Source organism: Crotalus tigris, unplaced genomic scaffold (assembly GCF_016545835.1).
Source record: "Crotalus tigris isolate CLP2741 ecotype Arizona unplaced genomic scaffold, ASM1654583v1 scf7180000017601.7605149639:7615979, whole genome shotgun sequence".
Lineage (NCBI taxonomy): Eukaryota > Metazoa > Chordata > Lepidosauria > Squamata > Viperidae > Crotalus > Crotalus tigris.
Window position 1 is genome coordinate 6166851 of NW_024096505.1, and position 71595 is coordinate 6238445.

The window sequence follows — 71595 nt, forward strand, 5'->3', positions numbered from 1 at the left end:
TATAAAATTGTATTTATCCACAATAGCGCCATACTCTAAATAAGTAAATATCCACAGTAGCCTTAATTGCTAAACAAGCTTATTATCCATGGCTGTTCCCTCAAGACATATAACATCCTGGATTTGTAACCTTTATTTAATCAACAAATGGCCTTTAATTCATGAGCAGTATGTCTCTATAAAATGGAACATTCCCAAGGACATTGATAAGGGGTGTGTTAACAACTCTCCCCATTCAAAATGAGAGGCAAGGTCATACTGTCAAAATAACAACCAGCTTAATTGGCATTCACATTTTTCAAAGGCTAAGTATACTACAGAAATGATTATTTTCCCAGATTCCCGTGTACTTGTATCAATAGTATTTATTATTTGTAAAATGATCATTTGCCTACGATCCAATGCATTGCTCATCTTCAGTCCCCTGTTGATAAATCTCAGTTCTGTTTTGCTGTGAACAATTGATTCACTGTAACTTGCTGACTTTAATAAAATGATTATGGATTCTCTCCAATTCATATATATTGAGTTATCAAATGTAATTTCAGCAGACTGCTGAGCCTGCAGGGCAAACATCTGGGAATGCTGGCCTCCTCTTTAAAAAGCCATCTGGGTCTTACATCTGACTTCTCCAACTTTGGGTGAGCATCTTGGTAATTCCTACTGAACTAACTACATTTCAGGGGTTGCCTCACCTGTTGTATGAGAGAGGGGGAGGTATGTTGCCTTACTAGTGATTAAAAGATTGAAAAATATTGAAATAATCTGCAGCAGTACAACACTCCCGAACTATATAGGATAGAGGCATTTGGCTGGAAAATTCAATCCTAACCCCCCCCCCCACACACACACACACTTCTTCCTAGTAGACCACAAGAAGTAAAATCAAACTGTATTTAAAAAAAGACAAAACAAAAATACTTTCAGTTTTAAATATTAAAATATAGACATTGAGTTGTGGAGAAGAAAAAATATAGAGCTGCCCATATAGGCAGTAACTTAAAAGAAAATAACCTACTCTGAGCAAAATACAAAATGGTGCTCATTTGCTAGAAATGAGTGAAATAAGATTTCAGACATAAATTTGGAAGAAATGCTGCAGAAATTTAAATTTATTATTACAAATCACAAGAATGTTCTAGAGAAAAGTGAGAGTATTTTGCGACATGCCTACAATATAAATAAGCTTAGGGCCGGCTATACAAGTACCTTAATTTGTATTCAGCAATAAAGAACATTAGAGATGGCACTTTCAAAATTCTGTTATACCCTTCAAGATTTCTGTGCTACTTGAATTGCCTGTTCCCAGAGTCACTGAGAGTCAGACAGCACACACAATTTATTGTAGCAGATAACCAGGCTGAGCCTGAGAAAGTTAAATGTGTCATAAATCTCAAGTCTCTTGCTCCCACAAGAAATCTAAGTCCAGCCCACCTTCAGTTATGTTGACTCTCATCTACTGCCAATTTGCTTTGGCCATTAATCATTCAGATTAATGTCAAACACAGGAATTCAGGAGTCCAGGCAGTTGAAATGAATACAGGTTTATTGTATGCTAATGGTTGTAGAGAGTATTAGCTTACAACAGTGATGGCGAACCTTTTAGAGACCGAGTGCCTAAACTGCAATCCAAAACCCACTTATGCATCATCGGGTGCCGGGTGGGTGTGGCCCATTGGGTGGGTGTGGCCCATTGGGTGGGGCATGGCTACAATAGTAACTGGGTGGGACTAAAAAGTTCAATCAATCAATTCCAACTTTGCAAGATCTTTTTTTCCCGCGAGAAGTTGAAATTGACTGATTGAACCTTTTTTTTTTTTTTTGCACATGGCGGCGGAGACCTAAAGCAAAAAGGTTTTATAAAACCCAGCTGAAGGCCTAGGACTGGGGCGACAGCACGCGTGCCCACAGAGAGGGCTCTGAGTGCCGCCTCTGGCACCCGTGCCATAGGTTCGCCACCACTGGCTTACAATAAACCTATATTTACTTGAACTACCTGGATTACTGATTGCCTGTGCTTGACACATATTATTATTATTAATCTGGCCTGTCTCAAAGGACTGACAAAGAGTACCTGCACATAAATTGTCCAAATAGGTGTAGATGAGAACATGAGTTACTGTAAGATGAGTTATTGTAAGATGATTTACTATAGTGAGGTTTTCTTGGTCCAGTAACACCATAACTGGTACATCTGCTAAAGCTGGGCAAAGGTCTTCCTGGCCATGGCGCCCACCTGCTTATCTGGCAGTAGTCATGAACTAAAGAGAATCCCCAAGTCATAGACCAGCTGTCTTAAGTAAAACACCCTCCCCCCTGCCCCCGCCCCCGCGAGACAATAGCATAGCCAGAAGAGAACCATAACAGACAAACAGGAACGCTGCCTAGCTTGGGTTTAACTCCAGTCTCCTTCCCATTCAGAGTTGCTGATGTGGGGATGGGTTGCATGGAAATGATTCTTCAGGATGGTATTACATTCCCAGGCAATATACACAAACAACCATAATTCCTTAGCATATCAATACTTGTCAGTTATTATGTATAGTGCTTTTCTTCTATGTGTCTCTAACAAGCAGTAAGAGATTTAATGATGTGATTTCTATCTGTTGAGGTGGTTAAATTAATTGGCTTAATTTAATTGGCTCTTTCCAACTTTTTCCTGTAATCAGAAGCTGTGTTTACTTTCACTTCCTTTATCTCTCAGCTAGAGATAAAGCTATGAGAAAGACTTTATACTGTGGCTTGACTTTTTCAAGACTTCTCACTTTTATTTCCTTTTTGTATTGCATGCTGAGTGATAAATTGGTTTCCATTTGCTCGTTTTACTCCTTCCTTGAACAAATCCTTCTTCCTTGTATTGATCTTCTCTGTTCTTCTGTTCTCCCATTACTTGGGAAGTTTTCAACTTTTTCTTCAGTGACATGTTTGAAACAATGATACTCTTCAGCCACTGTTTCTCGAGTTTCTTCCGCTTTTGACATAATTTGGAGGCTTTCAGCTTGTTCTCAAGGATCTCAGCATGCTCCAGTAGTGTCTCGGTCTATTTTTCTTAAGCAGAAACTGTTGCAGGAGACCTAGTTTTAAAGGCAGTTCTCAAAAATAACCATAAAGCACAGACACTCAGTTGTGACAGCAGCCAAAACCAAGTGGGGAATAGTCTCTTACTCTGCTTTAAAAACTTGCTCCACCCATTGGTTTCCCAACTACGTCAGAAAAGTTTGAGGTTATTAGTAATTATCTGTATAGATCTGGCTAAAGACAAGATGATCAATTAGCTGGCATACTCTTTTAAAATAGTAAAAAATATTAAAAATAAAAATGAAATGAAGTAAATAAATAAAATAAAATAAAAAGTATCTGGAGACGAATAAGGCAATTAAGCTTGCTGCAAACAATTTATTTCATGAATTTTAATAATTTAATACACACCATTGAATTCCATCATTAATGTTGTAGCGTAATTATTATGGATTCATTACAGAATAACTATAGACAAACAAGAGTTTTAGTTTCCCTTTAATGCCGATCCAGGAAGAGGCTTTATCTTCCTATGCTATCATGATTGGCTCTTCGGGACTCACACGCCGTCCTTAGGAAAACTACGCCTCCCATAACCCCTTTCGACATAATAGATCATTCAGAGGACGTTGGTCTTGGGTACTGAGGGTTACGTCGAAGTTGTGGCTTAGTCCTGCGGTGTTATCGATGGTAGCTCGTTATTGAATTTTAAATTATAGATATTTAAGTCTGAAAACGTAGCCGACGTGCTAAAGATGACTGGCTGGAGGAGTGAAAAAAAGTGGTGAGATTGTTAGATGCAGCGAGGGAACGAGAGGAAGGTTTTGCCTTATTTTTTTCTTTTCGCAGGTTAGCAGGAATTTAAATTTCACAGATTCCAAATACTGCGCAATGTTCTGCGGTTCTGGCAGAGTACCAAACTTTTCGCTCCCCCCCTCACCCGCCTCTCAATTTCTTATCAAATATAAATGTCGGTTTGATTCAAGCCTGAGAAGTGCGAATAAATGAACAAGATAGCAAAACTGAGCTTGCACCAAATGCCAGTCCTATATTGCTCCTTTGCACTTGTTTTAGGTTGGAGAGGGAAAGGGATTTAATTGGTATCATGAACAGGTGAATTGTAAGAAACAACTTCTTTATGGAATGAGTCACAATAAAGGATAACTAGAGATAGAAAAAAATAATCCAAATACATTTTCTAGTTCTATTATTTTAATTAAGATGGAACAAAAGCTATATGTGAATAGGAAAGAGTATTGATATAATGCATACAAAATAATGACACGTCAGCTTAGTAATGTAAATAATAGAATGGTTTCACTGATGGACCAACAGTTCACCTTTGCTGTTGTTTATATTTTTAGTGGGAATTTTAATTTTTTTACAGTTTAAAAAAAACCAGTAGAATCCAATATTTTCAAGATGTGCAAAATAACCATGCTTTTATAGAAGAATGAAAGGTAAGCATTCATGATTTGAATCCTACAGCGCTAAGAAATTCCATTATGTTTTACATATCATCGTTTGTAGCATAACAGCATAATGCTGGCATTCTGCAACATTCTGGGTCAAAATTTGCACAGTTAGGTTAGACAGCTGGGAACGTTGTCATTTGTTTTTAGTTGACCTAACTGATTACCTAGTTTGGGCTACTAAATTGACTTTTTGATCAATTACATTTTAAGTATCTCACTGTTTGATGAAAATGGATTGTATTTCTTTCAGTCAGTATCTGTTGAGTATGTGCAATCTATACTGAACTCTAACTCATAATTGTTTAGTACTCGAGACAACAGTTTCAGCTGTTTTAATACAGCAAGGCAGAATCAACGTATTTTCTAAACTAATTAAATTCCATTGAAATAATGGGATATCCAGCAGTACATATAAAAGTGCAGTATACAAACTTTTGATCTCTAAATTTTTACTGCATGTGTAACCATTCAATTTGGTTTTCTAAAACTGTCTAACCAAAAAAAATCTTGTATCAACAATAGATAATTTAAGAAGTATAAATTCATAATAATTCATTTAATTCTATTTAAATTTATTCAGATTTCCAGTTAGGTGCTGGTTAAAATATAGCTACACTGAAGAATTATGAAGTGGGTCTGTGTGGTGCTGATGAGAAAAATACACCATCATGTCTGGATGTGTTCAGCGTTGGTTCCAAAGAAAGCAAAATCAGTTCAACATTGTTTTATCTATAACTGTAGACTGATGTCAGATCACAAGCCTCGGAACATTATAGACTCTTACAAGCTGCTTAAACTTCAGGAAGGGTGTTCATTGGATGATGTTAAAAATTCGTTTTTAGAGCTTGCTAAACAATACCATCCAGATAGTGGATCAGTTAAAGCAGATTCTACAATTTTTGTTCAAATTGAAGAAGCATACAGAGTTGTTGTTAATGATATGGCCAAGAAAATAAAATCAAGAGATAAGGAAGAGGATGATGATGATGATGAAGACAAATTGAAATCTAAAGCTCTACAACATAGACAGTATTTAAATTTTGAAGGTATTGGTTTTGGTACTCCAAGTCAAAGAGAAAGGCAGTATATGCAGTTCAGAGTTGATAGAGCTTCTGAACGACTAATGGAATATCGACAGCGACAAATGGAGAGACAGCTAGCTATGGGAGATATTATGCTAGCTAAAGATGTAAAGCAAAGTAAAAAAGCAAAAATAACCCAAGCAATTGAACGCTTGGTTGAAGACCTCATTCAAGAATCTATGGCAAAAGGAGACTTTGATAATCTAAGTGGTAAAGGAAAGCCATTAAAAAAATTTTCAGACTGTCCACACATTGATCCTATGACACACAATCTGAATAGGATCCTGATAGATAATGGATACCAACCAGAATGGATACTTATGCAGAAAGAAATACGGGAAACAATTGAAAAGTTAAGGAAGACTATAATAGCTTCTAGGAATAAGTTAGGTGATCCAATTACCATCCAAAAAGAGAAGCAATGGAAGGAAGTTTGTGAAGAATTTAGGGAAAACATTAAGATATTAAACAAAAGAATTAATGATTTCAATTTAGTTGTTCCTATTCTTAGCAGACAGATGGTGCATTTTAATGCAGACAAAGAGATTGCACGTGTAGAAGACATCTTTGAAGCCCAGATGAAAAAGTCCGAGACAGAAGCAAAGAAAACAGAAGCTGAAATGGAACATGGTAGACATGACATAAAAACCAATTTTTTTAAATGGATAGCTCTTATTTTGAAGTAAGATCAAGAATTTAGTCATTTAATTTCATAGTCAATGAACTTTAAATAAGATTGTCCTATTAACTATTGGAACAATCCCTTATTCAAACTGAAGAAGTGAACTGAATTGCAAAACTACAAATAAATGTTTATTAACAATCTTATTTTTGTTGATAGTCTTTTGTCAACAATTTAGATCAGGTACCTCAAATGAACTAACTTACATAATGCGTTCAAAATCTGGAACTTATGACTCCTATGGAATTGAAATATGGCAAATTTTATAAAGGATTTTATGACAAAATACAAAAAGTCAAGAAACTTTTCCTGTGGTCACCTTCTGATGTTTGACTATGTTATACAGTTCAAAATGGGATATTTTCAAGGCAGATGCATCTCTCAATACCTCCTTGTTGTTTAAGAACTTTTCCATTGTTGCCATTGTTGAAGGCATTGAAGAATCTGCTAAGGAAATATCTTGGAAATGATGGTTGAAGGGTTACTGGTTGTCTAGTATACTACCGTGTTTCCCTGAAAATAAGACCCAGTCTTATTTATTTATTTATTTGCCTCCAAAAGAGGCACCAGGTCTTATTTTCGGGTGGAGGGAAGTCTTTTCCACTCATTGCGGTGGCACTGACAGCCCTGCCCAGCCAGCCCACTTCTGTGGCCGAAGGAGCAGCTTAATTTGCAGCTGAGAATGGAGCTCAGGCCTGCATTTCGCCATCAGAGGCCTTTCCGGAAGGCCTGTACAACCGAGAACCGAGCTACGGATTGAATCCATAACTCGGTTCTCGGTTGCAGAGGCCTTCCGGAAAGGCCTCTGACGGTGAAATGCAGGCCCGAGCTCCATTCTCAGCTGTAGAATGAAGCTGGCTGCAGAAGAAGTGGGCTGGCGAGGCAAGTATCGATCCATGGGAGACCTGGCTGCAGTAGTAAGTTCCACTCCCGCCCTACCTTGATTTTTAAGTGTGACCTTGCCCCAAAATTAGGGCTCATTTTTGGGATAGGACTTTTATTAGCCCCCCCCCCCAAATCAAGCTAGGGCTTATTGCCAGGGTAGGTCTTACTTTCAGGGAAACACAGTACTAAAATTGTCCTGTTTGTCTATATGAAACCTTTAGCTGGGCAAAATAATGCATTGTAAGGCAACAATTTTTAAACCAAGGTATCTCAAATGGGCTAACATAGAGAATGTGTAACATTATAACATAAAAAATGTCCTAAAACATTTCCTGTGCCATACAATATGGACTACTTTCAAGACAGAGCTATCTGAATATCATCATAATAGTTAAGAACTTTTCCACTACATCATAAGCTCTACCATTGCTGAAGGTATTGGGGAATCTAGTAAGGAAATATATCTGAAATGATTACACAATTGGTCATGGGCTGTCTAGTAATGGTACTGAATTTAGCAGATATAAAAATGGGAATCTGCCAGCAGATCCAGAAAACAAAGATCATAAGTACTTAGCCACTGCTTCGCTTAATGACTGAGTTGCTGCTCACAGTTATTGTTATTAAATAAAGACTACCTGTAGGCAGTTTTCACAATGAGCAATGAGCTGTCAAAGTTTGCCAATTATGTTAGATTAAGGATAGTAAAACACCAAAGAGATTGTGAAGAGCTCTGGTAAGCTTTCTCTGAACTGTGGGAATCCTCAACCAAATATGCAAATGGAATACAGTTCACATAAGTGTAATAAATTGTACATAAGAACCAGTTTGATGTAGTGGTTAAGTACAGGGTTAGAAACTATGAGATTGTGAATTCGAATGCTGCATGAATTCTTAGACATAAAACCAATTGGGTAACTTTGGGCCTGTCTCTCTTTGCCCTAGGAAAAAGACAACAGCAAACTTCTGCAAAACTACAAACCCAATTTTCTCTACCAGTTAAGGGATCAGGCTAGAACAGCGGTTCTCAAGCTGTGGGTCGCAACCCCATTTGAGGTCGAACGACCATTTCACGGGGGTCGCCAAACAATGCAGTCCGCCATTTTTTTCCCCTTTCCTTAGCTGTGCTGCTCCCTTTTATTCTATTGGCTTTTGAAAGCCAATAGAATAGACTCTCTTGAATAGAGTCTAATTCTATTGGCTTTCAAAAGCCAATAGGAATTGTCCAGGCTGTCTCTGCCCTGCTGAGCCCACCAAAAGTCCTATTCTGCAAATGGTGCTGCAAGTTGTCTGCAGCGAAGGCGAGCTGTCTGGAAGTTTCTACCCCTCCCTGCTGAGCAACTACTAAAAATGTAAGTAAAAGAGGGCCAGGGGTGGGAGGTGGGAGGCCGGCAGGCGCAGGGAGGGTTGCTGGCATGCGTGGGACCCGGTGGGTGCCTTACCTCCCTTGGGCTGGGCCAGCTGGTGGCCCAGCCAGTGGTCAGCCTGCTCTGTCTCTGCCGCTTGCCAGCTACGCCTCGGCCGGCACAGGGGGCGGCACCACGCATGCGCGGCGCTCCTGAGCAGGGAAAGTCCTCGACTTACGACCGGTTGGGGGTGGCGGCATTAAAAAGGTTGAGAACCACTGGGCTAGAAACTAGGAGATGGTGAGTTCTAGTCCCGCTGTAAACATGAAAGCCAGTTGGGTGACTTGGGCCAGTCACTCAGTCTCAGCCCAATCCACCTCATAGTGTGGTTGTGGTGGGGAAAATAGGAGAAGGAAAATGTATTAGCTATATTTGCCACCTTCAGTTATTTATAACGGTACATATAAACTTTACCAGGACCTTATATTCTATCATCACACTTTAAAAAGGATATAGTTAACAGCTGGAAAGAAGAACAGAAGAGGGCAGATAAAATGATCACGGCTGAAAACTTATGAGAAAAAGGTATTTGAAAGCTCTATCTTGGAAATTATATAAAATTGTGCATGGAGCAAATGAAGATGCTATCTTCCCTCTCCCAAACACTAAAACTGAGAACCAGTGAAGCTGATTGGAAACAGATTTAAAACAAAATTTTAAAAATCATACAAGTTCTGAGTCTGTTTTAGTTATCAGCACTTGTGGTGATGCCCATTATTTATTTATAACATTTATATGTCATCCCTTATATTATCCAGAGTGACTTTGGACCACTTACAAGTGCATTAAAAACAATGTTTTATGTTATAAAAACATAAAATAAAAATATCTTGGACATTGGATAAATTAATGGAGGACAGGGCTAACAAAGTTATTGCTCCTGAAGAGTCAATGTTGCCTCCCAAGTGGGGCAACTTATCTTCCCGGTAGAAAGGGAATAGTGATGGGGGAGGGGCAGAATATAATTCTTCCTTCTGCTTTCAAGTATCTCAAAACCCATCTAGATTTACACTGAGAAACTGAATTAATGCTGGCTTTGTACGAATATCGTAGAAGTAGCGAGCAAGATGGAAATGGGCAATAAACTTAGAAGGGTGTTTGCTAGCTAACTTCGTGTTTTTGCAGCTGCGGGCTTGCACACTTTTAATTGGAAAGAATCCCTTTTAAGTTCATTGGGACTCATCTCCAAATAAAAATGGGGAAGATCGAAACGAGCTCTACGACTTGCAAGAAGTTTTCATTCTTGGACCCTTCCCCCACTTTGCCTATGTCCTCTGCGCCCTGGCCGCGCGGGCGCCGAATCGGTAACTCTCACTACTCTTCATCTGTGTTACCAATTGGCGAGGTCAGCCAGTCTCTGCTCCATGATCACTTTTATTCCCTGGGGGCGGGAGTGGGTTGGAATCAAGCGTCTGCCGCTGTCCAATCCTCGCGCTTCTTAGCAAGTAATCCGTCCTCCATTTGTGACGAGATACGCTGGCTGTCGATTGGTTAAGGGCCCTGTCCTTCTCCCATGCCTCTTGCTGGTCGAGCCGGGCCAGTGGGGTCGCGGATGGAGAGAAGCTTCCTGCCAGGTGAGGACCGAAGGTTGTGGAGAGTCGCCGTCTTCTTCCACCCGTTCGCTTTGATCAACGGCTCTGAGGCCTCGGGCGGGGAGGGGTAGAGGCATTCTTTCTGCTGTTTCGTCCTGCCGCTTAGTTCTGAGGGGAACTGAGGTAGGCTTTCTTTTTCTGGCGGTCATAAGGTTAACAGGCGGGCAGAATGAGGAACCTCGCTTGCTTCCCTGGACTCGCGAGAAGCTTTTAAAAAGAAAAGAAAAAAATATCGCCTTAGCCGGGCGATGGTGGGGAGACCGACGGAGCCTAGTATTCACTTGGGCGACGACGGTGTCAAAAAAAAAAAAAAATCTGCCGAGTAAAGCGAAACCTTTAATGCTGCTCCTTCCCCGAAGAGAAGCGGCGGCAGGTTCTCCCTCACACCACTCATTTAGCCTCCGAGCGCCCTTTTTACTTTCCTTCCTCAAGCGAGGTTATTCGTGTCTGTGTGAATGCACCACGGTTGACCTTGGTCGTTTTCACATCTCTTTCTGTGCTTTCTTTTTCTTCGTCCTTTTTTTTTTAGATTAAAACCCTATACAGGAATAGCTGGCTAAGCAGTTTCCACCTACGGTACTTCTGTGTAATGTTCTGTTTAATTATACTCGGTGGAAATAGTCGCAAACTTGTATAGTATCTTTTAATTTGGAGCTGGTTCCACTTGCCTGACTACACTCTTGCTAGGTGAATAAAATGTTGTTTAACACCTTCTGGAGAACAATCATGAGAATGATTCTCCTTATTATCTTGTGCCAGCCTATATTAGAACTATAGCTTAAAAAAAATGGATATATTCTCTTGGCAATTACAATAATAAATTGTGGATGACAGAAGTATAATGAATTGGCTTGAAATGTTTCTTTGAGTTCAGAGGGTTTTAATTCTGAGGTAAATTTTCATAAAATTATAACTTCTTGATTTGATTATATTAGTATCTAATCTTCAGAGCTTTGCATTCATAATTAATTCTGAATAATGGATGTGAATGTGTGAGCTTCTTGTAAATGAAACTATGACAAATGCTTAATGCATTAGAAGGGAGAGGAACAAGTGCTGTGCTATAAGTTTGTTCCTTAACTTGTCCAAGAAACATGTAGTCTATAAAATTAGTTCAATCTTGAATTGGACATAATAGTTGGAAATTATAGATAATCCAGCAATTTCAAAAGTGTTAGAACACAAAGGCCATAACTCTGATCATTGACTGCACTGTCTTAGGTTTATTGGAGTTATTATTCAAAATAGCTAAAAAGGAATTGATGCATTGCTTCCCCCCAGTTGTGCTAAGAATTGTTCAGGAATTGCATACATTGCTCTTTCATATTCATTTAGAATGATTAGTATATTTATTGTTTCAGTCTGTGTAGACTAAGGAGCCAAGTACAGCACAAAACTGATTATAAAAGCTAGATGTACCTAATAGGTGCCTCAAAGGATGCAGCCATACATTTTTATCTATCTCCATTTTTATTTTAAAATAAAATGTTTTTTTTATTTTTATTTTATTTCATTTTAAGGAAGAAAGTGCCTTTTTCTAGTCTCAAAGCTGTTTCTCCAAAACAGGATAGTCTTTATTTAAAAGTTTATTAAAAATTTCTTGAAATATATGGAAATGTAGGAATGAAAGAAAGGAACTGCCTGAAAATTTCTAAAATAAATCTCAAATGTGTATGTGTATATATAAAAGGTATATTATATGCATTGACAAGCGGGAGAGGTTCATTTTCTCTATTCCTTTTTGTGTTTTGTGGGGATAAAAAAAATCCCTTTCTCTGAATAGGGAACCTGGCTTGCTAATAATTTATCACTTCCTGGTTCTGTGTATTGTCCTAAAAGAGATATAGTATACTATAGATAACTTTGTGCTAATTATGACTACTGTATTCATAGATAAATTGTTTCTGAGTAAAAAAAAATCCTAGAAAGAACTATTGAATATGCTTTCCTATCAAGGTTAATTCATGACTGTATTGAAATAACATGTATTTTTGTCTGTGTATCTTTTGTAAAAATACACATTACTATTATCTTTCTATTTTAATGCTGAAGGATTGAGAAAAATGATTATGTATGCACAAGTATAAGAACATAGAAATGGAATACAAGTGTCAAATCCAGAGTATCAAACTTAGTTATAATTAAAATCAATGCAGCTTTCATTCAGCTGTAATAGTCAAACATGCATAGGTTTATTAATATTTAATATTTCTGTGTTTGTTCATACAGAGAATGTGGCTTTTTAACTTACTATTGTCCATGCTGATAATTCTAGAAGTGTTCTTTCTGATTTAATGGAATAATGTTTGGTGCGATTCATCACTTTTCTTTTCTTCATAGTCTTAAAGGGCTTTGGTCAGCCTCCAAGGCAGTGGTTCTCAACCTGTGGGTCGGGACCCCATTTGGGATCAAACGACCATTTCATGGGGGTCGCCAAACCATGCTGTCTGCCATTTTTTTCTCTTTTCCCTAGCTGTCCTACTCCCTCTTATTGGTGGCCACACCCACTTGGGGGTCACCACAACATGGGGAACTTTATTATGGGGTCACGGCATTAGAAAGGTTGAGAACCACTGCTCCAAGGTACTTTATTGTATAAAGGTCTAAATGTTGATTTTGATGTTTTAATTCCCTGTATAATAGGTAGGCTGCCCCCCTCAAAAGGCTGTAATTGAGCATTTGGTTTGGTTTCTGCTCATTTAACTAAATTATGAGCCAGAAAGTTCTTATTTAAATATCTCTCCTAAGTTTGTTCAAAGGCTTTGAGCAAGCCACTATTAATGTTCCCCTTCAAAAGTCAATATTGCAAAATACTGAGAAATACGCAATAAACATTCTTAAGGATATTAGGATCTAGTGCCACAGAACTAAAGTATAATTGAGTTCCTTGAAACAACTTTTTTATATGATCCAGGCTATTTACATAAAAGTAACTGCATTTATTTTCAGTTTGGTGTTCTTTCTAATCTTTTGTTTAGGGGTGGGAACTTACAAAAATTAAGTGTAAAGAAGTCCAACTGAACTTGCAAAATGGCAGGCTTCCTAGACAATTTCCGTTGGCCTGAATGTGAATGTATAGATTGGGGTGAAAGAAGAAATACAGTTGCTTCTGTGGTGGCTGGGGTCTTGGTAAGTCATATGACACTATTTATGGCTGATTTTAAGTCCTAGTAATATGACCTATATCTAAATTCTGTAAGGACTTGTCACATCCAACTAATTTGAAATAATTTTAATCAGTTATGTAGCATGACATGACAATGATACTGTATAATACATAAATATAAGATTAGTTTTGATTACTAAGTGTTACATATATTTGTGGGGTTTTCTTATTTTCCTTTTTGTATATAAAAGAAAAAAGAAAAAACTTAAATTCATTTTGTTTTTGGATTACTAGAGACCCCGTAATCTTATATCTGTAACATTTTACAAAAATTATGGATGATACTCAGTTCTAATAATGAAGCAAGTTGACCCCTTGCTAATGATGATGCCTTAGGACGGTCCTCACCAATATGAGAACTGATGAATTATTGTGTCAATGGTACAGTATCCATTGGCAAGGAATTGGAAAGAGAAGTGGTAACTAGCTACTGGTTCTTTGTGAACTTTGTAGACTTGCAAATGGGTAAACATGTTGATGCTTATAATATTTTGATATCCAAAATTTATTTGTAAGTCATATTAAGTAGTCCAGGTCAGTCTCAACTATCTGTAAGTCAGAGGTTAGAAACTGGAAAGACCAGTCATCTATAAATGACTTGCATTATATCTCTTGTATTTTAAGAATTATTTCTTGTTATCTAGGTTAACATAAATAAAAACTAGAAAAAATGTTATTTTACAAAGCTTCCTACTTCTCAGTAAAATCTCACTTTATATATGTATGTATGTATTTCTCTTATACACTGCAGTTTTCCACATATTTCTACAAATATTGTGCGTATTAGGGATAGATAGGGATAGATAACAGTGTTCTGAAGTATGTTCTTATAAAGTTTCTGGAATAAAAATACTTACAATGGATCATAAGCACTTTTTAAGTATCCTGAGCTTTGAACAAACCCCAACTAACACAGTCATATCTATTTGAAAAGTAGTCACAGTAATATTTATTTATTGGCCAGGAAAATATGCTTTGCATACCTTGAAAGTGGTATAGATTGCAAAATTTGGAAATGTTTATGTTCTTGTGCAAACTAGAAACACCTCTTTCTCACAATCCAACAGAGTACTGAAAGATCACATGCTATATGGATATATTTTTATTGATGGCTATTTGATATTGTTCCAGACAGACTTTATAAATATTCCAGTATTAATAACTATTTTTCTAGTGATTGCCCCCCCCATTCAGTCAGTCATTGAACTGGAGAACGTACTGTATCACAGTAAATGAGTTAAGAATGTAAAGTTTCAAATCACAAAAGACTAATCTGATGTGCCTTTTTATGAGTGTGATTTTATGCTACTATTAGCAATTAGTAGAATAGTAGAATTTAATTTAAGTACAGATATTCTCCTTTATTATGATATGCTATTTTTATGTTTCTATTCTGCATTGCTTTGTGTATTTTACAGAAATGCAATCTAAAGTTAAGCTGCTTAGAAAGAATGACCATTCATGTGGAAGGTTAAGCAATCCTTCTTTCCTAGTCATGGAGTCTGTTTGGCTCAGTTTTACAGTGGTGTGTTTCAAAAACACTGAAAAAGTGACTTATGATCAAAATTTGGATGCTTGGCAACTGACTCATATTTATGACTGTTGTAGTGTGCCCAGGGTCATGTGATCACCTTTTGCAACCTTTTTATAAGCAGTCAATGGGGAAGCTAGTTTCACTTAAAAACGGTGTTACTAACTTAATAACTGCAGTGATTCACTTAACTGTGGCAAGAAAAGTTGTAAAATGGGGCAGAATTCACTTAACAAATTCACTTAGCCACAGAAATGTTGGGCTCAATTGTTGTAAATAGAAGACTACATATATTTCCAACATATCATTGTCTGAATGTCACTGAAAATGAATAACTTGTGACTATTTTGCTTAGAAGCTTAGTTTCAGTTATAGAATTGAATGACTGGTGCTTATATACCGGTAATTATGGTGCTTAACAAAGGAGTGATGATATTAGGAATAAAGATATATGTATCACCATTTTAAAATTGTTTTTGAATTAATTGATTGATCATATTTTTACAGTTTTTTACAGGCTGGTGGATAATGATAGATGCTGCAGTAGCTTATCCTAAGCCAGAACAAATGAACCACGCATTTCACACTTGTGGAGTATTTTCCACCCTAGCTTTTTTCATGTAAGTCAATATAAAATTATAGCAGGGGACAGCACCTTGATTACATCGGCTGATGTTGAAAAAGCTTACCTGGATTTGATTAGTTAGAGTTAGGTTGGATGCGACACCACTAGGAAATCCCAAGGTTATTGACCAGACTAAAAATACTAAAAAATTGCCATAGCAATTCCATTTCCAAATCTTGTCCAGAATAAAATGTACTCCTATTTGCATCAAGTGAGATTTATATGTGTCTGTGTATGTATGTGTGTGGATATATCTGTTCTCTATGCTTCATTTATTTTTTGAATTATTGTTGGCTGTTAGAAAAAGCAAAATACATTTTTAGGGGAATGTTTTAAATTTCCAATTTGTTTAATATTCTTCATGTTACGATGGACCCCCAAAAGGTACTTACAACTTGGTTCTGAAGTTCCAACGGCTGCTGTCCTGGTCATGGGACCAGATTTTGGTTGCATAGCACTGCCGGTATCTCAAACCATTTGCAGCATCCTACAGTCATACAACTGATTTACGTTTTTGCTGAAAAGCAGCATTTACTTCTGGTTTTTGGCAAAAATGCTCCATAGCAAACAATGAATTTGCCTAATGACCACAGATTCACTTAACTGACCATGGTGATTCACTTATGAACTGTCACAAAAAAGGTTTAAAATCTGGTTGGATATGTGATGACTGCTTTAAAACTGTCACGACTTACCACCATAATGGCTGGGTTCCATTACATTTATAAGTCGAGGTCTACCTGTATGCAAGTATGTTTTAAAACAAATTCAGTTTAAAAATAAAGGTTTTTGTTTGTATTAAAGATTTTCATACAATCTTCAAACCACCATTCCTACTCCATGGGCTTTTGTTTGTTTGTTTATATTCCACCTTTATATTTTTACAAATAACTCAAGGTGGCTACATATCCAACATACTTCCTTCCTCCTATTTTCCCCACAACAACAACTGCCATTCCTTCTTCTAAACCAGCAGTCCGCAACTTTTGTGGCTTGGTGGCCTGGCTGGGGGGCAGAGGAATTGGGCCACGTTAGTGGCAGGTCAATGTGCCTAAGTACAAACTTGACTCGCGCAAGTGATGGGCCAGCACGTACACATGCACTCTCTCACCAGCCCACCGCTGACGCAGCCCCATTGCAAATATGCCACGGCCCGGTAGTGGGCCATGGCTCAGAAGTTGGGGACCCCTGTCCTAAACCACATCAAATAATGGTGCGTAGACTTCGTCAAGTATCAGACACATACCAATAATTACAGAAAAATGAACAAGAAAATGCATTAAATTTATTATTCATGTTTTAAACATTGGTTATTGAGCTGTAATATTTTGGATTTCATATCTTTTCTGCATTAACTCCTTTAGATTCAAAGGAAAGAAAACTAAAATGAATTACAGAGTGGAAATGTAATCAAATGGATTTTATTTCTGCTTTTTTTCTATTTTTAATATTTGTTTGTGAATATGTTGCAGGATAAACGCTGTATCAAATGCTCAAGTAAGAGGTGACAATTATGGTGATGGATGCTTAGGAAGAACAGGTGAGTGCACTCTTGTTTACAAGAATCCTTATCTAAAATCTTGGTGTTCAGGAGAAGATGCAGCACACCAAAACTTTCTATCCTAATTTTATACTACAAGGCAAAAGAAAGAGATAGTTACAAATGAGTTACTTCCTGCTTTTGAGGTAAAACACTGGTAATGTTGCTTTGTAAAAGTGGTATTACTGCTTTAAAAAGTGTTAAATTTTCAGGCTGAACAAAGGAAGGGGTAAAAACTTCTTTGATATTTCGGGAAAGATTCTTCCTTTATCACAGTTTTATTAATGAACATTGGGCAGTGTATGTTTAAAGTTTAATTCCATTGTATCTTTGCAGGAATTACTTGAACAACGCTCCCAAAATTATCTTATGAATTTCATTGTGAAGGTTAGGGGAGGGGGGGCGTTACCAAAATAGATCTCTTTAAATTAATCTGTATTGCTCAGTTGCTCAATGTTACTTAATTATTTATATCAAATGTTTTAAGATAACATTTATCTGGTTAACTTGTACTTTAATTTCTTTGAATTTATCAGAGCTATTGATCTGGCATTTGAAAATAGTATAATTTTTGATAATGTGCCCTTTTTAATCACTGAAATCTTTAACACATAAAAGTAAAGTGATCCAAGGAATGTAAATCTTGTTTTAGGTGCTCGTGTCTGGCTCTTCATTGGCTTCATGTTGATGTTTGCCTCACTTATTGCTTCTATATGGATCCTTTTTGGAGCATATGTTACCCAAAGTAAGAGTCCTTTCTTCCTATTTTTTAATAAGGGGAGGAAAAATACACTGAATATGTTTTTAAATCATTAAATAACTAGTGTTTTAAATCAATCAAATGCATATTAATTATATATTTTGAAAGTATTTAACATGAGTAGAAAATATTCAGGCTGCTTTATTGTTAAAAATATCCAATATAGAATATAGTACAGGATAGGACAGAACATGAAAGTACAATATAAAAATAAAAGGAAATGGATGATTAGAATATAGCTTAAAAATAATTTCAGAATATTTGAATAAATTCCCCAGTTCATATAGTACATATTATTGTTCCATGTTTGAAAAATAAAAAAAAAATGATTTGAATTAGGAAAGTAGTTTTGGTTGGTATATGTTTTCTTGAAGATGTATAGTTCAGACTTTAAAAATGCAGGAAATATTCCCTTAATCGTTCTGAATAGGGCTGTGTAAGAATAAAAGTACTTCAGTTTATGTATTCATCACATTTATATAGCTGCTTATCTCATGATTCTGGGCAACAGTTTGATAGCAATGCCTCGGCAAACAAAATTCTGTACAGGTAGTCCTCACCTTATGACCACAATTAAGCCCAACATTTCTGTTGCTAAGTGAGACAGTTAAATGAATTTTGCTCCATTTTATAACCTTCCTTGCCACAATTGTTAAGTGAATCACTGTGGTTGTTAAGTTAGTAGCACGGTTGTTAAGTAACTCTGGCTTTCCCACTGACTTTGCTTGTCAGAAGGTGGCAAAAGGTGAGCTACATGATCCCAGCACACTGCAACCATCATAAATGTGTGTCAGTTGCCAAGCATCTAAATTTTGATCATGTGACTACAGGGATTCTGCAGCAGTGATAAATAAGTATGAAAAGTGGTCATAAGTCACTTTTTCAGTGCCGTTGTAATCTCAATCACTAAATGATCTGTTGTCAGTCAAGGACTACCTGTACAGAGAATTGGAGAAAGTAAAGCCATTTTTGCTGATCTAACCTTAAATGAAGTTTGACAGAGCCAGTTGGTGTAATGCTTAAAGTGCTGGTTTAGAACCCAGGAGTTCTAGTCCCGCCTTAGGAATGAAAGCTGGCTGACTTTGGGCCAGTTATACACTCTCAGATCAGTCTGTGTGATGGCAGTCTGGTTGCTGTGAGAAAAATAGGAGAAAGGAGTATTATATATGTTCACTGCCTTGAGTTACTTATAAGGTAATAAATGCGGGATAAAAATCTGATAAAAATTTATTATAGAGTACTCAGCTCAGGAGTGTAAATATTAGCACTGTCTAGCACTGGAACTGCACTACACGTGTCAAATGCAGCCACAGTATCTTGGAAAAAGATGCAGAGGGATGGTATGCTTAACATCTCCATGTACTTCAAACCAGCTTTTTTGTTTTGAATCCAAACTATCTTCTGTGGATGCTTTGAATGTTAAATCAACAACACTTTTGCTTAACTAATTTAGTGGTTTTATCATGAACACATCAGTTTATCAAGTAGAAACGAACTTCATTATAAGAAGTCAAGGCATATTCTTCATTTCCTGTATAGCAAGAATAAATTGCAATTCTGTTTTCACAAACATACTGATCACAAACTAGCTAATGTTATTTTTGCCTATTGTGCTAATTGAATTCAGTCTGACTAGTTCACAATTCAACATATTGTGTGAATCCAGAAAATTAGATTGTGATTATACTAATAATACAGAAGCATATTGTGTAAGTACAACGTATAAGAGGACAGACTGTCATTTCAGCTGGCTGTTAAGTTGTGCCAACTCTTAAATTATTTTTACCTGTAAAGTATTACAGAGAATTCTTAGATTTAAAGACTTAAAGATAATCTCAGAAAGCTGGAAAAGACCATTGTTTCACATATTAGCCTAATGATTATAGATGTGTCATATAATTGGGTGTTTAAATAAGCTGAGTAATAATTTTTGAAATTCAGATATGTAGGTATGAATTAAAAAGCCTCTCCATGTCCTAGCAGTAGATTAACTTCAAACTGAGTAGTGATTCAGAATTTTAAGATGGTGTGCTAGGTTGTGTGAAGGACTCCATTCCCAGGTCAGATTCAGCTTGTATAATCTTTTGAATTAAATCTTTGCATTTTATAGTGGAATGTAGTAACTTTTACTTTCTTCCTTATATCAAAGTAAAAATACATTTTGGCATTTGTATTTTTAGATATTAATGTATACCCGGGATTAGCTGTGTTTTTTCAAAATGCTTTGATATTTTTTAGGTAAGTACCAATGCCTAAAGAGTTGAATAAGTTAAAGTTAATATTTTAAAATGGGTAATTCAGACACCAGAATGGGTGTTAATATTCATTCTCCATCACTGTATATCAAAATTAGAAGTTAAGTAAATATTAAACCTAACAATAAAATAGGAAATTTCTAAGCAAATAATTAAAAAAGAGCATATGCTATGCTACTCTTGTGTTTGCAAGGCATCAGATTTCCTGCTACTATCATTTGATAGGCTAGGTAATAAAGCCATTTATAATTTCAATATTGCCATTTAGATTTTCAAAATCAAAATTACCACCTCATAGTAGAATACCTTTCCTTGTCTCTTCTATGACTGAACAAACATCTGGAGAACTGTTTTAGTCAGACATTCAAAGCAAGCTGCCTTGATCAAAGGATGTATATATGTTCAGTTCTGTGATAAAAGTCTCCTTCAACTTGTGTCCCTGAAGATTCATGGTTTGCCCAACTGTCTTCTAGGCCCCAGTTTTTTATATCAAGTAGTTCTCAAGATGAAATCAGAAGGAACAGTACATGTTCTCTTTTCCTTTGTCTTCAGGATTTATTCCACTAGCCTTTGCTCATTAAGGGAGGCTGTATAGATAGTACTGTATCTTATCAAACTTGTGACTAGTACTTTTACTATCACAGTTAAAGATTTGCACAGCCTTGTTTGCATATGCAGGTACATATAGAAAGAGACTATTCACAAGGTTATTACTGTTTTAAACATTTCTTTATTCATAACAACCCTCTCTTCTCAAGATAGAAAAATTACACAATACCTTTGATGGGTACTTCTAAGGCCCCCTGTTTTGAAATATCTTCTAATAATGCCACACCTGTTCAATACAACCGAGGTCAGAAGTAAATGTGATTAGGCACAATTTCACCAATAAAGCTGAGAGATCAAATATTATTTACCTTTTCTCCCACTGAACTGTTTTCATTTAAGCAATTCTTCATTAAAACACACAACTGAAATCTATATACATCTTAAGAATAGCCCTTTGGATTTGTTGACTTTATCTTCCCTTTTTTATTCTCCCCCCCCCCAGTTTTTGGATTTTAAGTGATAGAAGCAGTATGTTTACACAGTGTTTAATATATTTTAGCAATTTTAAAAGCTACTTTCTTTTCAATATTTAAGCAATAAACAGGCAAAAGGCTATTTATCCCTCACTTCAGTGTGCTTTCAGTTTCTTCACTTTGTTGAGTTCCTTTGAATCTTAAAGCGTACATTAACTTATCCAGTACTGATCTCTTGTTTTTTTTATGGAAATGATAATGCGTTCTGTTAGAGGGAAAAATAAATACTGACAATTTAACTAGTTCAGTTAATAAGGCTTCGTTGATATGCTACTTCAACTTCCACTTTTTAAAAAATGCTGTTTAAAAAGATCATATCACTAAAGCACTGGATACTGGATTATATTGGAATTAAATCCATTATTGCCATATTCAAGCACATATGCTTTTTCGTTTAAAACTAGTGATGGAACAATTGAAATATATGCTAGTTTTTACTGTGCCCTTTTACTGAAGAACAAAACAATGTTTGACTTACAGGTCTAAATTTCTGTTTTTGTAGTACCCTTATCTACAAATTTGGAAGAACAGAAGAATTGTGGGCCTAAGAATCTGTTTTTCTTCATCCTGCATAGCAACTTTTTATGTAAATAATATAATTTACATTTTGTTTTTATTTTGCCAAACTTATTGAATTATAAATTTTGTATGCTTACTTTTTTTTTTAAAGTGAACTGATTTTAGGATTTTGTTCCAAATTTTTAGTAGAACAAATTTGTTCATATGTATATATTATGGTTATCTGTAACCTATGACCTAACTCTTCCATTTTTATTGCAGCTGGCATTATTTTGTAGGGAATATTATAAATATATAGGTTTTTCAAGAGCATCTACTGCTCTTAAGCACAAATAAGTCTACAAGTACCTTTTCAAATGGCATCAGCCAAGAGGCAAAGATGTAGTGATGGAAAAGTGAGAAACTGAAATTTATCATGAATAGTTATCTGCAAGATTCCATCATTATATGGTAATGCATGACTACACCTCTTTAAGCTTCAATTTTAAAAAAATGATTGTGTAAACAAACACATTCATTATATGTTATTATTATATAACATTATATATTATATAACATTATATGTTATTCATATAATTGTAATTTTAAAAGTTTGTGAATAGCATATGATACTGCAAATGCGCTAAGAGCTTTCTTTTTTAGCACATCATGCCTTAAAATGGGATGGTCCCTAAAAGTGCTGATAGATTTGACATTGTAACAAAAATCTATATGAAATTTTACAGTATTCAGGCATTCTGTTAAATATTTTTTATAATATCACTTAAGATTCTGTTCATATATTATTTATAAATAGAGATTGCAATTATTTTAATGCAGAATTGCTGTGTATTTTATATGTTTACGCAATATGCTGAGTAAGGGAAGTTTTATGTTTAAAAAAAATTCAGGAACTATTTTATTGTTTACTTTATTAGGATAATTTCTCTGTATCTTTAGAGATGATCTAGATTCCAAACGAAAAGGATCAGTGGAGAGAGTATATATTTTTATTACATGGCAAGACTATCATCTTAATTTTTTTCAAAAAAAATATAGATATTTAATTTATATAAATGAACATGTATGCAAAGCAGTGACATGTTAACCTGTATACTGAAAATTATGGCATGCTCTCTATATATAATTTAAAGATTTTGTTAAATTATGAATACTCAAGTTGCTCTACAGTCCGACTATAGAAGGTCTTACTGAAGCAGATATTCCAGGTTTCCTATCTTGCATGCCTTTGACTTTTCCCATAGCTAGAAAATAAACTTGGCCAGGTAGTTATTTCTTAAGGACTTTCTTAGCCCTCTCAAAGGACAGACTATGAAGCAAACTTGACATGCTAAGAGTTGTCCTGTTTCTTCTTTCTTAGAGCAGACCATATTAGAAAGATTAAACTATTTTGTTTATTGTAAATACATTAAAGTCAAATAATCAGCAATATAAAAATGGTTTGTTTTATATATTAGCATGATTTTATGAGGATCCCACAGCAGTGCTTCTTTATCTTACCTGCATATTATCAAAAGGTACAATTACAGCAGAAATGGGGTCTCTAGTACACTGCCCATGGGTTTTCTCCTTGGTGATTGTCAGACACGCTGCCTGACAATTTGAGAGAGAAAGAAACCTAGCTATGAACTTCAGAAAATAAAGTGAAAGAAGAGGGATGATGATAATGGTTATGGCGAGGCACTCAAAAAATGTGCAAAATGAAAAAGCACAAAGTACCTCAGCCTAAAGCAGACATGTCAAACTTGCAACATCATGTGACGTCGCGCAACGTATCAGGACAGTTTTGCCATTACCGGCAATGGGGTGGGCGTGATGTGTCCGGCCTGTGGGTCGGCAGTTTGACACCCCTGCCCTAAAGCAATAAAGCAGCTATATCCTTTGCATGGCTTGTGCAAGTGCTTAAAAGCCATCACTGGCTGTGTCCTCATGCATGTCCATGCATAGTCAAATCGCCGCTGGAAGTGGCAGTATTGTCTGTGCACATAAAATCGGAATAAAGCAGTGTGCAAATCTCACAAAGATTTGCTGCATTGGGACTTAATAGAAGTGTGCTTTTGAGCTAATACTTTATAAACCACCTATTTCAAACACCTGCACAGCTGTAGCAGTATATATCACGAAGAGCTAAATGTTATAAATAATCTGTGTCTGGGATTTTTTAAGTATTATGTTTGATGGGCACATCATGGTATTGATACCATGATACAAAGACATCTGAGGTATTGCCTGGACTTTTGTAAACAATTTCTTCTAGCATGCCTTGAACAGGTCATGAGTAGAACTAGCCTCTTCTAAGCCATTAAATGAGAACTGTGGTGGCGCAGTGATTAAAATGCAGTATTGCAGGCTCAAGGTTGCCTCAGCCTTCCATTCTTCTGAGGTGAGGACCCAGATTGTTGGGGGCAATATGCTGACTCTGTAAACTGCTTAGAGGGCTGTAAAGCACTATGAAGCGGTATATAAGTCTAAGTGCTAAATGCAAATATTTTCAAAAATTGTATAACATACTACTGTTAATTCCAGCCACAAGTCTGTTACATTCAAAAAGAGATTGTTATTTACTCATATTTTGGCACACAAACAAAAAATTAACTTGTTAAAATTGCTTTCTATTAGCATTTTCCATCAACGAGATAAAGAGTAATTGCCAATCATTGGCTGAGTTCAATATCAGCACTACTCATTTTTTGTATGATGCTTGACACAAGCATTTTAAGAGTTTAGTTTGGCTTAACACAGAGGTCCCTGGTTTCAGGATACTGGACACTGGATATTTGGAATGTTCAGCCTTAGAACTTAAAAGGTAAGATGGGAAACCTATAATACCCACTAATCAGCCAGAGTTTTAATTCATGTTCTGCATTTCTGATTGTATGATTCCTCCAATAAAGACATATATACATTACCAGGAGGAAAGCAAAGACAAACTTTTCCAAGTTATAAGGAATTTCAAGCAATTTTAATCCTTAAACAGCATGTAGTACCATTAAATTTTAGGCCGAGTGTCTAATTAAAATTGAATTCTTACTACAATCAAATAGCAGCATATACAGGTGGTCCTCAACTCACAGCAGTTCACTGAGTGACCATTCAAAGTTACAGTGGCACTGAAAAGTGATTTATGACCTTTTTACACACTTATGACCATTGCAATATCCAGTCATGTGGTCAAAAATCAGGTGCTTAGCAATTAAGCAACTGACTTGTATTTATGATGGTTGCAGTGTGCCAGGGTTATGTGATCACTTTTTGTGACATTCTGACAAGCAAAGTCGATGGGAAAGCCAGATTCACTTAACAACCATGTTACTAACTTAACTGCAATGATTCATTTAACAGTTGTGGCACAAAAGGTTGTAAAATGAGGCAACATTCACTTAAATGTTTCACTTAGCAACAAAAATTTTGATCTTAATTGTCATAAGTCGAGGACTAGCTGTAGTCAGTTCCTTCTTCCCAGTATTTTCTAGGATTTATAAAACAAAGCATTTAGTTTCTCTGATAGAAATTGATATAAAGTATATATGCATCACAAATTCAGTACAAAAACAGTATAAAAATGCCTAAGAACTGAACAGAACATACAAGTACCATAAAAATTATGCAGTGAAGGACTATTTAAATCAGTAATTAAATGGGTGACATGGCAAGCTCGAACACTTCAAATCTTGGCATGATGAAGAAAATCCAAGGAAGGGACAATCTGTAGTGATTAAGGAAAAGAGAGAAATGTGGGAACTCAGCCTGTTGCAATTCTGAGTAATCTCAATGCTTAAACAATTGCCTGGAATTCTATATATTGTTAATTGTGAAGTCATGTTTGACCCATCGCGACCCCATGGGCAACATTCCTCCAGGTCTTCCTGTCCTCTACCATTTAAAGCTCATGCCTACCAGCAAGAAGAGCATGGAGATATTCAAATGCTGCTAGTAGCCAGTCTAATTGAATTTTTTAAAAACAAAAAATACAACTAGACCATAGTCTGGTCTGTTAAAATAAGTGAAATATTCACATAGCCCAAGTTCCAGGAAATTACAATAATTTAAGTTGTTGCTGTTCCATTAATATTGGAAGCAAGATCTTAATTAATAAACAGGATGCAGCTGATCCACCAGACGTAACTAGTAGAAGAACCTTTAGTCCATCATGCAGGGAAGTTCTTCTGATTCCGTTCTGTTCAAGAAAAGCACAAACTTATTTGAAACACATTATTCATCAGCTGCAGTCAATAGTATTCAATTTATATTCTGAAGATGGTTTCAAATTAAGAAGTTTAAAAATGTAAACATCAAGCCTATAAATTAAAATCAGGTCAAACGTGCTGTCTGTATTTAACAGCACTGAAGTTTCAAATGATTTCACCAGTTAAATTTCATATCAAACCAACTTCTCATCTTAATTTATTGCAGGGGTGTCAAACTGCCAGCCCACGGGCCGGTTTCATCATATCGAAGCCATGCCCACCCCATTGCCGGCAATGCAAAGAGTTGCGATACGTCGCATCACATGACGTGGCGAGTTTGATACCCGTGATCTATTGCAAAAAGTTTTAATTAGGTAATGCTGGTGTAAACTATCATTGCACAATATTGCCCAGGGAAAAACAAAACTCTTTAATCATTAAAAATATATATATGTATGAGGCAATAGGATTTGTGTTCTAACATTCACACTGAAATTCTGAACGCATTTATTCAGGCTAAACCTACTGAAATATTAGGACTTTCTTCCAAATGAATAAACGTGCTATGAAAATCAGTTTCTTAATTCACATTGCTACACAGACGAATGAGTGGAACTTCCTTAGAAACTGGATGTTTTAAGCAGCTAAAACAACTTGATGGTAATTAATAAGGTGTAAATGATATAAAATATTTTTCATCATATTGTCTATCAACTGTGTTCACTGGCAAAACTTGTCAGAATCTTATCATCTTCTGCTTTGGAAGTAATTGAAATAATGTCCCAAGGATCTTCCCCAGCAGCACTCTGAAATTCTTCAGTTGTAATCATTTGGGAGTCATTTAGGTCCTGAAAAAAAGCATTAGATTGTTAGAAACCAATAAACATATATATTCATATTTGCTATGATAACATTGAAATGGAAAATAGTCAACAAAAAAGTAATTCATAATATTTTCTTTGAGGGAAATTCTATTGAAGTCAGGGAGTTTTATCTGTTTCATATAAATGTAGCCTATCTACATTCATACAGATTTATAACTGAAATGGGGTCTTGTTATTCTGTCCAATTTTATATTTCGAGAGTTCAGTTACACTAAATTGAATTTTTAAACATTTTATCATCTCGGATGTGCCAAACTTTAATATTTTTGTTCATAGAAATGGTGCCTATTTGCAAGAATGAAAGATGAGGGCACATAGTCGGGCACTACTACGGGGTGAAGAAAGATGTTTTATGCTCCTCGTGATTCAGATTGTTGTTAAACTCTTAATTTTAACCATGCTGGATTATACCAAAAGGCTGCAAGCATATTAAACACTGATTTATGCCAGGGATCTGCAACCTCTCTAGGTGTAAGGGCTATATACTAAGTGGCTTTGCATGTCATATCAAGGAAGGGAATCAGACTCAGTTTTATTTCTTTTCTAGTCTTATCATTTGAAATATTTTTGGCAAGAATAAAGTCGCCAAACTAAAATAGCTGTGCAGGGTTTTTTTTTTCATTGGGAGAATCAAAGACTTCCTTTAATATGATAGTTATCTCTACCACAGTGTTTCTCAACCTTGACAATTTTAAGGCATGTGGACTTCAACTCCCAGAATTCCATAGCCAGCATTGCTGGCTGTGGAATTCTGGGAGTTGAAGTCCACATGCCTTAAAATTGTCAAGGTTGAGAAACATTGCTCTACCATTTAAAAAAGTTTGGTATTCTTTAAACAGAAGAGCCAATTTGATGTAGAGAGCTTGAGTTCTAGTCCTACTTTAGGCACAAAGCCAGCTGGTTGACCTTGGGCCAGTCACTCATTCTCAATCCTTGGAAGGAAGCAATCACAAACCATTTTAAAAAAATCTTGCCAAACATTGGACACAACTGAACAGAAGAAAAGAAAATCAAAAACAGGTAGTCCTCTACTTAACAATCATTTTGAACAATTATTTTGAAACTTTTTTTAAAATGAGATTTAAATAAATACATTCACTTTTATTGACTCATATGTCTAGTCTATTTCAATATAGTTTTTACCATTTTTGTATTAATTACAATTCATACACACACACACACACTGCTGGAATCTAATTTTTAGATTCTCAGGTATCTTATGCTTGTCTATAAATTAACTATAGGGCTGAGCTACATAAATACAATTAACTTTGACCAAATATTCACTACAGTAATTTACTATGTAAGCACTATAATGACATTTGAGGCACAGAAGGACTTGCAAAATAAATAATATACCCGAAAAAATTTTCAAGACTAAATCCAGATTGCAATTACTGTACCCTTACATTTGATTAGTTTCCCATTTACTGAAAAATACAAGCTGACTGAACATTTAAGCAACTTCCATCTAACAATGTTTCCACAAAAAAAATCAAGAACGAGTCAAATACTGTACAGAAGGTCTAGAATTATAATCAACAGTTATATGCAAAAGTCTCAGTATCCTCATTAAATTGTTTCAAGTGGACAAACCCAATACAACTGTTACATGAAACAAAATTTAAGCACAGCAGTTTTGGCAAATTCATCTCCTGCTTTCTGGAGTGCAAGTTCCCCCTAAATGTTCCAGCCTCACTAACACCAGTCATATTTGTGACCAAACCCGATTTCTGTTTAATCCATGATTGAAAATCAAGGTTTAATGAAAATGTTCAATTAATGGTGTACTTCGTTTTTCACCTGCACCTTTATTTTCAGATCACAATCACAGCAAACATAACGTGTGGGGTAGGATGCAAAACTGCATGGATGTGTGCTGTAGAATGGCTAAAACAAGCTGCAATGTTAAGTCACAAGAAAAGGACCCATCTTCTCACATTAATATGTCTCAAGTCCAGCTATATCCGATTTGCTATGGAATAAAGGATGGAAATGTGTCTAACCTCCAAGGTATAGTTCTATGTAAGTGAATTCCAGATAAGCCTACTACAATCAGACATTATTGCAAGTCAGCAGAAATACATACCTCTTCATAGTGTGATGGTATTGTTAGAGGAGGTTGCCAAAAGGACTTAATTATATCTGGATACTTCCGAATAACCATTAATAGCAAAAATACTAAAGGTAGTATTAAAAACACAGATCCAAATATCAATATGCAATAGAGAATTCTTGTTCCCTCTGAAAGAGAAAGGAACATTGACATAAATACATTGAAAGACACATTTACTGCAAAATGGCAGAAATGTACATGAAATAATTTATCAGCTATCTTGGATTACAATACAGTAATACACTGCAATGAAAAGTCAGAAAAATTGTACTGTTACTATCTGTCTACTAATGATGTTTCTGTGCAGGAAGTGAAGTGTTAATATAGCTGGACAAAAATATATAGGACATAGGGGCAGAAAAAAGCTATTAGGACAAAACTGAATGTGGGTTCCTGAACATTTTTGAGATATATGTATTGTTGACAAGAAATTGGTTGGTGATTACATAATTAAATGGGAAGAAAGCCATATATTATTGCACACGTGTCATCTTATATTTGAGACATAGGAGAAGTAATTCCTTCTCGAACAGTGAAACGTGTCTCATTACTTTTCCTTTTTTTAATTAGGTTTAGGAACAATCCCAGTGAAATCATCGGCAAATGCGAACATTATATAGCAATGATGGCAAACCTTTTAGAGACTGAGTGCCCAAACTGCAACCCAAAACCCACTTACGCATCGTCGAGTGCCGGGTGGGTGTGGCCCAATGGGTGGGTGTGGCCCAATGGGTGGGCATGGCAATTGGGTGGGCGTGGCTGCGGTGGTAATGGCAGATTGGGTGGGACTAAAAAGTTCAATCAATCAATTCCAACTTTGCAAGAACTTTTTTTTCCCCACAAGAAGTTGAAATTGATTGAACCTTTTTTTTTTTTTGCACATGGCAGCGGAGGCCTAAAGCAAAAAGGTTTTATAAAACCCACCTGAAGGCCTGGGACTGGGGCAACAGCACGTGTGCCCACAGAAAGGGCTCTGAGTGCCGCCTCTGGCACCCATGCCATAGGTTCGCCACCACTGTTATATAGATAGAGGAATACTGTCAAATTCAGTACACTTTTTAAAAATCATAGTTTTTCATCTTAATCCTATGTATTACAGACTTTTTCATGGGAAAGACTTGAACTTGACTTCTACAGAATTCACGAACAAAAATTTAAACCTCAAGAAACTGAAGGAAAGAAGGGATAGGACTAAAGGACAAAATAGGGTACAGTACTATATGGGCATTTGAGATACCAAGATCAGTTTTCTGTTTGAATTTAAGTGTACTTCATACTGAAAGCAATAATGTATTGTTCATTACTGTTATAATCTCAAGTATAATCTTTAATTTATATTAAGATTTATATAATATTTCAATTAAAAAAGCCTTTGGCTTAAACTCTTTATTACAGAACAACTTTCAAGCACTATTTAAATCTCAGTAATCAAGCCACAAATGGCAAAACAGTAAAATCATAACCATAACTGCATACTCCTGTTGATACAAGAAAAATCAGGTACTTCCTCTTCAGAAGTGACACAATATTCACCTATCTTGCAGACGAGCCAGGCCTTAATCACTTTATGGAACAGCAGCAATAAGGACTATCTTACCTTTACAGAGATGCTATTCCATAGGAGTAGGGCTGACATAGAGAAGGGTCTCTGATAATATTATTCTTTAAAGCAGGGGTCCTCAACCTTGGCAACTTTAAGACTTGTGGACTTCAATTCCCAGAATTCATCAGCCAGCTTTGGGGAGTTGAAGTCCACAAGTCTTAAAGTTGCCAAAGCTGAGGACCCCTGATTTAAAGGCTGAGATCCACAGGATCCTCACCAAAGAAGCAGAGAAAAAGTGAGGAGATATGCCACATGTGTGCTCAATAAGGAAGATTGGATATTTGAGGCTAATCTTCACTTCTACTCCTGATCTTGTCTTAGGGCCAGGTTATGTTACTCCTACCAACAGTAATCCTGGCCACTGTTTTTGAATGGCAGGCCAAGTATAATAAATCTCTTATCTATTACCATATTAGAATAGCTTGTATTTCCAAGACCTGGTTGGTGAGGAGAATTTGGCATCAGTTTATGTTTCCACAGTAGATAGATAATTTAAACATAAGAAATAATCAGTGGGTACAATCTATTCCTTTAATTCTGCATCTACATAATTATATATCAGCTAAATAATAATACATACCAGTGATTGTAGTTTTTGCACAATAAATACCACTTTTTTCTCCTTTGAGGTCATTCAGGCTTGCTTGTATCCTAAAGCAATATGTAGTTCTTTCCTTTAGATCCTTAAGTCTGTATACAGTATTCATGGTTAGCTGTATAATAACAAAGAGCAGTTAAAACATTATTATATAATTTCTTTATCCAAATTACAGCCCTTCTTTATTAATTTCAGAAGTACAGATGTTCTAGTTCATGGTAGGTTTATTGTAAGTGTTTATCTGCAATATTTTGGTTTCAATCTGGGGACAGGCAATTCCTAAGCCCACCTGCATCCCCCAGAATCCCATTCTTGGCCTTTAGGTAGCTCTCAGTAGATACAGCCAACATTTTTGTTATGGGGTAGAACTGCAATTATATCCAATATTTTTAGCTGGGACAGGGAAGGGGTGAATTTAAGGAGCACTGACCTTGTTTTGCAAGATTTAGGTACTCCTTTGCCCATTTAAAAGGTAGGTCTGAAAAGTTTAGCTTTAATTTCCCATTAAAGCTACAATGCCCCTTGCAGCTCTCAGGCAGAACAGAAAGATATTATGGGGCCCCCACACTGAAAAGATTACCTACCCCCAAACCAATGATTTTTGTAGCACTATCTCCAAGATCTCTTGTGACTGCCGAAAGCTTATGTTCCAGAATATCTAAAATAACTACTATTAGTTCTGAGCAATTAGGATTTAGGAAGCCCAGTGTCACTGTTTAGTGTACAACTGATCATAAATTATAGTCTAAGGATTTATATGTTTGTTGTCTCCAAAATCAAAGGTGCTCAAAGCTCTGCCTCTCCCATCTATACCATTTGTAACATATCCTCTATTTTCTCTACTTCCCATGACACATTTGCTATGGTTTTCTATTTAATGTCATAGCAGATAGTAGTGACATCTTGTCAACCATATCTGATCTCAGAAAAATAAGGGTTGGATCTGGTTAATAGTCAGGAGACTGCCAAGGAACTCCAGATAAATAAATAAAAAAAGATCTAAAATAATGCCAAGGACAAACTTTATACATTTTGAAGCAATGTGGATGTATTGAATTTGTCGTAGCTTTTCCTCTGTATAAACCTCTAAGACGGGGGTGTCAAACTGCCGGCTCGTGGGCCGGTTGCATCATGCAGAGGGCGCGCCCACCCCAGCTCCGGTAATGCGAAAAAAGTCACCATACATCACAACACGTCACATGACGTGGCGAGTTTGACACCCATGCTCTAAGATGTTTGTGGACCTCTATCAAGGAATTAAAGCTGATCTCTAAATAATTTCAAGTTAAAAAAATATCTTGTTATACAACATAATGTGATTATCCCATCTAGATAAGAAGAAATTCTGTAGATAGTTGGAAAAGCTTCGGTACGTTGTTTGCAGATTACAAAGGATGTGAGACCAATAATATGCAGAATCAAGTAGTCAGTCATGTATAGGTAAGCAGCCATAGAAATTCAATAAATAAGTGAAACCTCCCAGCCTCTGCCTCCTACTAATTCTTATAATCATCTTTATTTATTAAATGTATTTATTTATCTAAAGCATTTATATAGCCACCCATCTTTCAACCAATGTTAGTGGGCAATCAAAAATTAAAAGACATATAAAATCAGTTTAGAACTATAAAAGCTAACCAGTTAAACATTAAAGTATTAAAATTAACAAATGTGTACACTGCTCAAATTTCAGTGACTCTAAGACTCTTCTTTTTTGTTTTTCTCCTAATGGTCAATCACTCCTATATTTAGTGTGTTTAATTGTACTGATTTAGAAAAGGATTGGTTCTACTAAAAAATTAACCCAATTGTGAAGCTAGATTTATTTTCCATGGACCAGCTAATCTCATTTTCTATTATTATTATTTTTTAAAAAAGTCCAAACAAATCCCATTAGAATAATTTTAGTACTTTTTAATGTATTTAAAATACATCTTTTTAATCTATGTAATCAAAGGTTGTGGGGGGTAGTCATGAGCAGGCCTTTCTTCCTTAATACCTGTTAAGGCATCCCCTATTATCTATTATATTTATAGTTCGTATTTCTAGACCGCCCATCTCCCTCAAAGAGGGATTCTGGGCAGTGTACAGCACAAAATTGGCATATAAAACAATATATACAATTAAACTGTTAAAATTAATTTAGTTAAATTTTTTTAAAGTTAAATTATAAAATTCCCAAAGAAGAAAATTTCCAAGAAGGCAATTTAACTCTATTTAAATTGGTTGATGGAGACAGAGAATGAGTTCTCATAACATTAAACAAACCTTTGCCCCCCCCCCCAAGGCTACCGAGTTATGTTTTGACCCTTTTCGGAAGGCCGGGAGAATGGAGGCCCGCTCATCTCCGGGGAAAGTATATTCCATAGTATGGGGGCAACAGCAAAGGCGGCTCTCTTCCTAGATTCTGCCAGTCAGAATTCTTTGACTAATGGGGTCTGTAACATATCTTCCCTGCCTGATTATATCTTTTAGGTCAGGAGTCCCCAACCCCTGGTCTGTGGACCACCTCTGGTCCACAGCATTCCGGCAACTGGTCCATGCAAACTCATGCAGGAAGCACGCAAAACCACGCCTCCTCCGCTGCACGAAAATCCATTCTCCACGGAACTGGTGCCTGCTGCTCAAAAGATTTTTTTAGGGGACTACTGATTATTTTCTTCACTCATGTTTGATGATTTCTCCATTTTTTAATGACAATGCTTTATATTATCTAATGCAGTGGCTCCAACCTTTTTGGCACCAGAGACCAGTTTCATGGAAGACAATTTTTCCAGAGACCGGGGGAGGATGATTTTGGTTTTGCTCATTCACCCACCAGTCACCTGCAGTTGTGCAGGCTGGTTCCTAACAGTCCATAGCCTGGGGTTTGGGGACCCCTAATCTAATGTATTTGTTTTTATTACTCAACCTTAATATTGTTATTATAAATTGTTTTGACCAGCAACAGTATGGGTAATGATATAAACATAAATAAGAAATTAACAGATTCATTCAAATGTTTCCTAATAATTCTTATATCAGTTTGTCAAGGAAAGACAAGTACTTACTGATACATTTTTTGAATTCTCCCAATAGATTGTATAGACAAATGAAGAGAAATTACTTCTTTTCTCAAAAGGAGGCAAGAAACTTATAAGAATTGAATTAGCTGCTGAAGTTACATTTATTGCTCTTGGAGGTCCTATAATGGCTAAAATGAATAAACAAACACCATTATTTTAATCAAACATCAAGTCACCATTATTTTAATCAAACATGCATAAGAAATGTGTGCATGAACTATGTTAGTTCATTTTAATGATTGAGAGTATTTGCATTCAAAAAGAAATGCTTACTTGCAGCATTTTCTGCTACTACTATTTGAGTAAACAGAATAAACCCAGCTGGTCATCTAGGAGCTGAAGGCAACATAAATGGGAGGCCCTTGTGAACTAAGAATAACATTTTCTGCTGGGTCATATCTTGTATGAAAGAATTTAGTACTTTCTAATAGTACTGGATCCAGATTTTATCTTTGACCATAAAAGCTCAGTATTGTGAAAGTGAAAAGTGGAGAAGTATATCCCACAAAGGACTCCCTGAGTTTCTGAAGGAAAAAGGATATAAATCTTACAAATGAATCAATCAAAACTTAAATAATATTACAGAAGAGATCTAAATTTTCTTACACAGAGGATAGTGTACCAATGAAACGCATGAATTTTTTTCTTGGGCTGAAAAAGGCACATCAGTGAATCTGTCTGTACCAGCATGGGTAAGAGATACAGAATATAGATAATTGTGACTAACATGCCTCTATGAAATGAAATGTACAATTCTGCTTATAGCATACTTTTATGAATAGCTATTGATTGTTACGATAAATAAGTCTCATTTCTTTTTTTCAAAAACGCATTGACAAGCTTTTATGAAAGAGTCAATTTCATAAAATGCCTCTGGATCTTAGTTTATAAAAGCTGATGCCATTATAAATAATCCCGTCTCTGAGATAATTCAAGACTTGTTTTTATAGTATAGGGCCTATCTTTTGTTCTATAGCAGTGGTTCTCAACCTTTTTATACGGCAACCCCGGTCATAAGCAGGCGGCCCGCATGTGTGGCGGCGCCCCCATGCACCGCCCCCTGCGCGGCATGCAGATCGCGTTGTTTGGCGACCCCCGTGAAATGGTCGTTCGACCCCAAATGGGTTCGCGACCCACAGGTTGAGAACCGCTGCACTATAGCCTACAGTTTTCGCTTTCACATATGAAATGATTAAAAAAAACATATTTAGTCAGAGGCTTAAGTCATCAATAAATAACAAGTAACAAATGAAACATACTATCTTTCAGAGCAGTAAAGTGAGATGATTCAGTCCATTCAGATTTTAAGTTGCTTTCTTCAGCTCTAACACGCAAAATAATTTCATAAAAATCCTTGATAGACTCAAATTCACATTCAGGTTTCATGATATCTATACAATTCAGTTTTTCCCATGTTCGGTCTGAATTTCTGCAACATAATACAAAGACAGTAGAATTCCTTAGTGGTGTAATTTGAATTACAACATGTGATAAAGAATAGAAATTTATATTTTATATTTGACAACTGTTTACTTACATGCAACGCTGAACACTGTAAAACACTGAACCATTGATTCCCTTAACTGGAGACCACCTCAATACATTCTGAAAATTATATGACTTAATTGTCAAATTCTGTGGTGCTGGTAAGGAGAGAGAAAACTCTAAAAAGGCAAAGAAACAAGAGATGCTAAAAGGAATAAAAACATAACGTGCGCAAGTCACCATGCTCCAAAACACTCCAATAGTGAGGTGAATTAGCCATTACTGATGCAGATATAATATACTGGAGGGTAATAACTAAGGTATACTGGCAGTGTGCCAATAGCCTAAGAACACTTATTGCAACATTTTTATGCCTTCCTATTTCTGGTGATTCAAAGCAATTTACATAAAAGTTCTTAAAATTCCTAACAATTACAAATGCAAACCTATTTGAAGCCTATCAGGGAAATTTCCACTTTTTTGCAAAAACACAAGCAAGGTAGAGATTCTCTCCTTACTTCAAAGTTAAAGTATCCACAACTCCCTTAACCTCTCATGAAGTGGAAACCCAGAGCAGCCCCCTCTCAAGGTGCATGCACGGGGGAGGGACAGGAGGAAGCTACAGTGGGTGCCAAGGTTAAAATAAGTGCATTTAATTGAGTCCTAGTTAGTGTTAGAACTGCCACAATAGGATAAGTTCAGACACATTTTCCAACTTGAATTCTGGAGATAGACTGAAGAGAGGGCATTGGGAGGTATGGGTAGAAGGATAGATGTAAGACAGTGGTTCTCAACCTGTGGGTCGGGACCCCATTTGGGGTCGAACGACCATTTCATGGGGGTCGCCAAACAAGGCTGTCCGCCATTTTTTTCCCCTTTTCTTTGGCCACGCCCTTGGCACCCGGTGATGTATAAGTGGTTGGGGGTCACCACAACATGGGGAACTGTATTATGGGGTCGCGGCATTAGAAAGGTTGAGAACTACTGATCTAAGAGAAGGATGGAATCCACATCCAAGGAAATTCTCTAACTGCCAGAATGGCAGGGTTAGAAATAAATAGTCATTGCCATGAAAAGTTAGCAGCCTAGAGATACTTTGTAAAATATAAACTTACTAAAAATATCTTGCTGTGAGAACTAAGATAATACATATTTTAAAGCAGGGTGTCTCAAACTCACGGTTGAAAAGAAAAAGTATTCAGAAAAAATGAAAAAGAGGTAAAGTTCCAGTGACAGTAAATTGGCAGCATTCAAGTTACGTTTCTCCTCTCTTACACAGAACTTCACCAAGTTCTCATAAAATTTTGGGTTCTGAGGAACACAGATTGAAAAATATGAAAAATCTTTATTTAGATAAATTGTACATGCCTGATAATGCTCATGATGATTTTTACTGCTTGCATGATTTTTAAATGCTTTTTCAGTAGACTTTTGTACATTTATTTTGTTTTTCATTTTGGGAGATTTGGCCTGACAGCATAGAGCCCATGGAGGGAAGTTCTTCCCAAAATATTAATGCAGATTATTTTGGCAACTACATTCAATAAAACATATTGCATCCACACAAGTAATTATAATTCATAGATGTATGATACATGTTATAACAAGTTCTATATCTAACAACTCATTTTTTACCTACTAACTTCTATATCTAACAACTCATTTTTACCTACTCCATTCATCAGCTTTTGTAGTCTTACTGAAATCACTCATTTATTTTGAAAGCACCGTCTCTTTTTTAATATAACTGATTAAAAGGCACCAAGCAAATATCTGTTTTGCTACCATTCACAAGAATCCTACAGGTCAAGTTAGTTCTCATCCCACTGCTCCATACATGTCTGTTTAAAAACAACATTCATAACTGATGATGCAGCTCTACATCAGTACCCATTTAAAAAAAAATAAGCAGATTCAGAACTTTATAGAACAGTATCTCCTTATCAAACTTATCAAAGGTAACCTTTCCTCTGCATAAATTCGCCATTTTTCAATCCAACAGCCGCCCTTTGCCTTTAGGAGGAGCCTTCCTCTACCCTACAACTGGGAAGTCTCTGACCACAGACTCTGATTTTAGAGTCTACCATTTATTTATTTATTTATTTGTCTTATCGCCCTGAGGAAATCGACCTGCTGAGATTAGAACTGAACTCGTAAGTGTTGCAAAGCGACAGCAACCTTATTCAGATGCTGGAAAATTCGGCCCATTTGGGAGTTAAAAAACAACAACAATCTACCTAATAAAAAGGCACAAGATCCTCCAGAGACCTTGGCCTCTCACCCAGGTCCGCTCCAGCCACCCTCCCAAGCTATTTTTGCACGCCTTGGAAAGTACCTCCCAGCCCTTGAGAGAACTACCTTCGACAGCCGCGGAGAGCAACAGCCTCCACAGGAAGAGGAACGGGAGCCATTCGCCAAGGGGTAACATTCCTCCTGCCATTCCTCTTCTCACGCGCCTCCTGATGGGGTAAGCAGCGATTCCCTCGGCTCGTACGCCATTCTTTGCACCCCACTATCGCCAGGCCGCGACAGCTCCAGCTCCCGCACGAGCCTACCAGCGAAGACGCCCGTCGGAGCTTCCTGCACAAGGGCGGAGGCGGAATTGCGGGGGCGGCGCAAAAGCGCCGGATCTTGCTTCCTATTCTGGTGAGGTCAGAGGTTCACAGCCCCGAGGAGGAGGAGGAGCAGGAGACGGTGTGATATGGGACTTGTGGGCACTGTCTTGCCTTTCCCTGCAGCGCTGAGATGCCGCTGGTCTTGCAAATTTATTTGGACTCCATTCCACGATTCCGGACTCGGCGTGCTCAGACTAAGGGGAAGTGCAACCCAACATCAGAAAAGCCACCGACTCCCTACCTTGAAACGTGACGTTCTACACGTGGATACATAGTGTATTAAAATACTTATTTGAGGCATACGCGTTTTAATTCGTTTTGTAGCGATTTGGGGCGATGAGCATAAGTATAAAAGTGGAGTATGAATAAATAATGTAGAACAGTGCAGGAGATTTGCGTCCGGCGCAACCTCGGGGCATGTGCAGAGACTTTGGGGGATCGCGTTGGTCGTAGCTCCACCTCTGCAACTTTTTTGCTTCCTGTTTTGGTGCCGATGCACGTCCTGCACTCGTCTTAGGGAGTTTCTGCCCGCAAAGGCACCGTGCGATTCAAGTCTGCCTGGGGGAAGGGACTGTTGCCACTGTTCGTCATCCCCGCGGCAAAATTGACCTTGAGCTGGCTGGGATTTGAGTGAGAGAGGCTTTGCAGGGCCTTGGCCGTTGAAGGGGCTGCGTTTTCCAGATCAGGCTGGGCAGGGAGGAAATGGAAAGGGAGGTGAAGACGATAACAACGTCAGATGGGGACGGTGGTGGCAGCGGAATACGGAGTCTCTTCATCTCCGCCATGCTGTGCAGGGCAGCCAAAAGAGCAGAAATGGGAGGGAGAGATCAAGTGGGGGCAGGTAAAGCAGAGGCAGATCACCCAGTAAAGGAAAAATGTGAGTTAATTTAGCCTAACGACTGAACAGTTTTCACTTAATTACCACAATCGGGACTTCTGTCACTGAACGGCCCAGTCACATTTTAACGACCATTTTGCATAACAGTGGAAATGCTGGCCCCAGTTAGGGTTGTAACCCAAGGACTTCTTATTCTATGAAGCAATTGCTTTCTTTTGAAAGAAGCATCTTTTTGAGAGAAGCAGCATTAGCTACAGTAGCAACCCCTTTGTAAATAGCCTTGCCCAAGTCAGGGAAGGCTATCCTTTGAATAAAAAGAGCAGGCTGCTAATCGTTAATAAAGTATCAAAATAGAACTATAGCTACAATCTGAGATAACTTTAACTTTAACACAATGCCTACAAAGTCAGCTCCTTCCCATCCCGTTCTCCTACCTTATCCTGGAATATTGCTTTTAGATGCTTCATTTTACTTGTTTTTGGTCAATTTTATCTGTTCACCGAGGTCAGTGGTGGCAAACCTATGGCACGGGTGCTAGAGGTGGCACTCAGAGCCCTCTCTGTGGGTACATGCACTGTCTCCCCAGCCCCGCCTGCTCCCACGGCCCCCTCGCAGCAGCCCCCCCCCGAGAAGAGTCACCACTGGCCACGGTCCATGTGAAGCAGCGCAGCCAAGGACATGGTAGCTGGGCAGCAGAAACAAGACTCTGCCCTTGTGCCCCATCGTGCGCAGATGATGCTGCAGGGCATGGGCGGAGGGCGTGGCCGCCATAGTGCTGGGCTGCCTGGGTGATCTGTGGTGGGCCGTGGAGGTGGTGGGTGGCCCAGTGGGCAGGGCGGAGCAGGGACGGGGATGGGGGGGGCGGTTTTTGGGCACTCCATCTCTAAAAGGGTCACCATCACTGACCTAGGTATTGCAGTTGCAATTCTTTCCAGTGTGTTACAAACTATGACTATATTTTTTGAAACATTGTAAAATTAATAATAATCATGGCAGCTACAGTGTGCTGAGAGCAAGTCCTGTGATTCATAGGTTCCTCTTCTCTGTGTGCCTTAGTATGAGGAAATAAGTTAACTTTTCCCTGGTAGCTTACTTTCCACTGACCATAGTTGATTGTTAGCTGTTAGTGCGTCATCACATTGCCATCTTGTGGGTTTTCTCGCGCCCAGCGGTCTCCCATGGGTGTTGAAGAACAGACACGTACACGTGGTTTCCTCGGGATGGGAGCCTCGAACAAAGCCGAAGCATCCCTTTTATTGTGTTATCAGAAGGCGGGTTTATAGGCACCTGGTGACCACCTTACACCAACCACATTTGTTATGACACAGCATATTAGCATATTACACGTGCTAACTTTGTTTTGCACATGCTACTATACAGCTGTTACACACGGCACTAACAAACACCAAAACACATTACCGCATGGCACGTTGTTTACGCCAATCTTTTTTTTCTTCTGACTTCCTCATACCTTGGCCTACTGCAGCTGATGACTCAGCCTAACAGGCCAGATAACCCAATAATTCCAACATCTCCTACTTTTCTGTTTTATTAAAAAAAAGGAGGTTGCTCTTTATAGGAAGTCATCCTCAATGTCGCTTGGCAAAGTGAAGGCCGGTTTGGTTAGCAAGGGTAACTGAATTGCAGTGATAGGTGTAGTTACTAAATTGACCTGTTGATGGGTGACAGTTCCTGAGGAAAAATTTTTAAACATCATAAACAACGAAGGCAAACATGGAATACAACAACATATCAAAACTAAAATAACCACAATAGTTATAATACCAGAAACCAATGATCGCAGCCAGGTTCCGTCAGGTAGCCAAGACCATAGGGCATCCCAAATGTTTATTGCGCCAGATCCGTCGGATTGTAATGGATCATGACGAACCATGTCTTCCATATGCTCAATGGTACCTGTGATATTGGCTTTGTAATCAGAGATATAAACACAACAATGAGAATGGATTAAGGCACATACTCCTCCTTTCGAGGCAAGGATAATGTCTAAAGCATAACGGTTTTGCAGAACAATCTCTCGTATTTCTGCCACTTCCTTGTTTAACAAGTTGGTAGTCTGAATGGTAGCGTTGAACATGTGCATAGTCCAGTTATTTAATGCATAGATGTCTCTGTAATTCATGGCTACCCCCATAGATGGAAATATAGATCGTGCAACTTGTGTTCCTGTACTGCCAGGTCCTCCCAGGCCATTTTCTAGATCTCTTCGATTGCGCAAACGGCCTGAAGGTGGCTGATCTGAAACAAAAACTGAGGGAGCAAGAAAGCCCAATGTACAACGGCCGGACCACCGTGGAGGTATACATTGATATGCCCGCCGGCCACAAAGCATCCATACATTACTTAATATATTTGTAGTCGTGTTGGAGCTTTGCACAGTTTGGCGAGCCATGGCTCTTACAATACTGCAAAGGAAGAGTGTGGACATCGTGTCTGTGTTGCCGGGGTGACATCCTGTTGATAGCGAGCATCCAGTTATTTGATAGGTACACATATAATCAGAAAAGTCATCGAGGGATTCAAAAAGAGGAATTTTCTTAAATGGATGTGGTCTAGTCATGTTGTTTGAAAGTTGAAATGTGATGTTACAATATGGGTATCTGCCTACTAAAACAGAGTTTTTAGCAGTGTTCTTATATTCCCAACAAACGCTGCCTTTTCCTGGATTCTGCTTCCTATTGTGTATACCGTATAATTCACCATAGCATTGGAAAGAGTCCCTCTAGACCAGGGAAATTGTTTCCAACCAGTTGTATTAAAAGGCACCGCATGCATAAAAAGTCCCCCCTCCTCCAGGGTTGGAATATGCATGCACATCCAACACTCAGTCTTGTTCAACAGGCGAGAAATATTCTGCACATCTTTCATAAAAGAGTTGTCGGCCCAGGGTCCATGGTCATCTGATGTCTGGTTAGGATGGTGGAGATTGAACCAAATAAGGGCAAACACAGCGAGCTGGAGTCCAAATGATTTTGCCATGATCATCTACTGCAGCGTAGCCTCTCCCCCAGGTGATAAGCTCTGCAGGACCTTTCCACGTCGGGTCTGGAAGCCGTCGATAGTAAACTGGAGGTCTTGAAGTAGGGGGAGGGACTGTTGAAAAATGACGAGAGGCAGCTGTTGATGGTGGATCGCCCATCAGATTTAAAAAGTTTAGTGTATAAAGGCACAAGTTAAGGATGTTTTGCACTGCTGGGAGGCCAGGGGCGATTTTCCCCTTTTCATTTAAATATCGATTGAGAGCTGTTTTTAATGTTTGATTTGCTCACTCAACCAAGGCTTGACCTTGGCTATTATATGGAATGCCAAATTTATGAACAATGGACCATTTTGTACAGAATTCTGCAAAAGCAGAGCTAATATAAGCAGGTCCGTTGTCTGACTTAAGTTCTTTGGGGCGTCCTAACAGTGCAAATGACCGAATACAGTGATTAATAACATGTTTAGTGGCCTCACCCCTCTGGGGGGGAGCCATAATAAAGCCAGAATATGTATCAATAGAAACATGAAGATGTTTCCATGGGGCAAAGGGAGGATATTGAGTAACATCCATTTGCCAAATTTGACAGCTCTCCAAGCCACGAGGATTTACTCCAAGTGGTATTGAGTGTGCTTGCTTGCTACAGGTTGGACATTGCTGAACGATGGCAGTAGCTTCAGCAGCTGAAAGATTAAATTGTTTGATTAATGCTTTCTTATTCTGATGGAAATAGGAATGACTTTCCCAAGGGGTTAAAAAAGTGAGTGGCATATTAAGAGGTGTTTGTGAGGCGGCAGCATCGGCAACATCATTGCCTTCTTGGAGTGGACCTGGAAAGGGCTGATGGCTACGAATATGGGCAACAAAAAATGGGTGTTTCCGATCATTTATGAGATGTTGCAAGTCCAAAAATAATGTTAATAGATCCATAGAGACATTTGGTGCTAAATAAGAATCAAAAATGGTTTTGACAATTTGGGTAACATATAAACTGTCCAGGATCAAATTAAAGGGTTGATCTTTAAAATGAAAAAATGCCATTGTGGCTGCCACTAGCTCAGAGCGCTGAGCTGACGTCTGTGGGGGGGTGATTTTTGTACACCACTTACCCTCCTCTTTCCAAGCACAGGCTCCATGAGTCTTGCTGCCGTCTGCAAACACCGTTATTGCTTCTTTTAAAGGGAAAGAAGCACAAGGAGATTGCCATTTAAATGGGACTGTTTTTAATAAAAAAATGCGAGGATCTGATGGTGGATGACAAGACACTTCTCCTGGCCAATCAGCAAGTGCTTGCTGCAAAGATTCATAATTGGCCAACAAACTTTCCCAAGCCGTTAGCGAACAAGGGATATATAAAAAGGACGGTTCAACACCCCCTAAAGCCTTTGCCCTAAAGCGAGATTTTGTTATAAGCTGAGCAAAGAGCGTATGTTTCTGTGAAATGGTGTTCTTTGGGGTGTGAGATAAGTGGATCCATTCTACAATCATCATTTTTTTGTTAGACACGATCTGAGCCAAAGCTGCTGTAGGAAGGTCAACAGTGTTAAAAATTAGCATAGAAAAAGGCATATTGGGCTGAACACGATCGACCCATACTTTTGACAATGCATGTTGAATGATGTCACAAGTTTTAAGTTGTTGTTGAGTTAACACGATCTTATCTCCTGGATTTTTTCCCTGCGTAAGAGCAGAGAACAATGGAGCCAATTGAGAGGTGGTTAGTCCCATATAGGGACGGGCCCAATTAATTGTTCCTAAATATTGTTGAAGTTGGACTAAGGTTGGGCATGGTGGAAGACACAACTTAGACAGCTGAGGCTCAGCGTGTGAGGCCAAAAGCTTGTGGCCCAAGTACAGAAAGGGGTGTTTAAGCTGAATTTTTTCAGGTGAAATAAAAAACCCATTTGTTTGAAAAATGGAGGTTAGAACAGGCAAGGTTGCTGATACTGTACCTGAGGGCCCTGGAGCTGCCACTAAAATATCATCCATATAATGGTAAATTTTAAAATGAGGAAACTTGTCCCGATATGGTCTTAAAACCTGATTGACAACATATTGACATATTGTAGGACTGTTTAGCATTCCTTGAGGCAAGACAGTCCATTGATATCTGGCTGTGGGCTTGGAGTTATTCATTTCAGGCACAGTAAAAGCAAATAAGTGTTTGTCCTCTGGGTGTAGTGGAATAGAGAAAAATGCATCTTTTAAATCTATAACCATAAGGTCATAGTCTTTTGGTATCAAATTAGGATTAGGTAAACCGCATTGGAGCGCTCCCATGGGGCGAATGATCTTATTGATATTTCTAAGATCACTTAAAATTCTCCATTTTCCAGATTTTTTCTTTATGACAAACACTGGAGTATTATAAGGACTCAATGAGGGTTCAATGTGTTTTAATTCTAATTGTTGATCTACCAATTGCACCAGGGCAGCTAATTTTTCTTTGGTTAAAGGCCACTGATCCACCCAAACTGGGGTGTCAGTCAAGAGGTTTAACTTTATTAATTGAGACATCTTAATCCAAAATTAATTTTGCATTGAACTGACTCATCAAGTCCCGACCCCACAGATTAATATGAAGTGGAAGAATGACAGGTTTAATGTGGGCAGTGACTGATGTTTCTTCTGAGGTCACAGAAAGCCAGTGTTTGCTCACACGTGCGTGTTGGACTCATCCCACTCCCCGAACCGACGGTGCGCTGTCGGTCTGCCACTCAGAGGGCCACTCCTCCTCTCTTATGACCGATACATCAGCTCCGGTATCTAGAATACCAAAAAAGGAGCGTCCATTGACTTGAAAGGCCATAGAGGGGCGGAACTTTTGAATTTCTTGTTCAATGGCCAAAACTTGTGGTTGTTGGGGCACAGGGACGGCAGTTGCCACTACTGTTCCCTCAAGAACAGTCATGGGAGTGTTAGGGGTAAATGCCAAAGCAACTGATGTAAAGTCAGCTGGGTCTTTCAAAAATGGCATAGCCGTTACTCCCTGCATAATAAAGTCACGGTGAGGAAACACTAACAGAGGGGTGTCACAATCAGGGGGAAAAGGGACAGACGGCTGGATTGGCAAAAAAATATGACAGCCCAGATAAACCTGTGGTTATTGTCTCAGAGGCCACCAGGACAAAATGATAAGGTTCAGCCTTTGAGGCGGGGCTAGCTGAATGCCCCAGCTCTAGTTTCCCGGTTCCTGGGAATCAGCGGGCATAGGGTTGGAGCGACACTGGTTTGCCCAGTGAAACCCCTTTTTACAATGCGGGCAAACAGTTTTAGGTCTGGCTCCTACTCCCCTGCTTTTATTAGCACCCCCCCTTGGGGCCCGGCACTGATTTTTAAAATGACCAGGCTTCCCACAATTAAAACAGTTCCCAGCTTTACCCTCAGTTTGCCCATTACTTCCTGCTTTTTGTAAGGCCATAGCCAAAGTTTCCATGTTAAATGCATTGGTCCCCACAATTCTACAGGCTTGAATATAATCTGCCAATCCTGCATCAGGTTTGCTCATTAAGGGCTGCAGGACTCGTTTGCAGTCCTCATTGGCATTTTCAAAAGCAAGTTTCTTCAACAATTCCTCGCGGGCTATTTCATTTGTGATTTCCCTAGAAATGGCCTTTTGTAACTGATCCACAAATTCCCCATAAGACTGATTAGGCCCTTGAAAAAATCTTTACAAAAGAGCCTTTTGTTCCCCTTTGTGGATCATCGACCTGCGTTAAGGCAGCTTTAGCAGCTAGGGCCGAATGGGAATAGAACAAAGGGTTCATTGCTTGTTGATTCCCCAGGTAAGTATAATTTCCACTTCCAGTTAACTGGTCTACAGTGGGTGCATTACGGCCAGGCCAAGCTGAAACGATCTTTTGACATTCCTTTTTCCATTCTGATTCCCAAACCACATATTGAGATGTTAAAATCATATTGAATAGCCCTTTCCAATCTTCAGGCAACAAAAAAAAACTAATAGCCATGTGACCTATCAGACCCAAGGTATAATGGCTAGAAATCCCATAATTTGATGCAGCCTGTTTAATTTCCCTAATATTTTTTATAGGAATAGTTTCATATCTGCGATTGCCTGTGATTGGATCAATAAAAACAGGTGCACAAAATTGATATTCTTCAGGTTGCAGTTCCCCTTTTTCATAAGCTTCGGCCAGTGCCCTGGAGATGGCGCTGGCAGGGGAAGGTAGCACGTTGGCGTTTCTTTGTTCTTTTCCTCCCTCCTCTTTCGGCGCGAACGGTTCAAAAGACACATCGGCTTGATAAACTGCCAAGGAGGAGTTTTCTTTTGCACTCTGTCCCTTTTTTAACTCATTGGGCTTTTCAGAGTCATAAGCTGCCAAGGAGGATTTTTCTTCTGCACTCTGTCCCTTTTTTAACTCATTGGGCTTTTCAGAGTCATAGGCAGGCGGGGGGTCTACAGGCTTTTCAGAGTTATAGGAAGGAGGGGGGTCTACCCTCCCCTTCTCTGTTTTCATGGCATCTTCATGGATTTGGAGACATTCAATTACAATTCGCCATGTAGACAAAATTTTTGCAGGGGCACGAGGGAATTATGAAAATACTTTCCTAATTTAACCCACACAGACATTTTTAGGGATCCTCCTTCGGGATATGCAGGGCAATTTTGATATACATATTTTAAGAGGAGGATTAAATCCCTTTTAGTGGGAAGCGGCAAATCTTTCCCATTGTTTTTCAAAACAATTATTGATGACTTGGTCAATTCCCTAAGTTCTGAGAAGTGCGCGACCTGAGGCTTAGAGAATCCTGTCCCCATACTCACGGTAATGTTTTGGGAGGGTGCTTCGTCTAGCTCTGACGACCGGCCCTGAGTTGCAGTAAGCTCTTCCGCTGAGTGAGTAAGAGGGTACCAAGAGACGTAATATTTTGGGAGGGTGCTTCGTCTATCCCGACGACCGGCCCTGAGTTGCAGTACCAAGAGACGTGCTCAGAAACTTGAATCACATCGGGGTCACCAGTTGTGGGTTTTCTTGCGCCCAGCGGTCTCCCATGGGTGTTGAAGAACAGACACGTACACGTGGTTTCCTCGGGATGGGAGCCTCAAACAAAGACGAAGCATCCCTTTTATTGTGTTATCAGAAGGCGGGTTTATAGGCACCTGGTGACCACCTTACACCAACCACATTTGTTATGACACAGCATATTAGCATATTACACGTGCTAACTTTGTTTTGCACACGCTACTATACAGCTGTTACACACGGCACTAACAAACACCAAAACACATTACCGCACGGCACGTTGTTTACGCCAATCTTTTTTTTCTTCTGACTTCCTCATACCTTGGCCTACTGCAGCTGATGACTCAGCCTAACAGGCCAGATAACCCAATAATTCCAACACATCTTTCATCTGGCTCTAGGCAATACACATTTCAGGGATGATACACATCTATACATTAGAGGGGGAATTCTTGCATTTTAAGGAAGAAAACTTCAACAAAAAAGAAAAACCTGTTTCTCTCAGCATGTATTTTTTACAGATCAGGAAACACTTCAAAATGTGTTATCTTCTATACATTAGAATAGAGAATAGAGCTGGAAGGGACCTTGGAGGTCTTCTAGTCCAGCTCCCTGCTTGAGCAGTAGAACCTATACTATTTCAGACAAGTGACTGTGTTCTGGATCACAGACTGTCTAGTCTCTTCTTAAAAATCTCCAGAGATGGAGCACCCACAATTTCTGAGGGCAAGTTGTTCCACTGGTTAATTGTCCTCACTGTTAGGAAGTTTCCCCTTAATTCCAAGTTGCTTCTCTCTTTGGTCAGTTTCCAACCACTTTTTCTTGTCTTGCCCTCTGGTGCTTTGGAGAATAGTTTGACACACTCTTCTTTGTGGCAGCCCCTCAAATGCTGGAATACTGCTATCATCTTGAACCTGTTTCTTCTTTTCTTGACACTAGCCAAACCCAAGTCCTGCAGCCGTTCTTCATATGTTTTAGTCTCCAGGCTGAAATGCCTTTGAGGATTTTAGTTGCTCTTCTCTGAACTTTTTCCAAGATCTCAACATTTTTTTTTGTAGTATGGTGACCAAAACTGGTTGCAGTATTCTAGGCGTGGTCTTACTAGGGTTTCATAAAGCAGTACTAATACTTTATGTGATCTTGATTCTGCGCCTCTGTTTATACAACCCAGGATTGTATTAGCTTTTTTGGCTGCTGCTGCACACTGCTGGCTCATAGTCAAGTGATAGTCCACTAGGACTCCAAGGTCCCTCTCACAGTTACTGCTTTTGAGCCAGGTCTCATGAATCAGTTTGTGGGGATGGGGAGAACAGTTTTTTTCTTGGACTTATCCAAACTGTCTCATATTCCATTGCTAGTAGTATATTATTTAAAAGGGTTTATCAAGTATTTCTTCTGTATGTATAAAATAAAAATTACAAATGTAAGGTATCCTTTGCCGTCTGTTCTTAAACTAATCTTATTCCTTATTTCTTTCTGCTTTGAATAGCAAGTTAAGCATCAGAACATCTGAACAGAAATGATAAAGAATAAAACCATTTTATTTTTGTAAATCAAATGAGATTAGCATCTAAGAAATAAGACAGCTGCAAAATGCTATTGAAACACATTCACATTTGACCCAACATCATTTTCTGCTTTGAATTAAGTACTTACTTGGTTCATTTTATTCTCATATTTATACAATGTCTTGAGAGTTCAGAATCTTAAGGATTCAGGAAGAGATCTGAACTAGAATCTCCCCTCATTATAACTTCAGTATTTTTATAAAATGTAAAAAACAACAACAACTAAGTGGAATATTCTAAACTGCAACCAGAAGTTGTCCATTTTTGTTGTCAATCACCATAGCTTTTGTGGAAAGGTGAAAGTATAAGTGAAGTATCATGAGAGCTTCACTATTATAACAAATATGTATTACTTCCTCTTGAACTCCTGGGAACCATGTAGAAACCCAGCAAATAAGAAAATACTGGAACTATTGCATTCCAAGCCAATGAAGTATTTGCAGAAGTAGCACCTGAGGACTAGGATGTGCATAGCAAGATTTAAGACTATCAGATTGTATTTTCAGTGACATATTTGATATTGATAAATACTCTGAAGGGCATTATATAACATTAATTGTAAAATTAAATTAGGTATGGGAACTTGATCCACAAAACACATTTCAGCATTTTTTTACCCTGCAGTCACAAATTTTTGATAATCAAAAAGAATTAAGAATATGCATAATTCCTAATCCTAGTGATGTCAAAATGAAGACATAAACTCCATTTTTCTACTACTATCATTGCATCACAAGCAAGAACCTAAGTGTGGTGTTGGTGTTGTGATATAACACATGTTTTGTCATTTGCCCATATCCCTGGTGTATATCCAAAAAACATGATTTTTTATACAAATATACAACCTTAAATATGTTTCACACATTCATGCACGGACAAAATGGCTAGATATAGTCACTAGTGGCAGGTCTTTAAAGGAGTTAACATGTATCAACAAGATTTCTGATTCTCAAGGTAGCAACAGAGTGATTCATTCTCAACTCATCCCTCACTAAAATTATATTAGTAAGTTAAGAAAACTTCCGGCGGGATGTATTTATGTGTAGAAGAACTAAACTCCGATATCTCTGAAACTCAAAACAACATTCCTGAATTCAGAATTTTTTAATTCCATGTTCATGTTTTGTCTACCAGAATCATTTGAGTGCTCTATTAAAATAAAGTAAATTTTACAGCTTTAAAGTTATTGAGTTATATACTTCCTGTAATGTATATCAAGCACCTATTAAGCAGCAACTCACATATGTAAGTATCAGAGACTATGCGTGACTGAAGAGTCTGCAGTCATGAGAAAAAATATTGCATGTAAACCCCATGTCATTTTTCTTTTTTAAGTATGTGAACATATATTTTATTTTATTTTCATTCAGAGGTATATAAAGATGATGTAGTTGAAAAAAAACTATGAAAAATCAAATTTTCAATAATTTTATTTTTTCAAAAACATTATCTAATATGACATTTCCTTATGTGAAAAAAAAATCACATTTAGTATCTGGTATTGCCTCCTGTAGCAAAAACAATCTCAAGCAAGCATTTCTTATAACTATCAGTTTTTGACATCAGCTAGGAGAATTTTTTTCCCATTCCTCCATGCAGCTAAGCAGTGCTTGAGGGCTTTTTTTTGTTTGGTTTTGCATACATAGCCTGTTCTAGATCACTCTACAGCATCTTTTTTTTTTTTTAAAGTTTTATAAGTTTTACAAAAAGAACAAAACAATACAAAAACAAAAAACAACATATACAAAGAAAAAACTAAACATTACACAACAAAACCCCCCCAACCCCCACCCAAACACCCCCCCTTCCCCCCCCCCAGAGCTTCTCAGAGCAGAATATAGGCTTAATTAAAAAACAATTAAAAATTATGTTTATAAAAAAAGAAAATATAACATTAAAACATATATGTATATATATAAAAATGAAGATTATGAAAAGGCTATATAATATTTTTTTATATCCAGTTTAAATTGTATAAATTTTATCCACTTATCCCAAACAGCAAGAAATTTCTCTTGCGTTTGTTCCTTTAAAAAAGCTGAAATCTTTGCCATTTCCGCCAAATAAGACACTTTAAGAAACCATTCCTGCAGTGTAGGCAAAGATTCCTTCTTCCAATATTGTCCTACTAACAGCCTCGCAGCTGTAATCAAATTTAACATCAATATAACCTCCTTTGTATCACAATCAATAACTATACCCAACAAAAATAATTGCGGAGTCTCTACAACATCTTGATGGGCTTCTACTTGACCATTTCAGAACCCTCAATTTCTTTTTTTTTCTTTCTCTTTTTCAGCCATTCATTGGTAGATTTGCTAAAATGTTTAGAGTCATTGTCATGTTGCAAAGTCCACTTTCAGTTGAGTTTCAATCGCCTCACATTATCCTCAAGCATCCTTGGTATGTTGAAGAATTCATTATAGATTCTATGATGGTGAGCTGCCCAGACTCTGACACAGCAAAGCAGTTCCAAACCATAACATTTTTGCACCATGCTTTACAGTTGGCATCGGTTTCTTTTGGTGAAATGCTGTCTTTGATTTTCTCAAAACACGTCTTCTGGTATTGTGACTTAATAACTATCTACCATCAACAGCACTATGCTCCAGAAGCCCAAGGTGTTTATGAGCAAACTTTAGTCTTGCCCTGATGTTCTTTATAGCTAGCAAAAGTTCTGTCCGTAGGTCTAATTTGTACAGTTTTTCTAATTGTGGGCTGCCATTTTGTCACCAATAGTGATAAGAGCTGCCTTTGGTCACAGGATGAAATTCTGGAGTTCTTAAAGAGTTCTTTCAGCGTCTTCCATTCAGCTCTTGGGCTGAACTTGCTGGAACAGCCTGGGTTGGCCAAGTTGACAGTTGTTTGAAATCTCTGCTGGTAGATGATCTTCTTTTTTTTTCCAAAAAAGTTTTTATTTTCCAATTATCAATTACATAAACAAAAAAGAAGAAATTTCACATTTAACAAGATAGAATAAATACACCTGGATGTCGCCTGCCCACCCCCCCGAAACTGCATCCGCCCTCTCTTATGCTCTCCCTTACTTCCCTCCTCCTTCTCCCTCCCCTCACCTCTCTCTCCCTTCCCCCTCTCCTCTGACCATCCTACTTCCTCCCAAACCTTTCTCCTCCTCTCTCTCTCCCCTCCCCCTCTCCTCTCACCATCCTACTTCCTCCCTAACCTTTCTCCTCCTCTCTCATCCCTCTTCGGATACAGTACCGGGGAAATGCCCAAGCAACATCTCTCTCATAAGTTATCCCTTATTATCTTACTTTGATCCTATCATCTAACCTACCTACCCCCCCACCCCAACCCCCTCCCTCCCAGTCCCAAAAAACCCACCCACCCAGACCTCCCCTCCCCCCCACTTCCCAGAGCTTGGCACAGGGTTTTCAAACATATTAAACAAAATCTACTTAGCTTTAACTAATGCAAACTAAATCTAACTAAACCTATCCAACTATACAAATAACAAAATCAATAAGTTACTTTAACTCAAATACAAAACAAATTTAAACAAATTAAAGAAAATCAACTATCAAAATCAAATAATGCCAAATTTAAAACAAAAATTATTCATAATCAAGACAATACTTTTAATCATATCTACTCTAATCAAAGTTTACCCATTTTTTTTCAAACATATTAAACAAAGTCTACTTAACTTTAAGTAATACAAACTAAATCTGACTAAACTTATCCAACTATACAAATAACAAAATCACTAAATTACTTCAACTCAAATACAAAACAAATTTAAACAAATTAAAGAAAATCAATTATCAAAATCAAATAATACCAAATTGTTCATAATCAAAACAATACTTTTAATCATCTCTACTCTTTCATATAATTTATCCACCTTCTCCACACCGAGATGTGTATTTCTTTTAAACAATATAAACTTAGCTCTTAACTCTTTCCCCCCCAGACCCAAATGAATGTAATACCCTTTTCTCCCAAATCAAAACCTTATAATATTCTTATCCACTTTTAAATCATAATATATCATAAGTACTCTCAAATATTAAATCACCAGATTAAAACCTATCAACTATTCTCTCGAACAGAAATCATAGTAAGTACTCTCTGATATTAAATCCCTAGATTAAAGCCTATCAAGTCTTCTCCCAGGCAGAAATCATAAATTTAAACTTTCCCCTAAATAACAAAAATTTAACAAAACAAAGGAAACACAGGGCCACCCACAAAGGACTCAAATGTTTTTACACCAATGCACAGAGTATGAACAGCAAACAGGGTGAACTAGAAATTCAGGTTAATGAGGGCAGATACGATATTGTTGCCATTACGGAAACATGGTGGGATGAAACTCACACATGGAACACACATCTAGAGGGATTTAAATTATTTAAAAGAAACAGACCAAATAAAAGAGGAGGTGGAGTTGCTCTCTATATAAGAAATAACTACATCTCCACAGAAATAGAGTACAACAATGATAAAAACTGTCTTGAATGCATTTGGGTCAATATAAAAGGGGGGGAAATGACATTGCCATAGGTGTATACTACAGACCATCCAACCAAACAGAGGAAATAGATGAACTTTTTGCTAGTCAGCTAACTAAGGTATGTAGGAAGCACATCAAAATAGTAATGGGGGACTTTAACTACCCTGACATCAACTGGGAGACAAACTCTGCACAAGTGGAAGATCAAACAGGTTCCTGGCAAACCTAGCAGACAACTTTGTCTCCCCAAAAGTAGAGAAGGGAACTAGGGGATTAGCCATTTTGGATCTAATTCTCACTAACAGAGATGAAATGATAGACGGTGTTGAAGCCATAGGAACCTTGGGAGGAAGTGATCATGCAATATTAGAATTCAACATTATAGAAGCACAACCAATAGAACACAGTCAAACTAGAGTCTTGGACTTCAAGAGAGGTAATTTCAATAAACTTAGAGAGGGCTTGGGAAGGATTCCATGGATGAGAATCCTCAAGGGGAAAACAACTCAAGAAGCTTGGGAAATTTTGAAAAATGAGATAATCAAAGCACAGTCTAGCACAATACCAACAAAGAGGAAACACAGCTCTCAAAGAAACCTCATGGCTTGCGATAAAGAACTCTCTGACAATTGAAAGATAAAAAGGACAAGTATGAAAGTGGAAGGGGACATAACTAATCAGAATATCAGCAATAGCCCGAGCCTGCAAGGATGAAGGAAGAAAGGCCAAGGCTCAAATGAACTAAGGCCTTGCGAGAAAGGCAGAATGATAACGAAGAGAGAAAAGAAGAGAGAAAAATGGACCGGCTTAAGTCCAAAATAAACAAAAAAGCTTCTTTCAACATGTAAAAAACGAAGAACAAAAGTGAAGTGAAACGATTGGTCCATGTGGTTGGAGTGGCAAGAACTGTGACAAACAACAAGGAGAAAGCATAACTTTTTAACTCGTGTTTGCTCTGTCTTTACCACAAAGGGAAAAAACAGACCAACCTATCAAAATATTTGCCATAAAAAACAAAACAGAAACACACGTTAAGATAGGCAAGAAAATGGTTAGGGAGCACCTGTCTAGCCTAGATGAGTTCAAATCGCCAGGACCAGATGGATTACACCCCAGAGTTCTCAAGGAACTGCAGATGTGATATCGGAGCCACTGAACTATATTTTTCAAAGATCCTGGAACACAGGGGAACTACCAGAGGACTGGAAAAGAGCTGATGTAGTTCCCATCCTCAAAAAAGGAAAAAAAATGGATCCAGGAAATTACAGACCTATCAGCCTGACCTCAATACCTTGGAAGATCCTGGAAAAGATAATCAAACAACGAATCAACGAACACCTAGAGGCAAACAAAGTCATTACTAAAAGCCAACATGGGTTTGTCAAAAATAGATCATGCCAGACAAATCTTATTGCATTCTTTGACCAAGTGACAAAATTAGTGGATCAGAGGAATGCTGTGGACATACTTTACTTGGACTTCAGTAAGGGATTTGATAAAGTAGATCACAACCTACTACTTGATAAGATAGAAAAATGTGGGTTAGACAGCATCACCACCAGATGGCTCCGTAGCTGGCTGACCGGCCGTACTCAGCGAGTGGTCCTCAATGGAACCGCATCTACATGGAGGAAGTGTGTAGTGGGGTGCCCCAGGGCTCTGTTCTGGGCCCAGTGCTCTTCAACATCTTCATCAACGATTTGGATGAAGGGATAGATGGGGAACTCATCAAATTTGCAGACGACACCAAGCTGGCAGGAATAGCCAACACTCCAGAAGACAGGCTTCAGATACAGAAGGATCTGGACAGACTTGAACACTGGGCACTAACTAACAAAATGAAATTCAATGGTGAAAAAAGCAAGGTTCTACATTTAGGCAAGAAAAACCAAATGCACAAGTACAGCATAGGTGGCACCATGCTCAATAGTAGTAACTGTGAGAGGGACCTCGGAGTCCTAGTAGACAATCACTTAAATATGAGCCAGCAGTGTGCTGCAGCTGCCAAAAAGGCCAACACAGTGCTAGGCTGCATTAACAGAGGGATAGAATCAAGATCACGTGAAGTATTAATACCACTCTTCAATGCCTTGGTAAGGCCACACTTGGAATACTGCATCCAGTTTTGGTCACCACGATGTAAAAAAGATGTTGAGACTCTAGAAAGAGTACAGAGAAGAGCAACAAAGATGATTAGGGGACTGGAGGCTAAAACATATAAGGAACGGTTGCTAGAATTGGGTATGTCTAGTTTAACGAAGAGAAGGACAAGGGGGGACATGATAGCAGTGTTCCAATCTCAGGGGCTGCCATAAAGAAGAGGGAATTAAGCTATTTTCCAAAGCACCTGAAGGCAGGACAAGAAGCAACGGGTGGAAACTAATCAAGGAGAGAAGCAACCTAGAACTAAGGAGAAACTTCCTGACAGTGAGAACAATTAATCAGTGGAACAGCTTGCCTCCAGAAGCAGTAAATGCTCCAACACTGGAAGTTTTTAAGAAGAGACTGGACAGCCACTTGTCCGAAATGGTGTAGGGTTTCCTGCCCGAGCAGGGGGTTGGACTAGATGACCTCCAAGGTCCCTTCCAACTTTACTACTACTAAACTCCTTGTAACAAGCCGGCTGATATTCCAACTTCTTCTTCTATTATCTGTTACTTAGGAGATGACGAAAAACCTTCCGCTGTTCCATTATTTTACTTCTAAAAACTGCACGAGTCATGCCCAATTTCTTTGATAAATCTTCTGTTGAAGAGGACTGCTGCAAAGGTACAACCTCCATATCTTCTTCAATCAGCTGCTCTTCCGGCTTTTCTTCCACCTTTATCTTACTTCTAAACGGTCCACAAGTACTCAATTTCATTAATAAATCTCCTGTCAAAAAAGATTGTTGCAAAGGTTTAACCTGCGAATCTTCTATCAGTTGCTCTTCCAACTTTTCTTCTAATACCTCAGTTCTAAAAGCTGCGCGAGTCATGCCCAATTTCTTTGATGAATCTTCTGTTAAGGAGGACTGGTGCAAAGGTTCAGCCTGCATATTTCCTTCAATCAGCTGCTCTTCCAGCTTTTCTTCCACCTTTAATTTACTTCTAAAAGCTCCACAAGTACTCAATTTCATTAATGAATCTTCTGTCAAGAGAGATTGTTGCAGAGGTTTAACCTGCATATCTTCTATCAATTGCTCTTCCAACTTTTTTTCTAATATCTCAGCTGTAGGTAATAAAGAGCCCGCCTTCAAAACAGAAGTATAAAAATCCTTAGCTTTCAAAATTGTATCAAGTCTGTCGCGTGTCCCCGCGTAATTCACCACCATTCCAGCCGGTATCTCCCATCTGAAACGAATCTATCGCCTCTTAAGCTCATCAGCCAAAAAAGCAAAATGCTTTCTTACTTTGAGAATTCTTGAAGGTAGTTCTTTCAGAAGTATAACATTCTGGGCTGCAATTTGAAATCTCTGCTTGTAAAAGGCTTGTAAAATTTTATTACAAAGTGATCTACTAAAAAAATAAATAACCACATCTCGTGGCAGGTTCCTCTGTCTTGCAACCCTTGAATTAACCCTAAAAACTTTTTCTATCTCTCTCAATATTTCTTCAGGCTCGGATTCCAAAATAAAAGCTATATCCTTTGCAACCACTTGTCTCAAGTCTTCTTGATTATTTTCCTGCATTCCCCTTATTCTTAAAGCAAAGTCCATACTTCTGTATTGTAACATAGTAATTTCATCCTGAATTATTTCCACCTTATTTTCTATTTTATCTTCAATTTTTCAAAATTTTCTACAGCAACATCAATACGCTGATCCAAACGATCTATATGATCAGTAAACTTCTGAAGCACAGACACTATATCTTCTCTCAATTTCCTAAATTTATTTTCAATAATTTCACTTATCTCTTTTTCAATCCGTCGTACACTATCTTCCAAAACGTCCTGTAAGTCTTTAGGTAAAACTGCTGGTAAAGCTGAGAAAAGTGGTGAAAATTTAGACTCGACTTGCTGAGCTGTCTGCATTACTGAAGAGGAGATTGAGGCTTTAGAAACAAAAGCTCCAAAATGCTTTGAAGCCATCTTGAAAAAAAAAAAAAGCTCTTAAAATCTTATAAAACCTTTAACAAAGAGAGAGAGAGAAAAAAGAAGACAAAAGGAGGGGAAAAAAGACAAAAGCCCCCTGTGTAAATAAAAAAAAAAGAAGAAAAAAGAAAGCTGTTACATTGTTTCAAATTAAAGTTCCGGTCCTTTCACTCTTAAAAACAACATCTCAGCGCCATTTTTCACCCCTCTCAAATAAAAAAAAGAGAAGATGAAATCTTTTCCAGAGTTAAAGTCTCCACAAAAAAGGGGGGGACAGCCTGGTGACGGAGGAGGAGAACCAGCACACGATCCAAAGCAGCTCACCGTCCTGAAAAGAAAGCACGAGCTGCGGATCCTCCGACGGGTGTTCTGGCCGCTGAAACACCTGACGGGCAGTTCCAGAAAGCATGGGATGCCGCGCATGTGCAGATAGCCTGCTACACCTACGCAGACTAAGTTTGAGCCACCGAACAGCTGATGAGTTTATTCTTTTGCTAAAGTGGCATTGCCATTAACAGAGTTACTGCGTACAAAAGCCACAGGTAACAAGCCCTGGCCAAACCAACCATTACTCTGGTCACACAAGTGCCAACAAGCATTTGAGGCTTTAAAAGTCTTGTTTTCAAGAGAACCAGTCTTATGACATCCCAATCTGGATGAACCTTTTGTAGTACAAACAGACGCAAGTGACGTGGCGGTAGGGGCAGTGCTTTTACAAAAGAATGAACAAGGAAGATTGCAACATTATGCGTTTACCTCTCGTAAATTAACCAACACTGAGCGAGGGTGGGCGATTTGGGAGGAGGAGGCATACGCGGTAAGGTGGGCATTAGCCACATAGCGTCATTTTTTAGAAGGAGCAAAAGAAACTTTTGAGGTGTGGACTGACCACAAAAATTTGGAAGCACCAGAAATGCCCAGATGGCTCACTCCAAAACACGTAAGATGGGCGCTATATTTCCAACGTTTCAAATTTCGACTAAAGTATGTTCCTGGAAGAAGGAATTTTCTTGCGGATGCGCTATCTAGAAAACCCCAGTACCATAGTAAGCAGGAGGTGGTGGTTCAAGCCCTCATACCTCCAACTGTGCAGTCCGGGGATAAAATTCTGGTGGTATGATCTGTGGAAGACATGGTACAAACTCTGCAAGGCGCCCTTACAGTTGATCCATGGTTAACGAGTCATCCCCATACTCTTACTATAAGAGACAGGTTAGCATGGAAGGGTGAGAAATTATATGTCCACAATCCCTACTGGTGGAGATTCTCAGGCGAGGCCACGATGTAAAGTCAGCTGGTCATTTTGAGTTTTTAAAAACCCTACACCTGCTCAAACGACAATTTTGGTGGCCAGGTATGAAAACGGATGTAGAGAAATACGTTCAGGAATGTTCCATGTGCAACTACAAAACCACGGGTGGGAAGACCATCGGGCCTGCTACAACAAGTGTCCAATCCGAACCATCCTTGGGACGAGATTGGCATGGACTTTATAGTCGATCTGCCAGCCAGCCATGGGAACACTGTAATATGGACGGTGATAGACCTGTTTTCAAAACAGGCACATTTTATCCCCTGCAAAGGGTTACCATCAGCGAGGCGTTTAGCAAAACTATTTGTAACACATATCTATCGCCTACATGGAGTACCTCGTCTCATCATATCAGATCGAGGAGTACAATTCACCACCCGATTCTGGAGAAATTTCATCAAGTCATCTCAGGGACTGAGTTCCGCATTTCACCCCAGCACAAACGGAGCAGCTGAACGTGCCAACGTGATGATCAAACAATATCTTAGATGTTATATCAATTACCAGCAGACAAATTGGGCTGATCTTCTACCATTCGCTGAAGTGGCGTATAATAACACCCCCCACAGTAGCACAGGGTTTACTCCATTTCGGGTGGTACACGGAATAGAGTTTGTCCCTATTCCTGAATTACCACAGGGAGGTACTGGGTCACAACAACCGAACGATTGGATACTCCAGATTAAAAGCGTATGGAAATCAGTTCAGAAGGCACTACAGAAAGTGGAACAATCATCAAAAAGACAAGCTGACAAGAAGAGAACTCCACAAAAACCCTTTCAAGTCGGCAAAAAAGTGTACCTGTCCACTAAATACTTAAAGTTATGCAGGCCGTGTAAGAAGCTAGGGCCAAAGTATATTGGGCCTTTTAAAATAGAACTGGTTATTAATCCAGTGATGGTGAGATTAAAATTGCCCTGCAGCCTTGGTAAAGTGTACCCAGTCTTCCACAGTGGGTTACTAAAACCGGTAACAAAATCTTCATTTAGGCAGGTACAACAACCCCCTGGTCAAGTTGGGGGAAGTCATTACAAAATTGAGAAATTACTCGATTCACAGTATCGACAGGGTCGGTTACAATATCTAGTACTGTGGAAGGGATACCCAATGTTGGAGGCATCATGGGTGAGGGAGGCAGATGTTGATGCCCCTCGACTAGTATGCAGATACCACCGTAAATATCCCCCAAAACCAGGGGGAGGGGAGATGTACCCACAACCCCAATACCAACCTAACTATATGTTTTGCCTACTTCCAGGAGGACACCTGGTAGGGGGGCCACCTGTCCAGCCCTCCCGGGCTCGACACACAAAAAAGGGGGGACAGCCTGGTGATAGAGGAGGAGAACCAGCACAAGATCTAAAGTAGCTCACCGTCCTGGAAAGAAAGCACAAACCGCGGATTCTCCGGTGGGTGTTCTGGCTGCTGAAACACCTGATGGGCGGTTCCAGAAAGCATGAGATGCTGCGCATGCGCAGATAGGCTGCCGCACCTACGTAGACTGTTTGAGTCGCCAAACAGCTGACAAGCAGCAAGCCGGTGAACAGCTGATGGGCAGTAGCCCAAAGAATGCATGGCTGGGGCAGGGCGTCCCAGAAAAGCCACAGATGTAGTAGCTGCTTTCCCTGATTGCTGCCGGGTGCTGGTTGGGAGACAAGAGGGTGGGGTTGGGAGATGATGGCTGGGTGGGGTTGTGGTTTGTTGGGCAAGGGTGTGGCAGGGGTGTGGCTAATAACTAATTAGGTGGAGGGTGGGGTAGCATCAGCACAAGTATATTTAAGCAGTGCTGGGAGGCGATTGCTCCCAGCGCAAACTTTGTATAGCACAGAGCCTGCTATCTAGAGGTCTGTGTTGAGTCATTGCTTTATCTCAAAGTAAACCGGAGCTGATTGAACCAAGGTGCCTTTGTGTCTTCCTTTTTCTTCAAGAGTCCGGTAGGAAAGCTAACATCTTGCTTAAGAATGCATTAATAATGAATGATGAACAAAGAAAGTATCAGTATTGTGATCATACGTCACAAGGAAAGCATAACAACTACATATATTTATTTGGTACACACAGATACCCTTCCTTCCTTCCTTCCTTCCTTCCTTCCTTCCTTCCTTCCTTCCTTCCTTCCTTCCAAATACTTCTGAAAACTCATATAGACTGGCTCAGTCTATTATTAGTTCCTTAGAACAGAGGTCCCCAACCTTTTGGGCACCAGGGACTGGTTCTGTGGAGAGAGGTTTTTCCTCGAACCGGAGGTTGCATGGTTTTGTGTGCTGCCTGCATCCCAAGGATGGGGCTTTGCTTGTTTATGCGGACCGGTTGCTGGCATTCCACAGTCCGGTACTGGTCCATGGACCGGGGATTGGAGACCCCTGCCTTAGAATCCAATGCAGTTAATACTGTAAGTATGAAATGTGTTTTTTGTATGTATACACAAACAGAGGAATGTGAATTCAGCACCAGTCATACCAGTAATTTTTTTTCCTATAACATTTTAAGAAGAAAAAATAAATTTGCTCCTTCACTTGTGGTAAGTAGTTCTTCCAGCAGCAGTCCACGAAGCTCAAAATCAGTGTCAGTGGAGGCAGCTTGTGGCCCACTTTTGGGCCCAGATCTTTGTTCTCTGTAGTGATACAGATTATTTCTATAATAAGCAAGCTTTCCACATTATGCTGCTTTCCTCATCTTGTTTCCTGCTTATATTATCTTGTTATACTGCTTTTAGTTCTGAGGATTGATGGGATTCGTTATCTCCAGACATGATAAGGTCATCAATAAAATAGTTTCCTGAGTCTTGACTGATCTGTTCCAACTCTTTGTCAAATTTGAACTCATCCAGGCTAACTTTACTTGGAGGAGCAATATTGGAATTTATGACCATACATTTGTCTGTTTGCTCTTCTGCAATTGGCAAATAAAATCTGTTCAAATCTCTTTCTCCAATGCCCTGCAGTGGAACAAAATAAAGTGATGAGAAAAATGTAAATAGGTTTTTAAATAATTTAATAAAATTATGATAAAACCATAACCATAAAATTTTGCTGAATCTATTTATTATACAAGTCACTATTAAAGGTTGTATAGAGATAGAATTAAGCTAATTCACTAAAATTGAAAGTACTGCTTAAATTCTGAAAAGATTATTAACTCTTGAGCATCACCCAGACCAGCCTAATTACTAGAATATACTTTAAAATCTAAATAATTGCACAAAAACTGATACCAAAATCAATGGTTGAACATGAATAGGAAAGAACTCAACAGAGTCTAAAGAACTCAACAGAGTCTAAAGTCTAATTTCATGGAGCTCTACAGTTTGCTGTCTTCACTTAGTCAGCAGTATAAAATAGACAGCAATATGAACTATCAATAAAGTGAAGAGAGATAAAATACAGACTGCTTTAGTAGCCAGTAGAATAGCTTCTGCTGTATGTCAAAGAGAGAGGGCATCTAGGTTCACAGGTGCAATAGTTAATTTGGCTATTTGGAGCATTTGAGAAAAGAATGGGGTACTCACGAGTTGCCAATTATAGCCTCAAATGAATCAAAGTTCTCTGTCATTGTCCCTTCCCTACAGAACAGCATCCTCACAGAGATATGTACTGTAGGTGCCCACTCCCAACAGAATTTTAAAAATTTCCACATGAACATAGGTGATATTTCTAGCCTACTTTCCCACAATTATTTTCATTTAATTATTGAATTATTTTAAATAATACATTAAATTGTTGATAAATACCTCTATGTTCATTGGAGGTTTACATTTAGGGAAGAATGCATATTTTATTTTTCTCCAAGCATAATACATAGCACCGATGAAAAGTATTATAAAAGTCATGGCAAGAGAAATTGGGAGGATGGGATCTGAAGATTTTCCTACAAAACAAAAAGAGAATCAAGCTAAATGGAGTGAAATTGGGTTGCACAAGAAAGCAAAGTGAATCTCTTCTCATTTGTAGCCTTGATGGCTTGTATCATGCAGGACAGAATTATATGTTCGCATAAATACACACTTAAAGGTGTTTTCCCTTCCCATTTTGTTCATTATAGTTTGGATACAGAGTTCTAAAATCTTCCCCAATATACCTCCATTGTACCTAATTCAAAATTTTAGTCTTCTTACTATCAGGAGCAACTGATCCAAGAAACTCAGTGGAATTACTTCCCCCCTGCCAGTAGAGGCCAGCAGAGTCTCATCCCCATGAAAATAACTCATGTAACAAGCAATCATCACATAGAACAGAGGAAGGGTTTACATCAGAGTTCCCCAACCTTTCTGGGTTGGCGGCCCGGAGGGAAAGGGAGGAGCAGAAAAGGGGCGTTGTCTTACCTGAACGCCTTTTCTCAGCAGGATGATGTAGAGTCCAAATGGATGGGTTCTATGACGGCCTTCCTGCCTGGCAGACTGGGTAAAAACTTCGGCCACACCCCTTCCTTTGGGCGTGACCCCAGTTTTGACTTAGGCGAGAAACTTTGTTGGAATTAACATTGCAGCTCTTTATTATATCTTTATTATATCCCTGCCTAGACCTATCCTCTGGGTGGGCTTGGACTCTACATCATCCTGCTGAGAAAAGGCGTTCAGGTAAGACAACGCCCCTTCTCCAGCAGGATGACTGTAGAGTCCAAATGGATGGGACATACCAAAGCCCTCATGTCCCCCTGGGAGGGAATGTCTAGGCTACCGAACTCTGAGCAGATACGACCTGTTGAAGAACTCTTCTGCCAAAAGCCGCGTCTGCTGCTGCTAGGGAGTCTAAACGGTAATGTCGAATGAAAACCGAAGGTGAGGACCAGGTTGCGGCCCTGCAAATCTCTTCCACCGGAGCTTGCGTTAGCCACGCCGCAGATGTGGCTGCGCTCCGAGTTGAGTGGGCAGTCACCTGAGTGGGTGCTGGCAAATCCTGTGAGACGTAGGTCTGCGCTATGCAGGCTCTGATCCACCTGCCTATGGTGGAAGAAGATACCTTCTTTCCCATAGTTGATGGTTGAAAGGACACAAATAATGCTTCAGTCTTTCGGAAAGCCGAGGTGCGTTTCACGTAGAAACACAGTGCTCTCCGTACGTCTAGCTTGTGCCATCTGTGTTCTAGCTTATGTTTGGGTCTTGGACAGAAATCAGGAAGCGTAAGTTCCTGAGATCTGTGAAAGATGCTATTTACCTTCGGGATGAAGGTCGGGTCTGGTCTAAGAACGACCCTGTCTTTGAAAAAGGTACACAGATCCTTCCTTACTGACAGTGCTGCTAGTTCTGAGATTCTCCTTGCTGAAGTAATTGCCACAAGGAAAGCTACCTTCAGTGATAGGTGATGGAGTGAGCATGTTTCAAGAGGTTCGAAGGGTGCTGATGTCAAGGCTAGAAGGACCTTAGGCAGGTTCCAGGACGGGTACCTGTGTATGACTGGGGGCTTTGTGTTAGATGCCCCTTTTAAAAAGGCATTAATCGCTGGATGTTGTGCTAGGGAAGTTAAGTTGTCGCAGGAGAGTACAGTTGAGAGGGCCGATATCTGTCTGCGGATAGTATTGACTGACAGGCCCTTATTAAGACCCTCCAATAGGTAATCTAGGATATTGGGTATAGATACTGCGGTCGGGTCTAGGTGAAGCGAAGCGCACCACCTACAAAATCCCTTCCATGTAGCGTCGTAAATCCTATTAGTGGACGCTCTTCGTGATGCCTGTATGATCGATATCACCCCTGCAGAATAAGATTGTTTAGTTAAGCTTTGCCGCTCAAATGCCAAGCGGCTAGATGTAGCCACTGGGGGTCTGGGTGTACGAGCTTGCCCTGACTGAGTTTTACCCTGTCCGGGGGAATCCTCCACGGAGGTGATATCGAAAGGTCCACGAGGTCGGCAAACCACGGGCGCCGTGGCCAGTGAGGGGCAATGCAGACCATTTCTGCGCCCTCCACGATCATCTTGCGTATGGTTGCCGGTATTAGTGGCAGCGGTGGGAAGGCGTACAGGAGTTGCGCCGGCCACCGGCACCTGAGAGCATCCGTTCCCTCCGATCCCGGGGACGGGAATCTGGAGAAGAACCTGGGGAGTTGTGTGTTCTTGTGGTTGGCAAATAGATCTAGGTGCGGTTGTCCGAACCTCCGGGAGATCTCCTCGAAGAGAGCCGGGTCCAGACGCCATTCCGACTGGTCCACCTTGGCTCTGCTCAGGGAGTCTGCCTGTGTGTTTGTCTCCCCTGAGATGTGTTCCGCTCTGATGGAACTCACATAGGCTTCTGCCCACCGAGCCAGAGCCAATGCTTCTTTCATTAGTTCCACTGATCTCGTTCCTCCCTCCTTGTTTACATGTGCCTTGGCTGCTACGTTGTCTGTTAGTACGAGGACGTGCCTCCTCGTTACTAGGTGTGAGAAATGGCGGAGGGCCAGGTGTATGGCCCGGAGCTCTAGCCAGTTGATGCTGTGTGACAGGTCCTTCTGTCCCCACTGGCCCTGTGCTATCTGTGTTCCCAGGTGGGCTCCCCATCCGAACAGGCTCGCGTCTGTCGTGAGTGTGACCCTGTTCGGTTCCCTGAATATGCTCCCCTTGAGTGTCGTGGGGGATAGCCACCATTTTAGTGATTTCATCACCTGTGCTGGTACCAGCACACTCCTGTTGGAGGTGCTGAGGTTCCTCCTCTGGTAGGGTAGGAGGAACCACTGCAACTCCCTCGAGTGGAGCCTTGCCCATGGGATGATGCCCATGCAAGGTATCATCTTCCCCAGGAGCTTCGAGAGTTGTAGCAAGGGCACTCTCCTGATCCTTTGAACTTGGTGGATTAGCTTGGATATGCTGATCAGTCGCTCCTGGGAAAGGAATACCCTGCACTGTGACGTGTCTATCACCGCGCCCAGGTGTTGCAGTCTCCTTGAGGGAATGAGGTGGCTCTTGTTTAGATTGACCGAGAATCCGTGCCCCTGTAGGGTTCGGATTGTGGTCTTGAGATCTGCCCTTGCTTGTTCCCGAGATCTGGACTGGATCAAGATGTCGTCCAGATAAAACTGGACGCGAACCGGGATCAACCTGAGGTGGGCCGCTAGTACAGCTAAGATCTTTGTGAATACCCTTGGTGCTGACGACAGTCCGAAGGGTAATGCCCTGTATTGGTAATGTCGCCCCGCGTAGGTAAATCTGAGGAATTTCCGGTAGCTGGGGTGGATGGGGATGTGTAGGTACGCCTCTGTGAGATCTATTGAGGATAGTAGATCGTCTTCCCTGACGCTGGCTAGTATGGACTTTAAGGAGTGCATCTTGAACCTCCTGTACTTTATGAAATAGTTCAGGCCCTTCAGGTCCAAGATTGCTCTCCACCCTCCTGATGTCTTTGGGATAACGAAGAGGATAGAATAAAATCCTCTTCCTTCCTCTTCCTTTGGTACCTTCTCTATGGCTTGAATTGACAGGAGGTGAGCTATGGCCGAAGTTATCAGCCTTGTCTTGTGTACTCTTCTGGAGATGGGACATCTGATGAACCGGTTTGGAGGGGGAGAACAGAAGTCTAAGGTCAGGCCATGCCTGATCGTTTCCAGGACCCAGGCGTCGGTGGTGGTCTGTTCCCAGACCTCGGTGAAATTTCCTAACCGACCCCCGATGGGTGTATCCTGTTTGGCGTCACTTGGTACGCTTAAGGGATCTGCCTCCCGCTCCTCTATATGGGCGTCTGGACTGGAACTGGCCCCTGGCTCCCGGGCTTTGGCGATCCTGGGTTCGATCCTGTCTCGGGTAGAAGGATCGTGAGCCTCTGGGCCAGTCCCAGGATTGCCCTGATCGAAAGGGCTGCCTCCATTCCCAGGGGCTTCCTGGGCGGGAGCCCTGCCTCCGGAAGTCCTGACTGCCTCTCCTGTCTAACTTCTTTGATGGATGTACTAGGATTTTTTTCTTGTCTCTGCCTTCGCTGACATGTGGATCCAGAATGGAACCAAATAGGGCCTCTCCACTGTATTTGGACGTCGAGAGACGCCATTTGGACCTCAGGTCTGTCTTCCAGTTTTTGAGCCACAGTAGCCTACGCGAGGCCACTGTGGCCGCAATGGATCTTGCCGCATACTTTGTTGCGTACAGTGAAGCGTCAGACATGAACTGAGAGGCCGCGAGGAGTTTGGCCAATGTCTGGTGTACTCTGACCTGGTCTGGAGGCACCGTGCCCTGCAGTTCCCTCAGCCACATGATGCAGGCCCTCGCGAAGAATGATGATGAGGTGGCTGCTCTGGCCGCCCAGGCTGCAGCCATGTGGGAACGCCGGACGGAGTGTTCAAATTTCTTCTCCTCAGGTTTCAAGACCTCCGCCATGTCTCCTGGAATCGCGGAGGTAGAGAATAATGAGATCAAGGGGTTATCTACAGTGGGAACCTCTAACATGTTAGAGAAGGAGGGAGATAGGTTTGAAAAGCTTCCTCTCCGCGCTGTTAGGTGCCGGTGGGCTTGCAAGTGAGGACCATTGTTCCTCCAGCGTGGTCATGAAGACCTCCGCACATGGAATGTACTTGTCCTGTGGGACCTTTTTGGCAAATAGAGGGTTGGCCTCCTTGCTTGTCGATGGCCTCTCATCCTGTACTGATGTTAGGCTGACTGTGGAAACTGCCTTTATCAGGAGTGATTTTAGGAGCGCTGGGTTAAAGAGGCCAGAGCTCGTCTCCTGCTCAGGTGCGGTTTCCTCGTCCTCCGATAGGGGCATGTCTGACATGTCAAGATCTACTGAGTCACCCTCTCCTAGTTGAGAGGAAGATTCAGAGATGTTGGTAGGGGGTGGCCTAGCTCGTCCCTTACGGGGTGTGTGAAAGGCCACTTGCCCTTTGGAAGCCATGAATTGGGAGAATGCATCCTGCATGAATGCCTGAAATTGTGCCGACCATATGTTCTCCTGCGCTTTGTCGCTGGGGTGAGGCGCTGGAGTGTGGTCGGGTGAGGGAGAAGAAGCTGGTGAGGAGGGATTGGAGGAATCTAACTGTTCAGTTTCCCCAGGAGGAGACCAAGTCTTGAGCACTTCCTCGGCAGTAGGTTCTGTGCTGGGTGCCGCCACTGGGACAGGGGAAACCAAATTTGTCCCATTGGCATTGGTTCTCTGTGCCCTGCTAATTTGTCTTTCTAAAGCCAAATGTCTCCTCAAAGCCTCTCGCTCAGCCGTTTTAGACTGTCCCTTCTGAGTAAGGTGCTTTGTTTTAGCTTTCTTCTTCCCCCCCACCTCTGATTCAGAGGATCTGCGTTTTCGCTGCTGCTGTGGGGGGGACAATTGAGGGACCTGTGTGACTGAATACGAGACATTGTCTGCCATTGTGCCAGACACCCCGAGTAGGAAATGCCTGGGATGGGGGAATGAGGTACGCAGATCAGAGACAGATGCTTGGGACTGTGCCCTCCTCTGCCTATACAAACAATGGCCGGACAGACAGGATTCTTTGGACAGAAGATCCTGCCAGGCAGTGACTAAAGGCCACTATAGGAACAGTTAGGGAAGAATATTCCTCCTCACCTCCTCACCTAGTCCAGACAAGGTGCAGTTTATATCTCTCTCTCTCTCCCCCAGTCTGTGGCTGTGGCAACAGACCACGATAGGAAACGGTTCTTTTTGCTTTCCCTCTTCCTTCCTCTGTCTCAATTTCCTTGGGTAACCTCAGATCCTTGCAAGGGAAGAAAACCCTTTGTTTGCCGGAAAATGGAGTCCGGGTGATGGCCCCGCCCCCAAGGGGAAACGGCGGGAAGATCAATTTCCAAAATGGCGAATGGGGAAGAAGCCACGCCTCCCAATGGAAGCCCGGATATCCACGAGGTTCAAAAACAATGGCGGATCCTGATTTTTGCAATCAGGAAGACTCCTCTAGTCATGAGGGGGCTGCGCCTTTCCTCTGGATAGAAGGAAATTCAGCGCCGGCTTTGCTCTTGCCGCGTTGTCTATCGCGCCGCTCAGCTGATCGCAGCCGAGCGGCGACCTGGTTTGCCGCCTCCCGCGCGGCTCAGCTGTTTCGCGCCGAGCGGCGCTCAGCTCCCTCGACCAGGCTGCTCAGCTGTTGGGAGGGCCCGGGGGGCTACGCGCAACCCGGTGAGATCCCCCGCGCCCAACAGCTGCTCGGCGGGCCGGAAGAAAAGCGATCCGGCCCGTTCCGAGCCTCCCCAGCTAGCCCCACTCACGAGTCCGCCGATCCTGGCTGCCTCTCTCAGTTCTAATCGTTGCCAGGAAGTTTCTCTTGCAAAGGGAAGGAGAGGGGATTCCTTTTTTCTGTTTTCTTTGAGTTTAAATTCGTTTGGTTCTGAGAGCTGCCTCTCGCACGTGTACCAGGCTTCGAGACTGAGTCAAAACTGGGGTCACGCCCAAAGGAAGGGGTGTGGCCGAAGTTTTTACCCAGTCTGCCAGGCAGGAAGGCCGTCATAGAACCCATCCATTTGGACTCTACAGTCATCCTGCTGGAGAAAGAAATATACCTCCATTGTACCTAATTCAAAATTTTAGTCTTCTTACTATCAGGAGCAACTGATCCAAGAAACTCAGTGGACTTACTTCCCCCCTGCCAGTAGAGGCCAGCAGAGTCTCATCCCCATGAAAATAACTCATGTAACAAGCAATCATCACATAGAACAGAGGAAGGGTTTACATCAGAGTTCCCCAACCTTTCTGGGTTGGCGGCCCGGAGGGAAAGGGAGGAGCAGAAAAATGTGTGTGCACGTGTGCGCACATGCGCAAACAGGCATGTGCATGATGGCGGTGCCAGCATCGGCATGCATGCACCAGCAGACCACATGCACCCTTGGTGGTGCTGATGGCAGCGCTGTTACCTACACACCTGCAAACAGGCTGTTAGCAACTGTGTGCATACGCAAACAGGTCACTAGCAACTGTGTGATGCTGGCGGTGGTGCTAGCACTCATGCGCATGTGCAAATGGAGTCACTAGTGCGAGTGGGGGGTGCACATACTTGCCAACCATTCCCGTGGCCCACTGGCCAACACGCTGCAGCCCGGTATTGGGCTGCAGCCCACAGATTGGAGACCCCTGCTTTACATTATATTTTTATGTAAATATAATTTTATAATATCAATCCTACCAGCAGCAATGTTTAGCTACTCACAGATTTTCATAACACTCAGCCTTTGACCAATGTGTGAAAACACAAAAACAAGTCATACAATAAAATATTATCCACCCTCCCAACACAATACAAAATAGCTTGAAAAACATATACAAGAAACAAAGGCAAAGGTCTGAAAGCCCACCAGAATTAAATTTTCAATTCCTTCTGAAATATCAGTAACATAGGGGCCAAACACAACTCTAAAAAGGTATGGCAAAATACAGGTAGTCCTCGATTTACAATCAATTTTGAACAACCATTCAAATTCATGACAGACTCAAAAAAAATTACCTTCGACCTATCCCAGAATTATTTATGGCTTATTTTTGTGGAGAAATAAGGACATCCAAATATATATAGGCTCGGAGAGTGTAATTTTGTCTCAATAAAAACTGCAAATAAAATGATTTTATGCATTCTAATAAATATGCATTTAACATAAGATTGAAAATAGATTCTTATTGAATCTGCCATATTATGAAATACAATGCTTTTGAATCTTTCTCAAAATGATTCCAAAGAATCAGAGTTATATTTTAAAAATCTGCTTTCAAGTCTGAATATTTTGAAGTTGCAGTTTTTTAAAAAGTTAATGAATGTAATTTTATACTTTGAAACCCTAATATACCCAACAGACTCAATATAAATACTAAAAATGCAAACAGAGATATAAGTTATTTCAAATCAAATGTTAACATACCTTTGGCTGTTTTAATGCAAGTTACATTGCTAAAAGCACTAGTTTTACTAAATATTTTAGCAAATGCTTGCACTTTTAAGCAATATAATGTTGAGGAGCTCAGATCTGAGATTATAAACTGTGATGGTTTATGTCTGAGTTCTTTCTGCAAAAAAAGATGAAAGAGGGAATACATACATGGATAAACAAGACCAACAAGTAAATCATAATAAATTCTGGGAAATATTTTATCATTGAAAGTAATATTTAGTACAATTGCAGAACTATGAGTCAGTCAATCCGAAGAATAGGAAAATACTGGCGACAACTGATGGACTATCATTGGACACTATTTCCTAGTTAGCAGTATTTGAAATGACACATTTGTATGAAGAAAGCACACAAATATCTGTTTGAAGATACCGAACTGGAAAGCAAAATTATATGATGTTAAGGATTCATTGAGAGCAACTCTACTTGCATGTAACTGAAAATTATTTGAAAAATATGTGGAGAAAATACAGAAGCACAAATAGAGCAGCTCTTAAACAGTACTACTACAAACATTAGTTTGAAAACTATTGTTGTCTGGGTGATTCAGTTGTCTAGTGGAAATGTTATCCTGGAGAAGGTATGAGGGAGTGCACTGCACTGTTGGCATGTCCTTAACAATCTGCAATTTGAATATGTAACTATCTTCCAAAACAAAACCCATAAATATTTTGAAGGGGATTCCAATGACAGGATGTTCTGCAGAAGTGAACTATAAAATCTCAGTGAATGAGTTAGGACATATGTACACATACACAACAAACAATTGTTTGTGTTGGGCTCAATGTTGAAATAATTCAAGTGGAAGATAAAAGCTGCTTTTGCCAATTCTGTTAGTATGGTACGCCAGTAATTTCTTCCATCATCTACCTCAAGCCTTCTATAAACCAATGAAATGTTTGATAATTTTGCTGCTTCTGCTGGCCCAGTTGGACGGCAGAAGCAGCAAAATTATCAAACATTTCATTGGTTTATAGAAGGCTTGAGGTAAAAGGCTTTGATACAAATATGTATTTGCTCTTGAACAATAAAAAAGTTACCTTGATAGATGAAGTCCAGTACCAAACGTTGTAAGTCAATTTATACGGATCACTCATTGGTTTGTTTTCAGACTCTCCAGGAGAAGCGATGAAGACATTTATTGAATCCTCAGTGGCATTGACTGAGACAGTTGGTGGGCCCATTTTATCTTTAAAACAATTGTATATTTATTAAACATTTAACATTAATATTGGGGACCTACAACTCTAAAACTAAAGCAAATTTTCTATTTCAAAATAGAAATTGATTTTTTTAAATTACACTTTTTTTAACACCCTCTGCCTGTAGGATAGCTGTGTAATTCTAATTACATTCTTCTGAATATAACTAAATATTTCAGAGAGCAAT

At 39.5% G+C, this 71595-nt stretch overlaps 4 protein-coding genes across 14 annotated transcripts in view; 2 read left to right on the forward strand and 2 right to left on the reverse strand.

Annotated features, from left to right (window-relative positions):
- The first annotated feature begins 3620 nt into the window (after window positions 1-3620).
- On the forward strand, window positions 3621-6403 carry DNAJC28 (DnaJ heat shock protein family (Hsp40) member C28). Of its 8 annotated transcripts, none has more exons than XM_039318976.1 (3): window positions 3621-3708; window positions 4406-4478; window positions 5074-6403. In XM_039318976.1, exon 3 carries the CDS (start codon window positions 5119-5121, stop codon window positions 6259-6261), a length of 1143 nt encoding a protein of 380 aa, XP_039174910.1. In that variant the 5' UTR covers window positions 3621-3708; window positions 4406-4478; window positions 5074-5118; the 3' UTR covers window positions 6262-6403. The 8 variants fall into 8 exon arrangements, with proteins under 8 accessions (XP_039174910.1, XP_039174918.1, XP_039174927.1 ...); XM_039318984.1 differs by having other exon boundaries at window positions 3622-3867; window positions 4383-4478; XM_039318993.1 differs by having other exon boundaries at window positions 3622-3867.
- Window positions 6404-8459: 2056 nt separating this feature from the next.
- Window positions 8460-28701, forward strand: TMEM50B (transmembrane protein 50B). Of its 4 annotated transcripts, none has more exons than XM_039319057.1 (8): window positions 8460-8494; window positions 8966-9073; window positions 13119-13269; window positions 15345-15457; window positions 16935-17002; window positions 17655-17747; window positions 19943-20000; window positions 21602-23049. In XM_039319057.1, the coding sequence occupies exons 3-8, from the start codon at window positions 13171-13173 to the stop codon at window positions 21645-21647; spliced, it is 477 nt and encodes a 158-aa protein (XP_039174991.1). In that variant the 5' UTR covers window positions 8460-8494; window positions 8966-9073; window positions 13119-13170; the 3' UTR covers window positions 21648-23049. The 4 variants fall into 4 exon arrangements, with proteins under 4 accessions (XP_039174991.1, XP_039174993.1, XP_039174982.1 ...); XM_039319059.1 differs by lacking the exons at window positions 8460-8494; window positions 8966-9073 and adding exons at window positions 9443-10122; window positions 28511-28701 and having other exon boundaries at window positions 21602-21685; XM_039319048.1 differs by lacking the exons at window positions 8460-8494; window positions 8966-9073 and adding an exon at window positions 9479-10122.
- On the reverse strand, window positions 25998-38160 carry LOC120296956 (interferon gamma receptor 2-like). The gene is made up of 7 exons (XM_039319034.1): window positions 37915-38160; window positions 35609-35735; window positions 35331-35500; window positions 34057-34199; window positions 30989-31121; window positions 28779-28933; window positions 25998-26653 (listed from the first exon to the last, which is right to left on the reverse strand). Exons 1-7 carry the CDS (start codon window positions 37994-37996, stop codon window positions 26516-26518), a joined length of 948 nt encoding a protein of 315 aa, XP_039174968.1. The 5' UTR covers window positions 37997-38160; the 3' UTR covers window positions 25998-26515.
- A 12694-nt stretch (window positions 38161-50854) lies between these two features.
- IFNAR1 (interferon alpha and beta receptor subunit 1) overlaps window positions 50855-71595 on the reverse strand; it is a 39946-nt gene continuing 19205 nt past the window's right edge. The window contains exons 8-12 of the mRNA XM_039319068.1: window positions 71247-71395; window positions 70177-70321; window positions 62157-62293; window positions 59800-61364; window positions 50855-51455 (exon numbers count right to left, since the gene is read on the reverse strand). Of these exons, the coding sequence (XP_039175002.1) occupies window positions 61128-61364; window positions 62157-62293; window positions 70177-70321; window positions 71247-71395 (668 nt within the window). The 3' untranslated portion in view covers window positions 50855-51455; window positions 59800-61127. The remainder of the gene's footprint in view (window positions 51456-59799; window positions 61365-62156; window positions 62294-70176; window positions 70322-71246; window positions 71396-71595) is intronic.

Excerpts from the sequence above, each read along its gene's own strand:
- DNAJC28 (XM_039318976.1), top strand. The coding sequence starts at position 5,119 with ATGAAGTGGGTCTGTGTGGTGCTGATGAGAAAAATACACCATCATGTC.
- TMEM50B (XM_039319057.1), top strand. The coding sequence starts at position 13,171 with ATGGCAGGCTTCCTAGACAATTTCCGTTGGCCTGAATGTGAATGTATA. Across the intron at positions 17,003-17,654 it reads TGGATGCTTAGGAAGAACAG|GTGCTCGTGTCTGGCTCTTC; the intron begins GTGAGTGCACTC and ends ATCTTGTTTTAG. Across the intron at positions 20,001-21,601 it reads AATGCTTTGATATTTTTTAG|TACCCTTATCTACAAATTTG; the intron begins GTAAGTACCAAT and ends CTGTTTTTGTAG.
- LOC120296956 (XM_039319034.1), bottom strand. The coding sequence starts at position 37,996 with ATGGCAGGAGGAATGTTACCCCTTGGCGAATGGCTCCCGTTCCTCTTC. Across the intron at positions 35,501-35,608 it reads TACAGTGTTCAGCGTTGCAT|AAATTCAGACCGAACATGGG; the intron begins GTAAGTAAACAG and ends ATTATGTTGCAG. Across the intron at positions 34,200-35,330 it reads CTTTACTGCTCTGAAAGATA|CCATTATAGGACCTCCAAGA; the intron begins GTATGTTTCATT and ends TATTCATTTTAG.